Source organism: Helianthus annuus, chromosome 7 (assembly GCF_002127325.2).
Source record: "Helianthus annuus cultivar XRQ/B chromosome 7, HanXRQr2.0-SUNRISE, whole genome shotgun sequence".
Taxonomy (NCBI): Eukaryota; Viridiplantae; Streptophyta; class Magnoliopsida; order Asterales; family Asteraceae; genus Helianthus; species Helianthus annuus.
In genome coordinates, this window is record NC_035439.2 from 76,298,716 (window position 1) to 76,370,804 (window position 72,089).

Here is a 72,089-nt window from a genome sequence, read left to right on the forward strand (position 1 = left end):
AAAAGTGAAATCGCATGTAAGACTAATTATCAACTGATGCATATAAAATCGCATGTTTATATACTAAATCGCATGAATGAATGATATAAACAGATGAATATAAAATCGCATGTGTTTCATATAAAATCGCATGTACATTAAAAAAAATTAATCTTCCTCATCTGAAACCTCCTCCCACTGATCTTCTTCTTCAGAGCCATCATCACTACTACCACTGTAATCTTTAAACTCATCTTCCTCTTCATCGTCTTCGACCTCGTTGTCTTTGCCTCTGAGATCTTTTTCAATCCGGACGCCGTTCATCTTCTTTTGTTGTTTGTCTTGTTGTTTGCCTTTCAGTATCTCGCAAGTCCGAATATCATGACCTTTTTCATTGCAAACACTACATGTCCTTGACCTTTTTCCTTTGCGGCTGATCATTTGTTCCTTCTTGGATATAACCCTTTTATGCGAGCCACGACCTTTGTTTCTTATACCACCCGGCACACGGACAGTAGGAGGTGCATTAGTTACTGGTTGTTGGTAACCAATCAACTTTGAAAAATGGTCAAATTTTGGATCAAGTTGCTTGGTTATACGACTCTGATCAACTCTCTCTTTAAGCTGCCTCATTTGATCTCTCACTAAAACAAGTTGATCAAGGTTGGAAATCAAATTGCTAACCAAATACTCTCCTGTGTTGATGATTTCATGAGCAATCCGTTTAGCCTTGTGTTGCACATCCTTGTCACCCACCTTTATATTGAACTTCGCATTTAATTCATTCGGCACCACATCCTTTGTCCATCTCTTCATAACATATTTGTTTGGTATTTCTTTAACACCAAACATCTTGAAAAGAAAATAGATGTGTTTACATAGCAGCCCATACTGCTCAAAACCCAAACAGCTACACTGTGCAGTTACATCATTTTCAAGATTCTTGAACCACACCTAAGAAAACCAAAAGAAAAAATATATATTAAAAATTAAAATCGCATGTGTAAATGAACAATTTCGCATGTCTAAAAATCATTTAATTGTATAAATTTAAAATCGCATGCGTACATCAAAATCGCATATTGCAAAATCATCTTCTGAAATGAAATTCGCATATAGGTTTTCAAAATCGCATGTTTAGAAAATATATATATGCTATAATACCTCTAATAAACCATCTCCATGAGCTTTAAAGTCTTTCAACAATATCCTGATCTGTGGACCCTCGACTTTGGTGTCCATCGGCAGACATTCGGTAATTGTTCCATATATCTCTATTTGCTGATCAAAGAATATAGACCTGGTGTATATCTTAGCAGCATCTTTTTTCAAAGTAGTTTCGCTCCAATCAGCAGGCTCAGTATATCTTGAAATATGATCATTCTTTCTGTGATTGAACCTTTGGACATCCATTGCACCGTCAAAATGATTCATAAACTCTACAAGAGTGAGTTGTGAATTTGACACCTGGCAAAAAAATGATTCTCGCTCTCTGATCTCGAAGTTGTTCGCATGAGACCAGACATGGGCTCATGCCGGTAAAAAGCCGGAATCCACATGTATCTCATCGAAAACATATCATCAATCCATTTGTTTTCAGTGAGACCAAACTCAATCATCACCAACTTCCACTGTCTCTCGAATTCTTCAGGCTTAATGGAATCAGTCCATAAAATATCGCACATCCTCCTTTTAAACTCATCATTATTGCACAACTCGTGCACAACCTATACCGATAAATGCCTTTTATATCAGCCTATAACAAAATCTATATTATAAAAAACGCTAACGAAAGACAATATAGCATGCTATACCTTATCTGCCACTTTTTTCATTATGTGCCACATGCATAATCGGTGTCTGCTGGTAGAAAAAACCTCCTCAATAGCCTGTTTCATAGCAGGGTCTTGGTCCGTCACTACAACCTTTGGCTGCCGACCAAATGACTTTATGAATGAATTCAGAAGCCATTTATAGGATTCAATGCTCTCCGATGCCAACAACCCAGCTCCAAGGGTTACATTTCAACAGTGATTGTCAATCCCAGTGAACAGAACAAACACCATCTTGTACCTGAACAACACATGCGAAGTACACATTTAAAACATGCGAAATAGACAGAAATCACATGCGAAAATATACAGTATAAACATACGATATATTCAACACCTGCTGTTCAACATATAATAACATACGATATTGAAATTTAGGAAAATCATATGACATGCGAAAAATAAATAAAAAACATGTTTGCCTTGAAACACTTACCTGTTTGTCTTGAAAGTTGCATCGAACGATATCACATCCCTAAACTCCATAAAGTTAAGCTTGCATAACCCATCAGCCCAGAACAAACCAGTTAACCGTTTGTCATCATCAACAGAATATTTAAATGAATAATCAGCTAAATACTGTTTTTTGTCGGTCATCCTATTAATCACCATGTCAGCGTTATATTCTCCTATATAGCTGTTAATTCGATTCCTATAATTTTTGCAATCATCAACCGTGGCGCCAACGTTCTCGAAACCACCATAACGTTTCCTCATTATATGGAAAGCTTTGACAGGACCAAGGTTTAAAGTGCCTAGTTCCCATATCATCTCCTCCTGTACATCTGACTATTGTCTGTACGTTGGCAGCATATGAACGCCATGTGGACATACAAACTTATGATTATGGCCATCAACAAATCTCTTTACTGTATATAATCTACCATCCACCGTGGAAATCATAAGTTGAGTTTTGCATCCGGATCTAACGGTCCCCATGTTCCCTGATTTAAATTGCTTTTTTGACTTCGAATAACGATCTTCAATACACACAGGCTTATGACCCTCTTTAGAACAAACAAAATACTTAGTTTTGATTATACCACCAATGTGTACTTCACCACCCTTCCGAGTAGAAAAACCAGCTAACTTAGCATATGATTTGTAAAATGCATATGCTTGTTCAATAGAGGTAAATTGCATTCCAACCACAGGTGTAGCTGACACTTCAACCTCCGGAGTGTAAATCCTTTCATCTACATAAATCAAATAAAAAAACCACATGCGAATTATCAGACTCCTTACATGCGATATATTAATAACTGCATAATTTCATCGTACGACAACAACACGTGCGAATTGTATGAGCCATAACATGCGAAAATGATGATTTTGATGAATATGTTTTACACATGTGATTTATTATATCAAAACATGCGAAAATCCGTAACAGAATAAACATCACATGCGAATTGAAAAACTCATAACATGCGAACTTATACATGTTGCTTTCAAATCAAAATATACTCAACATTCAAACTTCAAGAACAGCTACAACAATGCAAAAACATTGCTACGATTAAACAAAACAAGTCTACGAACAATTTAAAGATCAGCATTAACATAATTACCATTCGTCTCTTCGTTTACAGCACTTGTACTTGCATTTGGATTTGGATTTGCAGGTTGAGGATTTAAAACATCCTCAATCGAAACTCTTTGATATGCAGATAATTGAGCATGATCACCGATCAGTCGAGTTTCTTCAAAATCAACATCTGTGTTTCGTCCAGTGCTGCTCCGTGGATCCATCGAAAAAAACCATTTGAATGAAACCCTAACGCAGAAGAACGAAAACTGCAATTTGAGAATTATGAAAAATTTGAAACTGATTCGAATGATAATTACCGGGATATTAGTGTAACGAACTTCTCGCTGATTGAATGAAGAGACGAATTTGCCCTCAGATGATTGAATTAATTGTCTGATTTAACCTTATCAAAGAAAAACGAAACATGACACGTGTACGGCCACTACTGTCGCGTATGTAATGTACGATTAGGGAATTTGTATCCTGCACTTTACCTATATATATATATATAATGTATAATAATGATGTGAATGTATGTGGTGAGTGCAGGTTGTGCAGAATTATGGATCATCATCATGAAGTACAAGCAATAGAAGATCGAGTTAAAAAAATATGGACTGTATGGAATGAGTGATCATGTAATTTGTATTAGCATGTTATATTTGATACATTAATGAAGGATGAATTATGTAATTCTTCTAAAGAAGTTGTTTTAAATGGTTTTCAAGTACGAAAGAGTATTTATAAAGTAAGAAATTTTATGGTAAGTAATTCCGTTGCGCCTTTTCGGTTAAAATGTGTTAGGGTGTTACAAGTTGGTATCAGAGCCCTGGTTTGAGAGAATCAAGTACGAGAAGGTAAGTTCTTGAACTCAAACCCGTGTGCTCTTGTGATAAGGAACTCGTACAACGTTTTTCATGTCTCTAACTTAAAGAAGTGTTTGTCTGATGAAACACTTGTAGTTCCTTTCCAAGAATTGAAAATCGATGACAAGTTACAATTTATCGAAGAACCTGTCGAAATCATGGACCAGGAAGTCAAGGTCCGTAAACACAGTCGAATACCTATTGTGAGAGTCCGTTGGAACTCAAAGTGTGGACCGAAGTTCATGTGGGAACGCGAGGATCAGATAATGCTCAAGTATCCTTACTTATTTAGAACCGATGAACCTATTACTGATACGACTAGCGAATTTCGGGACGAAATTCCCTTTCAACTTGGGGATGATGTGGTACCCGAGGAAAACCCACAGTCATCTTAACTTATCTTTTCACTCTTCTGTGACTGCTTATCAAATTCAGGACGAAATTTCTTTCAACTTGGGGATGATGTGACAACCCGCAATTTCAGATAATACTTTAACCTAATCACAGTTAACTTAGACATACATTCATAGCACTGCATTTAACTAGGGTTAGTTAAATGAGTCTACATTGGTAATTCGGTTAATTACCGGAACACACACACAAGTTAATTCTCGAACGTTGGTGAGTAACACGATTAATTATCATAAACGGATGAAATTTGTACGTTGCATGACGAACACGTGATTTATATGTTTTAATTTGCAAACTGCAAGATGTTATGTGCTTTTATGTGAAAATGATATAATTAAGGGTGTATTATGGTTATTAGGGAAGTTATAACAAAACACTGCAACCCTAAACATTCCTCACAATCTCAATCATACGGCAGTTGCAATTCTCTAATCATTTTGGCTACACAATCTCACACACGCCTCTGATCTTTCAATTTCATCAAGAACAAACATTAGATTAAATCTAAGGTAAGTGTTTATGCTATACGTTGGTATTTTGTTCTTTTGATTCCATGCAAAACCCTAGTCATCCAAACAATTGTTCTGTGTTAAGTTGATCATGCCTGATGAATGTGAAATCACGCCTAATTGAATGTGCAATGGTTTATGAATGAATGTGTAATTGTTTGTCTGATATTAGAATGCTATTGATATGATAGAACTGCTAATTGGTTGTGTTGATTCGTAACATTTTTTATCATTGTTGATTAGGGTTTGATCGTAGAATCGTAATAACTGTTACATTGGAGAAACTGTGATTTCTGTGTTAATGTGCGATTTCCAGTCCGACTTTGTGAAGTCACAAAGTCCGGGTTAATGAAACATGTCCGAGTTTGTTATAAAATAAAAGGGGTTTCCGACTTTGTGTATATAATAAAAGGAATTTCCAAGTTTTGGAACACATGTCCGGGCTTATATATATAAACGATAGTTCCGAATTTGTACACTTGATTTCCGAGTTTGTTTAAACAAGCAAAGGGATTCTGAGTTTACTTGTATTGTTCCGAGTTTATCATAAGCTTTTATATGATTCCAAACTTATGAAGTAAACAAAGGAGGGTCCGGGTTTAGCATGAACATGATATGGGTCCGGGTATATTATAATTAAACGAGTCCGAGTATAACATGATCAATTGGGTCCGAGTTTAGGAGGACATGTATGTCTGAGTTATAAATCAAAAAGGGGGGGGGTCAGGGTTTGATTATTAGATTCCGAGTTTAATAAAGGTGCAATGTGTCTGAGTTTCATGTGAGGGTTCCGAGTCTTATATACAAACATGAGGGTTCCGAGTTTTAAATATATACATCTGAACTGATATAACTATTCTGAATTTTATGAGAATATATATATATATATATATAAGATAGTTCTTATTTTATACTGGTTTCATGTTGGGTCCGAGTTATACATGTCCGAATTTTATATGAAAGATGCAATGATGCCCGAGTTTATACGTATGTTCTGAATTTGTTTAAGTGATTCGAGTTTATATACTGGTTCCGAATTTATAATGATATGGATTATGTGTGATTGTTCTAAGTGTATATGTGATGTCTGTATTCCTCAAAACCACAACTAATGTCGCCAACTAGAGAACCTATTGTGTGTTATTGTTATTGTATGTTAACTTGATTACACTAAACACATGGTTGTATGGACACTTAGGGTATTGCAAAACCCTACTCGTATACTTACATACACGATATTGTACATTGGGTCACGTGTAACGGACCTAACACATTATTAACGCATAGAAGCACGTTAACACATACCGAGCAAACTAAGGTGAGTTTACTACTCTTTCACAAGCATGCGTCCCGGGGGGATAAACTATTATTCCTGGAAGGAATACTTTTTAAATGTTGTAGTTTAAATTCGATGTTAGTTAATAAACTCAAACTCTATCATGTAAGTCCCAACTTTACCGAGCCAGATGCCTGGGAGGCAACGGGGTATTAGTTGATAGCGGTATTAGGTTTGACAAACCTCACACCGTGCTGGGAGCCGGGCGTGAACTAAGGACCTTAAACATTTGTATCAATGTTGATAGACATTGATGAGGGCACAACAAACACAATCAGTCATATTGGTACCAAGTTTATTATTCTTTACATGTTTTTAAAGCTAAACAATTACGTTATTTACGTTGAATAAAACTGTGAACTCGCCAACTTTATGTTGACACACTTTTCTGCAAGCTTGCAGGTCGTTAGATATATCAATGAATTGGAACTTGCGGTCTGAGGAGCTAGAAGTGTCATGGGGCATGTTGCTTGATGAACATTTAATGTTATGCTTATGCTTTTTAAACAATTAGGTTTTGAATGTTTAAAACAAATACAAATGCTTTCGCTGAACACATACTTTGTTTGAAAGGTTTAATTTGAAATACACTATTCATGTTGGACATGATATTTGTGTTTAATATTATTTACTATAGTTCGACATGATTAGTGGCTAAATCCTGGTACGCCACACGCCTCGCGGTGAAACCCGCAGATGGTAATTTGGGGGTGTGACAACCCATATAATTTTTTTAATATTTTTAGAAAGCGGTTGTCAATAGAGGAGAGAAAAAGAGTAATAATAAAAATATAAAAAATATTATTTAATTGAAAAAAAGAAAAAGGTAATGATTTTTAATGTAATTATAGAAATAAAAATTATAGATAGGATATGAATGCCTTAATCTTCTTACCTATGTTTGAGAATGAAAGAGGACAAATGAAAACTTATATTAATACCCTTTTAAACTTTAATGGCATAAAGAAAACAATTTATATTTTAATATTATATGGCTATTGATCTAGATTAAGTGATGGAATGCTTAAATTTCTCTTGGGAGATGTAGATTTAACCACACTTGGTGTAAAGTGAGGTACTGATAGGCAATGATAGGAGACCCAGGGAAAATTGGTTCGATCCTTGAGTCAAACCGGTTTTACCGATAATTTCACCGTCGTGCTTACGGGCGGGTGGGTTACCGAGTTTTCCCTGGAGTTGGTGGTGGACTTGAGTTACTCTCAGAGTACTCTGTTTAGTCCAGTGAGTATCTCGAGAATGTTCGAGATTGATTCTGTTAGTCGTTAAAAAAATATCATATGACTCCAATTTTATCCTCAAATGCGGCGCACATATACAAGGTCGCTACTCCAAATATAATTATGTTCCAATGCTAATTTTTAGCTTGTACATGTCATTTAAATACACCGCTAAATACCTAGCATTGTGTTTTGTTTTATTTAAACCAACTAGGGTATGTTTGGCATGGAGCTTTTAGAAGCTTCTAGCTTTAAGCTTTTAAGAAAAAGTTTCTACTCAATAAAAAGTATTGTTTGGTTGAAGGAGCTTTAAGCTTTTAGGTTATGAGCTTGAAGCTTTTGGTTGAAAGCTACTAGTAGTAGCGTTTAGAAGAAGCTACAAGCTTTTAGGGAAAAATTGACTAATTTAACCTCTAAAAATAAGGAACTTTTTAATACACCAACTTTCTAAATTTTTAGTTATGTCTATTTTGGTCATTTTATACATTTTATTAAAAGCTCCAACTACTCTACCAAATACCAAATATATCTAAAAAGCTACAGCTATCAGCTACAGCTACCAGCTACCAGCGTCCAGCCACCAACCACCAGCTTCAGCTTTCAGCCACCAACTACTTTTGCCAAACATATCCCTAATCTCTACTAATAAAACTAATATTTGATTCCATATCCTTCGCTGGGCTTCTGTTACTTCCAAACTTCCGAAATCAAATATGTTACTTTTGGGCTTTGGTCGGATCTTTTAATTAACAAGGATTAGCCCTTTAATTTTAGCCTCACCCATACAAAATTTCTACATCTACCACTTACTAGTATCATTTGAGGCATATTTTATACAAAAATTCTACATCTACCACTCCTTCGTATCATTTGAGGCATATTTTATACAAAATTTCTACATCTACCACTGGTATCATTTGAGGCATATTTAATAAAGAATTTATTGTAAGTAGAAAATTGTAAAAGTCACAGTAAGTAGTTGTCTACATGTAAAGACTTTTTACGATTAGATAGTTAAATAACCGTTTCAGACATCACCTTTAAAGTAATACTAGTAATAAGACCCGCGCGCTTTGCGGCGCGGGTACCTCGCAAATATTGAACGGATTAGTTCAAGCGTTTTGTGATGTGTTAACCATATGGAAACGCACGTTTTGACGTATCCGATTGAACTCAATGTATCATATAGTTGCATTGCGATTGGATCAAAACGTAACGTAAATCGAATTAATATCGTACAATCATAACGTATGATACGCGACCCGACTAACTCGAATTTATATCGTCAAGACAAAAACTCTCGAGGGGATCAAAGTGACATTTACAAAGTTAATAAAAAGTTAAGTGGTTAAAAATTGCATTTCTAAACTTAAGGGCTAAGAAAGGGTAAAGATAAAATTTGATAAAGTTTTGGGGTAAGAAGGAAACTATAACAAAGTTGGGGCTGAAAAAGAAACTACCACAAAGTTGGGGTGTCAAAAGGAAACTATTTGTAAAATAAAGTAGTAGTTTAGAGACTAAATTTTTCATTTTATGAAACTTTGAAGATACCAAAGTCAAGGGGCTAAAATTGAAACATCCGTGAAAATATGGGGGAGGAAGGCAAAGCCGGTGTTGTCAAGACAAAAACTCTCGAGGGGGTCAAAGTGTCATTTACAAAGTTCATAAAAAGTTAAGTGGTTAAAAATTGCATTTTCTAAACCTAAGGGCTAAGAAAGGGTAAAGATAAAATTTGATAAAGTTTTGAGGTAAGAAGGAAACTATAACAAAGTTGGGGCTGAAAAGGAAAATACCAAAAGTTGGGGTGGCAAAAGCAAATTATTTGTACAATGGAGTGGTAATTAGGGACTAAATATGCTATTTTATGAAACTTTAAAAATACCAAAGTTAAGGAGCTAAAATTGCAATATCCGTAAAAGTAGAGGGGGAGGAAGACAAAGCCGGTGGGGTTTCCACCGACTTTGTGTTTTAAGATGTAGCTAGTTATTCTATCCGCCACGCGTTGCGGCGGCGTCAGAACATATAGTAACTTGAATTTATACTGTTGAGTGAACACGTATTTTGTTTGACCCGTCTCGTTTCCAAACAAAATTTACGCCAAAACGTAAAACAACTGAAAACGTATATCAAAACACTAAAACTTATTATATTTGACTTGACTCGTATCCGAAAATATTAAGTTGAAACGTAAACTAACTTGAAATTATATCAGCACATACATAATATAGGTAATCGATAAAACAACTAAATGTGAAATGTGTGAAATAACTACATTTTTTTAGAGTGTAATAGAATTACATGAAATAATTACATTTTTTTAACTATGTGATATAATTACAAATGTGTGATATAATTACATAAATTAATTGGATGTCTCGCATTATTTAAATTCTAGTATCCTATGAATGTATTATTTTTGTGTAATAATATAACTAGATTTACCACCCACCGCAATGCGGCGGGGGATTCATTAGTTATATATCATATTAGATGAAAGACAAATGTTTCTCACATGACCACGGGCCTGTGTGTAAAATCGAGAAAAAAATAACTAAGTCGATCTCTGACTCGCACGTTGCGACAGACCAATAGATACGCAATAGATGAAAAAACGTTAAACCCCACACGCACGTTGCGGTGTGTTAACTCGGAAATTTAGAGTGACACGTTAAACGGAGAACTTATGAAAGATGAAAAGTATACAAGGGACCAAAGTTGATTGGAAATTTAGAGTGACACGGCCGACGCCACCACAGTTACCGGATATGGAAGATATAAGTCACCACCACACCTCAACCACCTCCGCCGCGACCCGCTTTTCTACCTCTCTTTCTCCCTCCCGCCATCTCTGCTGAGCTTTAATGGTAGATTTCGTCCAAACATTTGTGTTCGTCCGGATGGTCAATGGTGGCAGTTTTCTCCGGTTGTGATAAATGATGGTGGTGCAGAATCGTTAAGGAAAATCCATCCATTACCAAAAAAGGAAAAATGGACCAATAGTAGCATGACATGTGTCTTTTGTCGGTGGCAAAGGTCACCAACTTTCTACTTTAAAAGTATATAGAATAGAATGTAAAACTGCTTAATGGCTCATACAATTTTTATGTAAAACTGGTTTTGTATAGAATTCTCAATCACAATAAGAAACATCATTTAGAAAATAAAAACTGAAATTGAGAAGGTTATTCAATTTAAAATTAATTTCAAAATAACAAGTACAAAAAAAAAAAAACTATAATAGGTGAAAATTTAATGATATAATATGAAACTATAAAATCAAATACTATTGGTTACCAAAGAGTCTTGTATATACCAAAGACTTTTATTAAAGATTGGTATGCCTCCTATTCGGAATTCACATTACTTGGTTTAAATTGTTGGTGGACACTCTTCATCCCCTAAAATTTTTAATATATTTTAAAAGTCATTACGAGTAGAACTTATTAAAGATTGGTATGCCTCTTATTCGGAATTCACATTACTTGGTTTAAATTGTTGGTGGGATACTGTTTACCCCCTATAATTTTTTAATATATTTTGAAAGTGGTTGTGAGTAGAGCAAAGAGAAAGGGTAATGATAAAGGTATAAAAATATTATTTAATTAAAAAATAGAGAGAGATTTATAGTGTTTTTTAGTGTAATTTAGGATGAAAATATGGTGTAATGGATGTGAATCCTCTTATATCTTTGTATTTAATCTTAATCCAAGAAATATAATGGATTAGTTAAAAATAAAAAAAAAAAGATACAAGAAAACACCCATTTTGATAAATATTTTTGAAATCACACATTTTAATAAATATTTTTTCTACCAACACCTTTTTTAGAAAAAAAAAAACTCTCACAAGTTCATACCACTAAATTTAATACCTTAGAGTGTAGGGAGTGGTTAAACACTTAGATTAGGTAAACTTTCAAATCACCCAATCAAACAGTGACACGTCATTTTACATATTTTGTTTACCTATGACTCATAAACTTTGACGGTGGTTTAAACACTTGGATTAGGTAAACTATTATTAAAAAAAACATATAAATCAAAAGCTGACAATCATCTCTCACAAACAACTTACCCCGCATCGGTAAAGCTTTCCCGCTCAATGAACTTCGCCGGTCGGTAAACACCATCGACGGCGGTGTTACCGATCGGTAATCGCCTTACCGATGGTGTTTACCGCACCACACCGTATACCCTTACTTCATTTACCTTTTGTTCCACTGAAAAAAATTAACCTTTTGTTCAAAATTAATGTTTTGGAAAAAATTGTTCAAAATTAAAGTTGTAGATACTATAAATAAATTTGAACAGGTAACTCCACAAGTATATTTCAAGAAAAATATGTTAATCTATAAACAACATATGTTTATCCATAAATAACATTGTATACTTTACCAAATGTAAGTTACCTTAATCCAAATATGTTATTTAAATACCGCTAATAATACGTACCAGCACGATTGTTCTCAATGGTTGTAAATCTTTTTGGCATTTGGGTTTAACCTTTCGGATTGTTGTAGCTTATGACCGAACCATCACGAATCAATGTTATCGTTTCGTTTCTTTACGCAACGGTCCGCAACGTGCGTACATAGTTAAACGTTTTAATGTCTACTTTTTTCCGGTTTAATGGTTCCGTCGCAACGCACGGGTTCTACAAACTCGTTATAACAAAAGGGTTTCTGATTAACAGTTTTTTAAAGACATATGAAAATTAAAGGACAAACTAACCTGCAAAACGTTGAAGGGGCATCAGTAGTAAAAATCAACAATTCTTTAAAAGATAAATAAAAATTGAAAACTTTCATTTGTTTTTGTACCACTCTGAATGCTCTTAACACAACCAAAATAACCGCACACCGACACACTACCCTTTACATCTCTGTATGATATACACCTACCCTTTCGTTGTATAGCACTAAATTCTCTGATACCTAACAATCAAGTTCCATACACTATTAATAGGGATGAGAATGAAATAATTGATAAGATAAACATATCACAAAGTCAAAGAGAGAAGGGGATCCTCCACCAGAAGCAAAAGAAGGTAGCTTTGATCTAACTTCAATGATTTCTAATTTATTTGTTGTATTTTCTTGAGCACTAAACGTTGTTAGACCATCCGTAGTGGGGGTTTTTGGGCGTTTTTCCCTAAAAAAACATCGCACAACGCCGAACTCCCACCCCTGGGCGTTTTTTTCAACAAAATCTGGTTTGGCGTTGTTTTTTTCACGCCCAAAGCTCCTTGTGTGTTGACCAATCACCCTTTTTTTGATGGTGTTTGTCCAATAACATTTTTTGATAGTTTTTCTATTTAATTCTATTAAACCCCTTTTAACATAATGCCTCACATCCTCACTACACCTATTTATGAAAAACATCCTATAATGCCCTATTGCTGACTGGACTGTCTTTGGTTTTAACGTTGTTAGATATATATGTCTTTGATTTTAAGGTACTAATTTTAAAGTAAAATATTTAAATATGTTTCTTTTCCCGGTGGTTTGAGTTTCAGTCCAGAAAGTAACATTTTGTCATAGGGGTAGGCTAAATGCACCCCCATTTTTACTAATCGCACCTCCTTTCTAAAAATATAATTTTAGAAGTTGTTAAATTTCATCCCTCTAAATTTGTTTAAATCAGTTTATTTAAATAAAAGCTACTGATTATCATCAAGTAAAATTCATATAAATAAATATATATAATAACAATAATTGAGATAGTCAATGTTGAATTTAATGTTGTTCGTATATATAAAAGGTGCTGTAAAAAGTTATAAAATTAAATTTTGAATTTATAATATAAGGTTCACCACGTTCATCATTGTTGTAAGAGTAAACTGTCATTTTGGTCCTTAAGGTTTGATCATTTTTGCCACTATAGTCCAAAATTCAAACATTTTGCATCTGGGTCCCTGTGGTTTCAGTTTTATTGCCATTTTGGTCCAAAAATGAAATCAGGTCATATTTGTCTTATAAAATCCTGCAATTTTGTCATTTTCCTTAGAGGCAAATCAGGTCATATTTGTCTTATAAAATATGGCAGTTTACTCTTGTTGTAATAAGTTGTACAACCAGATTGAAAAGAAGCAATTTTCAAAGTCAAAGATGTTAGGCTGGATGTTATTCACAGTTTCACACAAAAACCGAGCAAAATGGGTAGAGTTTTTTTATATGGAACACCTGGGCTTGTCAACGAAGTGGCTTTGGCAATAGTCTGGAGTCTTTGGCACTCGAGAAATCTATCGGTACCCATTTTTCTCGTTTTTCGGTACCGATACTTTCGGTATCGAACGAGTACCGTGCTCATCCCAAGATCTCTTGTAATTTTGTTCCGTTCTTTTGTTTTTGGTCGTGTTGTTTGTATCTTGTATTTTTCAGTCTCTTGTTGTGCCCTTTATATTTATATATAAAGTGTGTTATGGTTCAACAAAAAAGTTGTACAACCAAATTGAAAATTTAACTATCACAATGCGTGATCAACATTTTACAATCAAGTTCAAAATTTAATACGAGGTTGAACTCTGTTTCTCTAGTTATTTTTTTCAAGTTGTTTTTTCTTCACATACATAATACAAATTTGGTTAGACAAAATGATAAATTCAAAATTTTAAAAATAGTTCTATACATAAATAATTTTTATGAATTCAATTCGTACAAATTTTGGTTAAGTTTTGGTATTATATAATTTTAACATTATTGTATTTTTAAATTATTAAAAAACTTAAAGTAGATGCAGTTTTTTAAAAATTCAGAAAATAAAAGATTTATTGGTATTTATTTGAAACTTCAAGGGGGAAGTATAATCAGTAAAATTGAAAGAAACGGGGGTGCATTTAGCAACACCCTTTGTCATATCCTTCACTAAACTTCAGTTTTGTAACTACTTTTGGTCCATATAACTAACGTACATCCATATTTTGTCAAACCCCATTTAGATGCAAAGTAAGGGCATTTTAGTCAAGGATACTTAACCTTTAATGTATATGTTGCCCAAGATCTTCAAGTGAACACAATGATAAACTACAAAAAGACTTTGATTTCTTACCAATCGTACGTTATTGTGATGATACAAAATTTACAATTAAAATACATAAACCTAGATATACTAAACGAACCTGACGCCTTCAATCCGCCACAACCCTTTGGAATCGACATCTCTTGTAGATCGCGATGTCTTCATTGTTTTGGCGCCCCTTCTGGAAGAATGTGTCCATGTGAACGTCACATCTGATCTTCGGGGTGTTCAAAATCAGATATCGGAAAATTTGGATATCCTTAAATTTCGGTTAGTTATTTTCACTATCTGAATCCGTATCAAAAAAATTCAAATATCTGAATTTTTGGATATGGATTTGGATAATAAATTGGATATCCGAAATTCTAAAAAAATTGTTCCAAAATAAAATTATAAATAAATAATATCATCTTCTTCGTTTTTCGGTGACTCAACCCCACCTCCTTCCTCGTCGTTCATCCTCTCGTGGGTCTAGATCCCTAAATCACCAGCCAAGGGAAGAACATTGCCGGTCAATAACCACCACCGATATGATTTAAAGCCTTGCTTTGATATTTTTCTATTGTAGTCTAGATTTCTAATTTGTTATAGTTACTGGGATTTTGATAGGAGAATTCAGATCAGAAGATTGGTATTGGTGGATTATGGAAACGCGAAGAATGTGTTGTTTGCAGTTATTTTGCTTGATTTTGATCGGTTTGTTCGTTTCGGAGATATACTCATCTTCTAGCATTGTGAGCAACATAATCGACGAGTCAATTGGTGAATCGTTTGAGGAGAATTGGATTGTGTCTAAAACTGAAGACTATTTAGGTACGTTCTTATGTTGCATGAGATTAGCTTCCTGTATGTGTTGTGAGAATGTTTAATTTTTTATTTATTTTCTAATAAAAACATTAACATGTTCATGACTCTACGATAAGCTTTCAAATGATTTGAGCTTAAATTAATGTCACCGGATTGTGGGATTAATAGGAAAAGATGAAGTTGGGGTGGGGTGGGGGTTGGTATTATAATATTTATATATACTTTTTTTTTGAACGACAAATTTGGATCATTGACGGACCACTGGAGTATCATCGTGCCACCAGCAGAACCACCCGATCATATCCATCTCCACTAAGAAATAATGTCTATACACCAATTCAGTAGGAAATCCAATAAATCTAGGAAAAACCCCCCTTTGTGGGAATTGAACCCATGACCTAATGATTATAAGCCTTATCCCACTAACTTTTTTGAAACTTGGATAAGGACATAACTATTACGGCTAAATCAAAGGATGGTCAAACCCAAAACTGATTTCAAACTTATTTGAATTATAAATGTATTAGGTTAGAACCCCGTGTATTACGCGGTTTAAATAAATGTAATTTTATATATCAAATAATAAAAAAGGTTATATCTTTAAAAACATGTGTATTACACAGATTAAATAAATGTAATTTTGTATACTAAATACTAAAAACGTCGTATCTTAAAAAAACCCGTGTATAATCGGGTTGAATAAATCTATCAAATGATAAAAAAAATCACATCCTTAAAAACCTCGTATATTACACGTGTTGAATAGATCTAAAAATGTTATATCTTTAAAAACTATGTGTATTACACAGATTAAATAAATGTAATTTTGTATATTAAATACTAAAAATGTCGTATCTTTAAAAAACCCGTGTATAGTCGGATTGAAAAATCTACCAAATAATAAAAAAATTATATCCTTAAAAACCCTGTGTATTACACGTGTTAAATAAATCTAATTTTACATAGTAGATGATAAAAAGTTATATCTTTAAAAACTTCGTGTGTTACACGAGTTATATAAATGTAACTTTGTATAGTAAATAATAAAAAAAGTTAATTTTTTAAAAACCCCGCGTTCTACACGAGTTGAATAAATATAATTTTGTATACCAAGTAGTAATAAGAAAAGTTATATTTTTAATAAAGAGTAAATTTCAAATTTCGTCCTTTATGTATGTCTAAAATATCAAATCATGTCCTTTGTCTTTAATATCTTCAAGAAACATACTTAATGTTTGAAAAACCATTCAGGTTATGTCCTTTACCCAAAACCTGGTTTGTTTTCCCAGTTAAGTCAGGTCATGTGAGAGGCACATGAGGGTATATTGGTCATTTTACCTAAATAAAATTATTTTATTTATTGTTTTTTAATAAAATTATTTTATATACATAATAAAATAATTTTAAAATTATATATGTATATATACTTGATATAATCAGAAGATTTGTCTTCTCTCTTCTCTCTTCACATTCTTTCTCCCTCTAGAACCACCACCACCACCCCACCACCGCCACCAACCCACCACCGCCACCACCCACCCCACTACCATCCACCTCTGATCAAACCAACACCATCACGACCTCCACCGTCACAGTCATGGTTCTGAACCACCTGCAACATCCGACGAACGGATCTAAAATCGAGCCCCAACCAAGAGACGAACGGATCTAAACCCATTGCCATAGCTCCGTACACCACCGCCACAGCTTCCTTGTCGACACAGATCCGCGCACCGCCCCGTCATAGCTCCGCCAGTTGTTGGATCTAAACCCACTGCCATAGCTCCGTACACCACTGCAACTTGAACGAAGATTCCACAACGTTCAACGATTGCAACACCGCCGTTCCGGCAAGTTCTCGACGACGCCGGTTCAACGATTGCAACAAACCACAATAACATGCTTCAGAATCTCAGTTTCGCATATAGAGATTCAAGTGTCCTTCATGTCTCATACAAATAACCACTTACCTTCAACACACTAGCAAAATAATGAATAAAACGTACATTTTATGTTTAGATATGCTAGAATATGCTTCAGATTCAACAAACTTCACTCCAAAACGAAAAACCCCAAATTTGGAAATTAGGGTTCTTCACACAATGTTCTGATTTATTGCAATCGGGTGCGAATCGGATCAAACGAAGGTTAGAATCTTGTTCTTTGTGAAAAATCATTCAAAATCGGTTTGATTTGGTGGAGAATCAAGACAATTAGGGTGAGGTGTGGCTATGGAGGGCTTGAGAGCTAAGAAGAAGAAGATGATGATTGAGAGTTTGTGGGGATAATTTTGACCTAATTCGCACACAGACGTGTTTGTTGGATCGGATCTGAGTTTTTTTATGTTTAATATTGTGTTTCGGACCCATTTAGGTAAAATGACCAATATACCCTCATGTGCCTCTCACATGACCTGACTTAACTGGGAAAACAAACCAGGTTTTGGGTAAAGGACATAACCTGAATGGTTTTTCAAACATTAAGTATGTTTCTTGAAGATATTAAAGACAAAGGACATACTTTGATATTTTAGACATACATAAAGGACGAAATTTGAAATTTACTCTTTAATAAATTAGGATAACATTTAATATTGATTTACTATTTATATATATTTAATATAAGATAAGTAGGAAAGAGAGGTATTTGTTTTAAAAATATATTAAATTAACAAAATATTTTATTATTAAAGTATAATAAGATTTAATATTAATTTGTTATTTATTTAGTTAATATAAGATAAATATAGATGTGAGGATACCTTCAATGAATGACACGTGTCCAAAAATTGGTTTATTTTATTATAGTAGATAGATTTTTGTATCTTTGAACCTGGTGTATTTCACCTTATTTTGTTGTAATCGGCTATTTATAACCTTGTATTTTTCTCTAATTACGCAATCAATTCATAGCAAATCTTTGTACCATCCAGATCATTCTTATGCTCTTTTTTCTTAGAATCACAGCTTTAAAGCCCTTCAATGGCAACCCAAATCACCCAAATAACAACCACATCCCACTTTCCAATCAAATTGAATGCAAACAATTTTCCATGGCGGAGAAAACAGATCCAATCTACTCTTATCGGCTTGGATCTCGACAAGTACATCATTGGAAATCACAAGCCTCCATTGCAGGAACTTGAACCAGGTCAACCCAATCATGAATACAATGTGTGGTATAGACAGGATCAGATCATCCTAAGCGCTATTCTAGGCAGCTATGCTGATTCCATTCAGCATAGCTATGCTGAATCTCGTTTTAGGGTCATCTCGCTTAAATCTAAACTTGCAAAAAAACTCAAAGGAACCCGTTCAATCATCGAGTTCCTTCAAGATATAAAAACGATTGCAGATGGACTCGCTATTATCCAACATCTTATTCATGATGAAGACTTTCTTATTCATGCTCTTGGTCAGCTTAGAGATGAATACGGCAACCTCGTTGCAGCCTTAAAGGTGCATGTAACTCCCATTCCATATCCCGAACTTTTTGACAAACTTGTTGATTTCGAAAGGGGTCTCAAGGACACATCACCTTTGTCTCCTCCTTGCATCACTACTATTAATTACACCCGGAACAAGCCAATCGGTTCACTGGGTGACCCACTCAAGGACCGGGTCGGTACAATTTTGGTACCAATTCCCGCAATTCGCGACAACAATGGGCAAAAATGGTGAAAATCGGCTTAATCCGAACTCCATGACTTGTCATTTTTGTAACATATCAGGTCATGAAGCCATGGAATGTCGCAAACTTGCCCGGTTCCTTAGATAAAACAATGTTACCATTGTTGCCCCTATTTCTAGTCCGATTGCAAATGTCACTGCTTCTCGGTCAACCACCGCACCGCCTACATGGATGTTTGACAATAGTGCATCCGACCATGCTACCTCCAATCATTCCACTCTCCACAGTTTGCCAAAATACGGCGGACCAGATGAAATCGTTCTTGGTGACGGTAAAACCTTGTCTATTTCTCATACCGGTAGCACTAAAATTCGCACACCTCCCCATTCCTTATCATTAGCAAATGTTTTATGTGTGCCAAATTTACACAAAAATCTTATCTCATTTGCTAAAATTTGCAAAACTAACCATGTTTCGGTTGAATTTTTTCTATCTCATTTTTTTGTGAAGAATCTTTGCATGGGGGCGTGGCTAATGGAGGGGGAGAATTACCTTGATGTCTACTATGGCATGGTCGGATGCACAACTTCACTTCGCCACCTCAACTCAACTTGATGAGACAGATGTTGTGAAGTTGAGTTGAGGTGGCGAATGGAAGTTGGCATATAAACTCGGTCAACCGTCAGTTCGAGTTTTCAAGTCATTAGCTAAATATTTAAGCATTAATTTCAATTTTCAGAATTCTCATTGTAATTCATGCTCTATTAATAAAATCCATATGTTAGCCTTTGGGGAAAATTCTTTTCATGCCTCTAAACCTTTAGAACTTGTGTCTTCGGATGTATGGGGCCAATCGCAAAATCGATTGATGGTTTTGTTTACCATGTCATTTTTGTTGATTTCTAAACCAAATATGTTTGGTTGTATCCTATATAAGACAAATATGATCTATCTAAACTATTTCCTCAATTTAAGTCCTTAGTAGAAAAGTTCTTTCAAACTTCTTTAATCTCCTTATTTAGTGATAACGAAGGTGAATATCAAGGACTTCTCTCGTATCTTCAATCCCAAGGTATTTCGCATTTCACTACCCCTCCTCATACACAAGAACAAAACTAAACCGATATAGCCGAGAGATGCCACCGTCTCACTGTGGAAACCAGCTTAGCTCTTTTACACTACGTTAATCTCCCAATTTCCTTTTTGTCGCACGCGTTTCAAACGACAGTCCATCTTATCAATCGGTTGCCCACATCGATTCTTAATTCAGCAAGTCGATTTGACTGCTTGTATGACCAACCTCCAACTTACTCCAAACTAAACTGTTTGGATTTCTATGTTACCCATGGCTTCTACCCTATGCCAAATCGAAACTCCACCCAAGGTCGGCTCCATTCATTTTTCTTGGATATTCTTCATCTAAATTTGCATACAAGTGCTATGAAACGACTTCCCATAAGCTTTGCCACTCTCGACATGTTGAGTTTGTAGAATCAAAATTCTCATGTCACACCAAACCATATCAACATCTCCCATTGTTGACTCTTTATTTCCCAATCTAAAATCCATGCAACCTTCATTGGCCACGACCCAAACACCACCCTTCCATACTCCCACTACCCAAGCCCAAACATTATCCTCCCTTATTCCATCGGCCCAACCACCATCATCCAAGACTCAATTTGTTCACACTTCATCTGACCCCACTTTCGTTCCCACCTCTATTTACCATACCCCTCCAATTCTCCCTACTAACACCAATTTACTACAACCAAATTCCTTGTATTCCATGTCTCGCTAATCCCACCTCTGCTAACACTAGTAACGTTTCACAAACTTCTCCTACTCTTGCCCTCCACTCCACTTTCTTTTCCCTCCCAAGCTACCTCATCTCCATTCACATCCCTCAACTCTCATTCCTAACCAAAGTCACACTCACCATCCATCTCCGCTACTCTAACTCAATCAGCCCTGACCTATAAACCCAACCTAAAATACTATAATCCTACACTCATCAATATAACCACACTTCATCTGATTCCTAACACGATTGAACTGTCTACCCATAATCAAGCACTACGAGACCTGGAATGTAACAAAGCTCCGGATAACGAGTTCAATGCCCTGCTAAATAACGGCACTTGGACTCTTGTTCCTCCAAAATTCTCATAAACCAGTGGGTTGTAAATGGTTTTTCCGGGTTAAAAGAAATCCGGACGGGTCTATCCAAAAGTTTAAGGCTCGACTAGTGGCAAAAGGGTTTCTTCAAGAATATGGCAAAGATTATTTTGATATGTTTAGCCCCGTAAAGAAATCGGTTACCATTCTCATGGTTCTCCTCGTTGCCTTGTCACAAAATTGGATGTTACGCCAACTTGATAACACTGCGGGGAGTGGAGGGGCTTGGGTGGGGGGCATTGCTCGACACGTGGCGAGGGTGGGATCCACAAGCTTATGGTGAAAATGAGGGGTGTGGTGTGGCGTGGCTTAGCTTGGCGTGGCCAGCCATATGAATTTTTTTTTTATTAAAGTAGCCAACCAGCCAACCCAAGCCAGCCAAGTCACCCTGCCCCCCACCCCACGCCAGGCTAAATTCCCAAGCCAAAGGGGCAACGCCATGCCCAAGCCCAACCCGGAGTGGAGCAGTTGGCGTTGAAGAGCTTCCCCCGCCCTACCAACGCCCCCACTCCCCACAGTTTAATAATAACGTCTTTTTACAAGGCACGTTACATGAAGAGGTTTACATGACTCAACCCCCGAGCTGTGTTAATGCTGACTTACCTAATCACATTTGCAAGTTATGTAAGCCCATCTACGGTTTAAAGCAAGCACTGTGTCCTTGGTATAATGAGCTCACCGACTTTCTTCTATCGTTTGGTTTCAAAAAGTCGTTTGTGGATCCATCACTTTTTATATATAATCAACAAGGTCTAAGGTGTTACTTTATAGTGTATGTCAATGAATTTGTCTTAACAGGTAACAATAATCAATTTCTTCAAGTGGTTGTTGACGCTTTAGCCAACCGATTTTCTATAAAAGATCTTGGCATGCTCCATCATTTTCTTGGCATTGAGGTTATTTCAACCGCTCGCGGCCTTTTTCGATCACAACACCGCCACATCCAAAACTTAATTGAGAAGTTTAATATGGAGGGTGCTAAGCAAGTTACAACCCCTCTTGGTGTTTGAGATCTATTAGCCACCAAAGGTTCCGCGGGAGTTGACCCGACTCCTTGTCGTCAACTTGTTGGGTCATTACAATATCTAGCATTCACTAGACCGGATGTTTGGTTTGTAGTTAAGAAGTTATCTTAGCTTATGCACTCTCCAACTCAGCTCTGTTGCCAAGCTTTAAAACGTTTGCTTCGTTATTTGAAAGGACCATACATCTTGGCTTGTTCTTAAACCGTGACTTGCCTTTGGATCTAAAAGCATTTTCTGATTCTAATTGGGGAGGAATCTCCTCTGTTGGAAGCTCAACAACTACAAATATTTTATACCTCCGGTCAAACATCATTTCATGGCGCTCTACTTCACAAATCCATTTCTCGTTCTTCCACCGAGGCTGAATATAAGGCCTTGGCGAATGCCGCTGCAGAACTAGCGTGGGTCCAAAATCTTTTGCAAGAACTTGGAATGCTGATCACATCAGCTCCGGCTAACTTTTGTGACAATGTCGCAGCAACCTACTTATGTGCAAATCCCGTTTACCACTCACGCATTAAACACGTGGAGCTTGATTATCATTTTGTTCGGGAGAAAGTCACAGATGGCACATTAGGGGTTCTTCATGTCATCATTCCGAGGACCAACTTGCTGATATACTCACTAAACCACTTGGTCGACGTCAGTTTCATACTCTTCGCTCCAAGATCGGAGTCTCTGATGGAGTCTCCATTTTGTGGGGGCGTATTACGGATCAATCAAAGGATGGTCAATCCCAAAACTGATTTCAAACTTATTTGAATTCTAACTGTATATTTATATTTTAAAAACTGTTGTATCTTGCCTTATTTTGTGCCTTAGTCTCCTCCTTTGAAACTGTTGTGATCTGCTATTTATAGCCTTGTATTTTTTTTTTCTTCTAATTATTCAATCAGTTCACAGCAAATCTCTGTACCATTATAATAACTACCTTGTATCCAAAAAAAAGGAGGTGAACCAGACGCTTTAGATTCAAATTCTTTTCTTTTTGTTGAAACGAACATATGGAATGGAATTTACATTCTAATTCCATTGAGAATGCATTCCATTCTGTGAAACGAACACCAGGGTTGTTTTTCTATTTTCTTTATTTTTAGTTAAGTTTGGTTCTGTATTGAACGTATTTTATATTTATATTTGTATTTGACAAAATAAAAAAATTTACCTTTTACAAGTTGTGTTTCGATCCTATTACATATGTAATACTGTTTTTGCGAAACTTGGATTCATATCCGAAATTGTAATCTTACACATTGGAACATATTTTTTTGTATTTTCTTTTACTTGCTTAATACTTATTATATATTTTTTTTCAGCGAAGTCCAAAGATATTGTAGAAACGGAGAGCAAAGGGATTCCAAAGAAACCAAGATTTTTATGCCTCCATGGACATGGCTCAAATGCTACATTACTTGAAGACCATTTTAAAAACTGGCCAGATTTTGTGCTTGAAAAAATGGATTTTGTATTCATTAATGGTCCATTCCCCGTAGATGATGGGCTATTCGAGTGGTTCACCAGCGATGAGGTAAAAGTACATATAAACCTACATTCCAAACCACTACATTATCTTGCTAAACCATGTTTATGTCATCCTAATCCATACTTTGTGCCACTAAGTAGTGCATGGAAAATAATCATAAGTAGTAGGGAAAAAGATATGCATTCCCAAACCCTCATATGTATTATATTTTTATCGATATTTAGAAGTGTATCTATGGTTGTCATATTCTCGATCTAAAATTAGTTCTTTTTTACATATTATTCAATTTTTTTACTTGTCCTTGCGAAGCAGACATTCAATTTTTTAAATACTAACTCGAACCCTAATATATTTTTAATATAAGTAAGACTCATTTAACCCGACCACATCCTAACTCGAATAAACATCACCATTTTTAGATGGATCGGTTTTGACCCGAATCCGTCTTGACCCAAATTCCTTCTTTAAAAATTTGTTACAAATTAATTATAGAATAAAAATATTATGTGACAAAATATAAGTGGTCAATGTTGTACATGAATATAGAAATAGGCATGAGGGATGTGAGAGTAGGGGTATGTGAACAGTAGCGGAACTAGAAGACGAATTCAGGGGTATCCCTAAAATTATATGTTTTACCATACTTTCATACAATGAAGTGTAAAATTTATTACTCTACAACAATATCAACGGGTGTGATTGTTATTATGCTACTTCAAAATTATAGCGTAATAATAATTCTAATTATTTGTACCATTTCCACATAATATATATATATATATATATATATATATATATAAATTTGTTACTGATCAAAAAAAAAACCATTAGCTAATAAGCTAAAAAAGCAATAAAAATGAAAACCAATTTTTGAAAGCAGTTAAGTAAAGTAATAAGCATAAAACATAAAACTATTAAAAGAAATACAAATAAAATATAAATTATCTTCAAATATTTGTCACTGTTTCGACAGGTGGACACACACTCAGCCTACAAGTTTCAAACTTTTAGAAAAATAAGATAAAATATTATTTTTATTTAAGATATTTTTCAATTGTCTTCACTATGATTTGCAACCTGAACCCTTCGTCTTCAGTTTAAACATTTTCAGATTTACATTCAGTTGAAACATTTTCAGACCTATATTTTATTCACCTTTCTCTTTTCATCTTATCTACTTTACTGCAATTTAAGAGGTCAAGCAGCACCAAGAAAACCATCGGAAGTCGGATCTCCGGTGAAGAAAAGCTAGTCGGTCAAGAAAGTTGAGGGGTATCCCGGGACACTCCTAGGATAACCCTAGGTCCGCCCCTGTATGTGAATGTTCTAATATCAATACTAAACTAATTTAGAGTAGTTAAGTGTAAACACAAAAAAGTGTATAAAACACTTGTATTTTTTGTTTTAATTCGGATATACAAGACCCTTGTGTAACCGTTTACCTCACCTTTTTAATCTTTTGTAAACTCTATATATAAGTGTATTATCTGATTCTTTTTTTTTTAAAGGGTTACCCTGGTGATTTTATAACATTAAAATAAAACCAAGTAGGAAGGCTAGCAAAAACCTCCTAGTTCTCTTAGCGGCATACCGCTAAAGAGTAAACAAGAAACAACCAAACAAAACAACCAATTCTAGTACAAAACACAAACTAGAAACACGGGACTTCAATCTTCAAGGAGATCTTCCTTGTTCAGCTTCCACTCCTCCATAAAACGCTTAACATTGGATGTTTGCTTGTACTTGAAGGATATTAATTTTGTTCTCACTGTGTTGATAATAATCTCAACAATCTGCTCCGGAGGCCTCAACCTGTTACTAAACAGTCTAGAGTTCCTTTCAGTCCAAATAGAATAAGCCGCCGCCGCAACAAGCAACTTACTAGCCACCGCATAAATAGCTTTGGAATTGGCTCTGGGGACCAGCCAACTCGAGATTTCGTCCCACGACTCCTGAACCGAATTCACGCCTACTTTGTTCCGCACACTACACCACACTGATCTCGAATAATTACATTGAAAGAACAGATGATCATGTGTCTCTAGATCCGCATAGCACAATAAGCAACACATTTGGTTCATAGAACCCGTAACTCTATGATGCCATTGTAAAATACGATCTTGCGTCCAAAGTTTCCTCTTGAAGATAAGCCAACATAAGAATGCATGTTTTGGAATATTGAAAGACGACCAAACCACCTTTGACTAATCAGCCGGATCGTTACGAATACGAATAGACTCCCACACCTCCTTAGACGAGAAAGGAACTAGTTTACCCTCCGAACTCAACCACAAGACTCTATCCTTCGCTTGAGAAAGACTCAAGGGCCGAAGCTGAAACAAGCTCGGGTACACCGTCCTCCATTCTTCTGGCCAAGCCCACGCTCCATTAAGAATCGCATCAGCAACTTTAGACTTGATAGAAAACCCATATCTGGCCATTTGACGAGGGGTAACAACATTTGCAAGCGGACAATCAGCATTCCATTTGTCAAACCAAAGAAAAGCAGTTTGGCCATTTCCGATTTTGCACCATAAAAAATCCCGAAAAATATGTCTGCATTTCATTAACCTCTTCCAACCCCAAGGGGAGTTGGCTTGAACCGGGACATCCCAAATACTACGCCCACGAAGCCTATAGATACGAACCCAGGTGGTCCACAATGATTCTCTGCCCGCTAAAAGACTATATATATGATATGCGATCAAGGACTTGTTCACATCTGAAATACGTCGTATCCCCAAACCACCCTCCAACTTCGGAAGACATACCTCTTTCCACGCTACTTTTGCTCTCCCCTTAGATAAGGTACCGTGCCCCCAAAGGAACCATTTCATTTTACTCTCCAGATCCTTTATTATACTAACCGGTAAGATGAACACTGACGCCCAGTAGACATGGATAGACGAGAGCACCGAGATCACAAGTTGAAGCCTACCGGCAAAGGAAAGGAACTTGTTCTTCCAATCAGCGATCCGTTTATTCATGCGCTCCACCAGAACCTTGCAATCTTTAACTAAAAGCCTCGTTGCCAGCAAAGGAACACCTAGATACTTAATAGGGAGCTTCCCCTCCTCAAACGGAACGAATTGAGCAATTCTGGCCTTAACCGAACTTGTTATGGAATCTAAAGGAAGCATCCAAATCGGCTGCTTTTGTAAGAATCAAAGTTAACACTTCCATCACCATAGTAAATAAATATGGAGACATTGGGTCTCTTTGATGTAATCCACGTTTACCTTTGAAATAACCATGAATATTCCCATTTATACTTAAGGTAAATGAAGATGTCGTGACGCATTCCATTATCCAAGAGATAAAAAGCGGCCGAAATCCAAACCCATGAAGAATATCCCGAAGAAATCTCCAATCGACTGTGCCGTAAGCTTTTTGTATATCCACTTTCATAGCACATCTAGGGAGGCCAGTTGTACGGTGATAATTATGCATAAGTTCCTGAGATAGAAGAATGTTATCAGAAATTCTCCTACCAGGAACAAACGCGGATTGATTATCGCTTATAATATCCTTTAACCTTTCAAGAATCCGGCTTGTTATTATCTTACTTATCGTCTTATAGACCACATTGCAACACGATATAGGCCTGTAATCCGTAACTACTTCAGGAGTAGTAACCTTAGGAATAAGGGCTATAAACGTATGGTTAACCTCCTGGAGCATTCTACCGGACTCAAAAAAACCAATCACCGCTTCCGTAACCTCACTACCAACAATAAACCAAGCCTTTTTAACGAAATCAGACGTAAAACCATCCGGCCCCGACGCCTTATTTTCATTAATAGAGAAGATGACATTTTAACTTCATCTGGAGTCACTGGCCGACACATAGAACTAGCCACGAGAGGATTAAGTTTAGTAGAGAAGACATCACGGTTGACCCTACTCACCATACCCCCATTCGTTCCAAGGAACCCTCGAAAGTGATTAACCAACGCCGTAGAGACCTCTACTCCTTCATACATATTTCCAGAAGTGTCTTTAATAACATTAATTTTAATTAACATGGTTCCTACACTTCACCATATTGTGGAAAAAAACAGTATTCGAGTCACCTGCCTCTAGCCATTTTTGTTTTGCTTTTTGTTTCAAGAATCTCTCTTCATCTAACGTTGCTTCCAGATACTTCTTTAAACAAACGCCCTCAGCTTCCTTAACTCCCATGTTAAACGGATCAGCATCCAACGAACTCTGCAGATTCTCCAGTTCAGCTTTCAGGTCTATCACTTTCTTGTGAAGATTTCCTTGTTTTCGCAATAACAGTCTAAATGGATGCTTTAGACCCCTAAGTTTCTTGACTACACGAAACATCGGAATCCCCACCACTTCCGCGGCCCACCCACTACTCACCACCTCCATAAAATCTTTTTTATGAGTCAAAAAATTAGAGAACTTAAAGGGTTTTGGTTTATTCCGAGAGGCCATAAGAATCTTTAATAAACCTGGACAATGATCTGAAATCCCATTCGGAAGAAAAACTCCATAAGCCTCCACAAAAGTATCCACAAAACTAACATTTACCATTATTCTGTCCAATTTCTTTCGGATCCCAACACCATTCTTTGGACGTTGGTTCCAAGTAAAATGCATACCATGAGCTCTAACATCAAACACTTCAAGAACGTTTACACAATCATTGAACTCTTTCATTGCAGCCGTGAGAGTAGAAGACCCGAAGCACTTATCTTCTAAATTCAGCACCACATTGAAATCCCCCATGATTATCCACGGGTTCGATCGAACCACTCCTTTATGCATTCTTAGGGACTCCCAAAGCTTCTTTCTTTCTTGGTCACTATTACTCGCATACACAAAAGAAACATTGGTCATAGTTTTATCTTTTTTAAAGAGAACTTGAACGTGAATAACTTGATCAGTAGCATGCAGCACCATTACATCAACATTATCCCCATTCCAACCTAACACAATTCTTGTACCTTTATTACACAGATTCCCGTTTGAAGTCCAATCCCAACTTCTAAAAACATTCTTGCAAACCGAATCAATATTCGCTACCTTAACATGATATTCCAAAATAGCCAAGACCTGCAGCCCATTATCTGAAACAAACTTCCGAACCTCCTTTTGTTTGAGGGGATGGTTCAAGCCCCTAATATTCCATGCAGCAATACTATCCATTTATAACCTCCTGAGCAGGTGTGCTTGCACCTGTTTTAGTAGATATACCAGGTTGAGAACCCTCTAAGAAATTACACCCACCTATCTCCCCGTTAAGCCTGACCTCATCAGCTTCCGTGCCCCATTCATTGTCCACATCTCAGGGCATCAAAAGTATTGCTAGTGCGAATACTCGGACCATTAAATGAACTCGGTTTAGTAGTATCCACCTTTTCGGCTTGTTTGTCAACCTTTTCAGCCGGTTTTTTAGGCCTATATATAAACCGTTGCCTATATTTAACATTATACTGATGTTTGGCACCCTTTCTCCTACTATTCCCACTCTTAAAACCCTGATCATCAACATTCTTTTTTTCATTAACTCTCTTGTTAGGTTTCTGATGGACATTAGCTGGACATTCTTCAGACCCATGGCCAAACACGTTGCAAGAGCTGCACCGTGGTGGCTTCCACTCATATTCCACCCTAATGATACTCTTAATGTAACCACCATCTTCAACATTTGGGATAGCCACAGTCACATTCTCTTTCAACTCCTTTTCAGCATCTAACTCGATTATAGCTCTTGCATAGCTACTCCTTCCCCACGAGTCCAAGCACATCTTAGTTGTTTCATTATCAAGCACCTTAGGGGCTCCTACTTTAGAAGCAATCAAGCTTAACCCATCCTCCGTATAAGCAGCCAAAGGAACATAATGCATCTTAACCCAAACGGGTATCTTTTTTAATTCTTCCTTTTTAAGTTCAGTGTTCGGCGACCATAGTTTTAGGAAAAGCGTTATGTTTCTAATCAGCCATGGACCATCTTGCAAGACTTGTTCCATACCATCTTTTGAGTTAAACTTGAAAAAGAAAAAACCTTTGCCATTCATCATACACTTTTGCAAACCATATTTGTCCCACTTATGGCTAACAAAATATTTAACAACCGGAAAAGCTAACCTTTTCCCCAGAAAATACCCGAATAGCACATTATTAAATCTGTCTTGAACCTGCTTAACCAACGCAATCGGAATTGTAACATCAACATCAACACCCTCCACAGCTTTAGAGTTTTCCATGAAACGGAAGTTTACCTTCTGAGTAGGTTTAACGGTAGCAAGTTTCTCTGCATATGACTGCCCTGGAACGCTATTGATTTTATCCAGGTTTGTGACTTCAGGCTCGCTATTTTTCAGGCTGACTGGAACGGTGATCTTCGATAATTCATCAGTTACATTAAACAGTTTCAGATCAGAGCTGACAACACCCCTACGTGGTGCAAAAGTATTCCCTTCAATGTTCACTACCCGGCTAGCTATTCCTTGATACGCTAATGGTGGCTTGAACCTACCGTCATGCACATTTCCCTCAGATTTTTTACGTTCATCCATGATAAACGCAACAACTCTCCCAAGAAACGAAACAACAGAATACCATGCAGAAAGAAACTCGAAGACCAACGAACAAGAAACCTGAAACCCTAATCCTTTAAACCCTAGTAACAATCTTCAACCCTTAACCAATTAAACAAAGTATCAATCTAGCTAAATTAATCTCAGTTAACCACAATCAATAACAACTAGTTTAATCAATCAGGGTTTCGAATTGAAGAACTAAGGCGGCGATTTGAGAAGAAAGCAGAAAAACCCTAGTTTTAATCGATCACAAATGCTAACGAGTTCGTTATAAAGTCTTGAAAGAACAAAACTCTAATCACAGACTGTTATGCATAAGATTACAAAGAAAAACTGATGGATTCAAGATGATGAATAGAAAATCGCCTTTTCTTCAATCTTCTCTTTCTCCTACTCTTCAGCAACAACAACTATGACTGTATTATCTGATTCTTACACTCTACTTAAAGTTGGTTTTGTATTAAATACGCCATTATATTGTTCCATGTACTAAATGGATATCGATGACAACTAATTCTAATACTTTTCATTTCCTTACTTAATTTTTCTTTAAAGTTTAAATAACAGAATGGAATATATTATTCATCTGAAATATAAAGAAATATATATAACTTGATTTTTTCATCATCTTTCTTACCCACATTCTTTTAATGTTTTATTTCATTTTATACACAATTCCCCAACCCCTTTAGGAACAATGTGCAATTCTCATTTCACCTTTCGTTTTCATAAAACTTTCTTTTCAATACACACATAATCCCATTACCTTTAAAAATAATCATACAAAATTTATGCTCTCAAAATCTTTGGTACTCGCTATTTTATCAAGTTTATCCATACAACTATCCCGGTATCTATTTTGATTTTGATGAAGAGTGGTGATTGAAGCGAAGCATGTAGATAAGACAATTGAGGTGTGTAAGTCTTATGACAAAACGTTTTTATCACAATGCAAGTAGTTAACACATGTCTTTTTATAATTAAATTGCTATGTTTATGACTGATATTTTCTTATTTTTGTGTTCATTTTTATCTAATTGAGATGCTCATGGCATAGATATGCCTCATCAATACTACGAATAAACTAACAACAATACTATACAATATATCACGAGTGGATTAGTAAAGTAAAAGAAAACGAGTACGAGATATATATTATATATAGAGAGAGAGATTAGGAGTTGATTAAAAAGACCATTTTCCTAAAAGAAAGACTAAAAAGGAATATAAGCATGAGATATGTCGGATCTCAATTTTCAGTAGAAAGGTAGGATATTAATATAAAACACCACACATAGCACAAAAGATCACATATTATAAAAATATATATAATATGCTCGATTTTTCTTTTGAATAATGAGTTTTAAAAATTAAATATTAGATTTTAATAATCTTAAATATTCATCATTGACGGCCAGCAGTCCCAACTATTATGTATAGAGAGAGGTTAGCAGTCCCAACTAGATTTTAATAATCTCCGGTCGCCTGAAAAACGTTTTTTGTCGGAAAACTCATTTTTGCTGGAAAACTAAATTATTAAGGTCGCCGGAAAACTCCACTTTCGCCGGGAAACTACTTCTTAGCCGGAAAACTCAACATTTTCGTCACAAACCTCTTTATAACCTTAGATTGGACCTTTAGGAACCTTTTTCTTGACAAAAACATTTTTTCGACGGACAGAGACTAATGACATTAGGGTTTTGTTAGTCAGGGTCATTGAAGGCTAATATGTTAATAGTATGAGATCGGTACGATACCGGTACCGTACCAGTACCGATACCGCAAATACCGTTACCGAAATTGAGAAAATATGGATACCGATTACCGTACCGTATTTATAGATTCGGTACCGGTACGGTACCAGTATCGGTACTGGTATTTCGGTACTTTACCACATTGGTACCACTTTGGTGTCATCCATTGTTTTATCTAAAAAAAATTCATGTTCAACCCATCCATCCATTATTAACTGAACTAGAGTAATATATAAATGAATGTAAATAAAAGGTAAACATATTAAGTAGTAAAAAAAATCAAAAGGTAAACATCCATGGATTCCACTTTTAACATCCAAATTCCAACATGTCTAAAAAATCATCATAATTGATTAAAACTAACCAAACAAAAGAAAATTGATATTGGTTTTTGTAAAACAATGTTTAAGAAAATATAACTACATAGTGGGATTTAAAATAATAGCAAAAATACATAAAGTCATTATTAAATTTGGTATTACTACCGGTATTTACCGAAAAATACCGGTACCGATACCGTTTTTTACCGATACCGAATTTCGAAAAATCTATTACCGATACCGGTGCCGTTTATGATCGGTACGGTACGGTATCGGTACGGTACCGGTATGGTACCGGTACGGTACCGGTATTTCGGTAAAATATCTCATCCCCACCAGAGGTTATTTTTGATGTTGGGATTGTTGCCGGTCAACGACAAATAGTTAGGATTATTGAAATCTAATATTCTTTTTAAAAAATATTAACTTATGAAAAGGTTTTTAAAGTTTAGAAAAATGGAGGAATTTCAATTTTAGGTTATTCTAGTAAGGGTGAGGTTTGGTTACAAAGTCCATTTTTCCTATAAAGTGTACAAAGTCATAAAACACCACAATCAGCCATAAAACACACTCAAAACCCATAAATAATATAGTGAATATCACTAGAACACAATATCCAAACCCTAACAGTCCTTAAAAACTTCAAACACACCATCGTACAACTATGAATATAAAACACAACATAATAATCAACATAAAACACACTAATGTTAGTCATTCGATAATCAACACCTTATCATCCAAAACACAACACAAAACCCATAAATATGGTGTTTTAGTAATCTCCACTATATTATTTGTGGGTTTTTAGTGTATTTTATAGTTGAGGTTATAGTATTTTATGACTTTTTACACTTTGTAAAAAAAATAGACTTTGTAGCCAACAACCTTTACTTAATATAACTTTTATTTAATCTAAAACACATATTACAAAAATATTATTACTCTAAACTTATCCATTAACACAACCAATCCAAGGGATTCATTTTTTTTTAACAAATATCATTATTATTCGAATACAATGTTAGAAATTTAATTTACACTTTTAAATTTACGTGAATTTGTAAATAAAGAAAATTTACACATGTGTGAGTTTGTCATTTACAAATTTTTAAATGTGTTACATTTACACATGTGTAAAAATCTAATAAGAGTGATTTTGAGAAGAAAAATAGTTGAAAGGTCGGACTGTCAGGTGGAATAAAAAAGGTGGGACTGCCAATGACCAATAACGTCTAGTAAGGATTATTAGATGCCAATATCCCAATTTTATTTAATATAATTTCAAGTTTTCAAACGTGTACTTCAATCATTCCTTACTTTCGCTTGATACTGTCGTCCAACCGTCACACATAAACCCCAAGTCTGAGTTCACTGGAAAATCAGGGTGTGAAATTATCCCTTACTTCTATTTGTGTGTAAAGTATTTTAATTAGGTTATGCTATGCAGTAGTATTTGCTTATGAAAACAAAGAATATCCTAGTTACAAACAAATACCACATATCAACCAACATCATTTATGTGTTATGTTTGTTTGTGTACCATATTATGTATAATTATATATTTAAGTGCTCAATCAACTTTAGGATTTTGCCAACTTTGAGAACTTTGATGAGGGCATAGCATACATAGAAGATCGCATGATAGAGCTTGGACCATTCGATGGCGTGCTTGGTTTTTCTCAGGTAAAATGCATCCATGATTTACTTCAAAACACATATTATAGACGTGGTATCTAAAATGTTATAAAAATATGGTTTCATCTTTAAAACCTTGATATTGTGAGTTTAGATTATTTCTCTTGGTTACACAAACACATAGTAAGCCCTTGTACGAACTAGTTTTTTCGTGCAAGGCTTAAGAAGCCACCGGGGAAGTGATGTGTGTATTTTAAGTTAAGGCATATATATTTGCATAATTACACACCGTTATGTATATAATTATGCAACATAATTATATAACCTCACATTGTTACCTTCAACACTACATCAATGTTATATAACTACATAGTATGTATGTAATTACTCATTGTTATAATTAACAATACATCAACGTTTTTGTTTAAAAAAATATAGTAATATTGTACTCGATCAAATTAAAGAAAATACAATTATTTATTTAGGGTGTATATTTAAAAATAATAACAACTATACAATATATAAAAGTCATACGTGTTTAAAGAAATGGATGGAACTAGATTTAACTAAAAAATCAATAACAAAGGCCGCAAAATGGATTTAGTCTACAAAAGTGTATGAAACGATCTAGACAATGACATAGTTTTTAAAAGTATACCCAGATAGCAGTTTCATAACTAATCTAAAGTTAATAAAAGCTGAAAGGGCAAAAGAGAGATTTTACCCTCTTGCGGTGACTAAGGTGCTGTTTGTTTTGTTAGATGACTTGTTTCGTGAGACGTAATTACAAAACATATAATCTAGAGTAAAGTTTAATTTGCCTCCCTGTAGTTTGGTGATGGGAGCAACTTGCCCCGTGAACATTTTTTTTCACTCTGCACTTTCATGCTTTCAATCTATCACACCATACAATGGCGTAGCTTTGTAGAGGCGGGAGGGGGCGGCCGACCCCCCGAACTTTTCGCTCGTTAGTGGAGAGTATGTAGTTTTCGTATAGAAATTTTTGGGTATATACGTTTTTGACCCCCCGGTTTTATAGAAATTTTTTGGTATATACGTTTTCGACCACCCGGTCGGAAATCTCAAGCTTCGCCACTGACACCATACAACCCTCTGTCAAACTATCACACCATACAACCCTCTGTCAAACGGGCATTATTTGACCATTAGACTTTGGGTGAAAAGATCAAACTAGCATGTTTGAGATAAACAGATGGCCAGTATACAAATTGCTCAATCAAACATGCAAATTGACTTGATTCATTGTTCACCAAGTCATGTATCATTAGATCTCTACAACAAACTGTGATACTCAACAATTACCCAAAAATATACACCACATTCAAACAAAATTCCACAAAAGATCAAACTTCTGTACACCAAGAGATCTCTACCTGAAGTTCTTCATACAACATCACGCGGCCGTTGACTTGTTTTTTTACGCTAACCCACACCAGAATGATCAGAACTAGATGCAAACACTACATCGAACGCTTGGTGTGCGTGCGTGTGTATAGGGATATGAAGCAATAGTGAAATAAAGAATGGGAGTTTGAATATATAATCTTAAGGGAAAAGGAAGCAACTTTATGGTTTAATTGTGTGTGATAGGATATGAAACAACAGTGAAAGAAAGAAAGAAAGAAAGGAGTAATGAATAAGTGAGTTTGTGCTGGAAGTGAAATGGGTCGACGGTGACTATGAGTCTATGACAGTGATGATCTTCATTGATGGTAACTGTAAGCTTTAACTGTGCTTGAAGATTTGAAGATCTTCATCAAGTGAAGCTTGGTTTGTTGAGTTTTAATCTAATTTAGCGCAACCTAGGATTGAGGGCATGTTTGGCTAAGCTTTTTAAAACAACTTATTAGCTTTTTGAAAAGTCATAAGCTTCAAAATGATGTTTGACAATGAGAGTGTATGTGAGGAGTTTTTTTTGAATGAGAAATAATTACCGTCAACTTGTTAAACAAAAAATGCTTCCACCGTTAGAGGCAGAGGTGCAGATTGAAAGCATGAGGGTGTAAAGTGCAAAAGAAAGTTTCAGAGGGGCAACTTGCTACCACCACCAAACCAAAGAGAGAAAAATTTGCACTTTACTTTACAATCTATGATTATACGAACAAGTACATTATTACGAACTACCTTAAAAAAATTAGAAAAATATAGCAATCTCAACTTAAAGGTAAAAAAAATTCTCTATTTTATGTAATATATTTTTTTAAATAGTATAGCATTAAAAAGTTATTTATAAAAAAAAATAGTGGAACTAAATTAAAGCTACTAAAAGTCAATAATGATGGTTATCTCTTTTTTTTCCTAATTTAAAATCCACATGTCATTAGCCCGTTTTGCACGCTAACCTTCCTATATATTTCCGGTTTTCTCAAAAAAATCACATAACACGTCATCTTTCTAAATTAAATAAAATATTACAGCAATATCATACTCAAAGCTAATGACTAAGGTAACGACTTGTCACATGCATTTCATCTTTCGGGCCGGGTGGTGTGGTTTCACGCTCCTAGGGCTTTATCACGCCATGTAAGCGGGGGCTTTATCATTAACTTGCACGGTGTGAAATAACGTCCCTCTATAAAGCTCCTTTTAACTATATTAAAAAAAAGATAAATAAAAACATAATCTAATTGTTTGATGGAGGTGGACCCCGTTGCTTTCTTGCTCTCACGCCCGCTTTTCCTTTGCAGAGGCCAAGGATAGCCGCCCCCCTTCCCCCTGGCGGAGGCAGAGTGGTGTAGGGGCACCAAAATGAGTGAGGTGGCAGGGGGCGTAAAACCACACCCTCTAACATTAAATAAGTTTAGCAAGCAGGGGCAAGAGGGAAATGGTCATTCATTGTTCACCGTTCTTTTAAATAGCCCAAGAATAACTATTTTATACATGACTATGTTTAGAAAAGTTAGACCGATAAAAAATATGCCATGTTGAATTGAGGTGCATACGGTGTGTCATAGACTCATAATACTAATAATGGCACATTATTATAGTTGCTAGAATTTCATGTTTCGTTCTTCGTAAGAATTATCTTTTTGACTGAATAACCTTATCATTATGTAAAGACATGGCTTCTTTTTCTTCTTTCATTCTAACTTACAATCAAAACACTAATTTATGTGTTTTTTTACAACATAAATAGGGAGCCGTAGTAGCAGGTGTATTACCCGGAATGCAGGCACAAGTAAGTGACATACTACAATACAAATTGTATGCATTGATTAACAATAATTCTGACCTTAACTAGGGTTCAGAATAATTCGGATATGCGCTGAAGTTAACCAATAAACATTTCTTTGATTTGAGAGATCATATTAATTAAAAGAAAGATTTTAATAACTTTTATCTGTATTGGTAAAAAGGATTTTATTAACAACAGGTTATACAAGTTTATTTCAATAATAAGTTCAATTATAGTTTGGGTCAAAGGAAATACTGCTGATCGTTTTAATTTATAAATAAAAACAATCAACAACTAATGCCTTTTTATAAAAAAAAAAAAAATCATGACACATAGCATCTTATTTGTCAGAAATAATAAGCGTAAAAGTTGGTTTAAATGTTGATTCGGTTATTTATACACAAGTAATCATAACTAACTGAACCATAAAAGCTTGCACTAAAAAAACATAATCAAATCTTCGTTTATTGGTTCAGTTTTTTCTTTCGATTATGGTTTGATTATCTGGTATTCTTTTCCTCATTCTAACCTTAATCATCATCATTGATTTATTGTATAGGGTGTATGTCTCACAAAAGTTGGAAAAATCGAGCATGTTATTATTATATCGGGGGCTAAACTAGGAGGGAGGATGTTTCCCATGCCCAAGCTCGCTGAAACTGCGTTCTCTTCTCCAATAAACATTCCTTCGCTCCATATTTTTGGTAAAACAAAATAACGTACAACTATGAAGTCTCCAGTAAACATTGAAATATACGTGGTCTAACCTTGTGTTTTTATAATGGGCAGCTCTTATTTTAAGTATGGATTATATATAATGTTTTTAACTATAAACTATTCAATTCATCATTATCGATTTCATTTCGGGACAACTAATGGGCTGTAATACATGAGTTTTATTATCACTATAAGAAAACCGGGCAATAGAGGCGACGGCTGTTGCCTCTAATGATCAAGATCTCTGTTGATGGGACGCTATTGACAACATGTTGCTGCTATTGGTCCGTGTCGCTGCTATTGGTTGTAGACCAATAGCAGCGACACTTCATCGCTAATAAGACATCGCTAACGACCTTCGTCGCTATTACCTTATGAGTATTAGCAGCGAAATGTCTTTTTTTTTCAATATTTTTGCTGCTTTTACAATATTTCCGTCGAATATACAAAACCTGTTGATTTCACGTTTTCAAAAACACACAAACAAAATACATAAACACAACAAACTACATAAACACAATAATTATATGTTCGTACATACTAACATTCATTACTTAAAAGTTAGTCGTTTAATTTGGACAAAACATCCTAAAAATTAGAATTTCGATTTAATCTTCAAAATTAGAATTTCGATTTAATCATCAAAATGCACCGGAATTTTTTTTTTTTTTTTTTTTGTAATACCAAATATCATATGCATACGCAATTTAGTACATCTTTAGGTGTCATCTTCAGTTCTTTGAAAAAAAATAATATGCTTTAGAGAAGATGTAAGTTATAATTAATGAACTAAAGCTAATAAAGAGGTGGTAGAGGCTTTGTGCCTCTTGGGGAGAGACCAGAGTTCAAATCATGACATGGGGTAGAATTGATGTAATTTAGGAGAAGTGTTTATGTAATCTTTGTCGGTTAAAAAAAAAAAACTATAATATCTTCATAAAATAACATAATAATTTACGTAATGACTTAATCCTATGCGTCGTGTTCTCTTTAGTACAAAAACATATTATAATTTTCCCGTGTATAGGTGAGACTGACATTGCAAGGCTAAATGCACTAGAACTCGTGGAAGCATATGTTGACCCTCTTGTGATATTCCACCGTGGTGGTCATGAGGTTCCAAAATTAGGTATATTTCAATTCAAGATTAATGTGTGTCATTTTTGAAATTTTACTAGTAACAAAATCATATACCATGAAACATCATGCATGATACTCAAAAATATGTCGATTAGAACCAACATACTTATTGCATCTCGTTTATATGTTTTCTCTTATTGTTAAAAGAATAAGAGTAAACTGCCATTTTAGTCCATGTGGTTTGGTCAATTTTGCTACTTTAGTTCAAAACTTAAACTTTTTGCATTTGCGTCCCTGTGGTTTCAGTTTTACTGCCATTTTGACCCAAAAATGAAATCAGGTCATATTTGTCTAATAAAATCCTGTTATTTTGTCATTTTCCGCAGGGCAAAATGATCATTTCTGTTTTATAAATAAATACCATATTTTAAAAGACAAATATGACCTGATTTGCCCATGAGGAAAATGATAAAATTGCAGGATTTTATAAGACAAGTATGACCTGATTTCATTTTTGGACCAAAATGGCAATAAAACTGAAACCACAGGGACCCAGATGCAAAAGGTTTGAGTTTTGGACTAAAGTGGCAAAAGTAACCAAACCTCAGGGACCAAAATGGCAGTTTACACTTATAATTATGTAACATAAATTACTATTAGAGTAAACTTCTGTTTTGCTCTCTACGGTTTGGTCATTTTAACGGTTTTGCTCCAATCCTTTCAAAATAGTCATTTTACTCCCTGATCTATGAAGCTTATCTCTATTTCACTCCCCACCCCTAACGTCGTCCAATTCAACTGTTGAATCCTTGTTCAGATCTGGGATGAGAAAAGACTAAAATGCCCCTCATGTGAGGGGCATGTGACCAGGATTTAACAGTTGAATTGGATGTGTTAGAGGCGGTAAGTGAAATAGAGATAAACTTCATAGATCAGGGAGTAAAATGACTATTTTTAAAGGATTGGGGCAAAACCGTTAAAACGACCAAACCATAAGGAACAAAACGGAAGTTTACTCTTGCTATTATTAAACGAAAATATTTGCTTGTTTCATGGCAGATGAAGATGGATTGAAGATCATGTTTACATTCCTTAAGGAAATTAATGCAATTGTTTGATGATGTGGTTCTCTTGTGTTGAAATCATTGTACTATGTGTTATATGTGGCTTGAAATCTTTTTATTCTAGTACGTGTTATATGTGGGTGTTGCTAAACTTATTTCACCTTACCTTATTTTACTTGTACTCTCTTTCTTGAGTTTTAAGATGATTCAATTCAAACCTTATCTTTTCTATTTTTTCTCTGTATATAGTTTAAGTTTTGTGTGTTACACGAGTGACACAAAGTAAATCATATAATATTTAACAGGGATAACATAAATTTGAAATGAAAGGGACTTTCCATTATTTGTGAACCGAAAAAAATGTATACGAAAATGAATTAATGTTGTCTTGCGTGTTAGGTTTCACATAATACATACATAGAACAACCAATGTTTATGTTTTATTATTATAACTTTGTATTAAAATATATAAAACTATCATCATTGCATCAACTTCTAATAGTTTAAGTTCCTGCGTGTTGGGTTTCACCTACATGAAATATACATGTCCATCAACTTAATCGATTTTACTTATCGACCTAGCTACACTCACAAGAGAAAGGCAATACTAGAGTTCCTACTAAATCTGCAAGCTCTTCTTTTAACTTTCTTTCCTCTATAGAAGTACAAGACTGTGTAAGAAAAGCCGAAAAAATATCGAATAAATCAAGCCATTTTCTATTTTTTTATTTACAAATACAAATGAGTTGAACTTATTTACAAAAAAAGTATTACAAAGTCACCCTTTTGCCCCCATTATGCACGACGAAGAAGATAAAGGTATCCCTAATCTCCAATACATTTATGCGTATCAAACGATTTGATTAAAAATATAAGGGATATAATCATATACCTGATAACAATAACCACAACTTCCGCCACCATCGGCGTGCTAAACAACCCCGGACCCTACTCTGATGTCTCGCCTTTCGCTTTCGAACCCACCACCAAACACATAATAAATATATGGATTCAACAAACATATTATAAAGATTATAGAATAATAAATCAGGAGTATATATATGATATAATCATAATTCATATTAGCCTTAGATTCAATTTACCAGCTCTGGTAGCCATGATGAGGGCACATCCATTGCTTGAATATGCCACTGTAAATACAGACAGAGTTTCCAGATATGTCTCACACATAATATGAGCATGCATAGACTATCGTTTTTTAAAATATTAACAATGAAAAGATATATCACGAGGACTAAGGATCCTAAGCATTAGAAATATGCCACATTTTCTTATTTTTAAAAAGTTCATACATAAGTATACCTATAATCTGGTAGAAGCTTCTTTCTTTTTATGTTACCCCCTAGAAGTTTCTTTATAATAATATAGGTTATCATAATATTTTTAAACTTTAATTATGTGTAAAACTCAGTAAAAGAAAAAGAGAACGCAATAAATATTTATAAATTAGTTCAATCAGATCCTCTCACATTATCAACTTTGCCTATTAAGTTACCTTTAACTATTAAGTTACCTTTAATCATGGATAACCTCTTTTTGAGGTATATGAAAGGCTATCATTGCCATTTCTTCTACAAAATAAGTATGACATTCAATATGTTACTTAATGTAATAGGCTTAAACACCTCTTAGTTAAAATCACATTTGATAGTATCTCCACTCTCTCTAGATCTTCACCAAGCAAAAAATATCGTCACTTAAAGTTGCATTTTCATTGTTTTTGGATGTTTTGGAATTGATTTTCTTGTAAAAATTAAAGGGACCTATATGACGAAATTTTCAAGAGTGGCGAACGTGTTCATTGTTGCAGCCATCTGACACAAGCAGTTAGCCATGCTTACGATGTTGGCGGAACCCTAACTGGTTTCTCTGAATTAACCGTGTGCCGCAACCAGAGCATTTTAGACCTATCACTTTAAATCAAACGATTAGACAAGGATGATAAAAAAACAACACAATAAACAATTACCAAAGGAAGATCTAATACCTTGAGATTTTATGGTGCGGATGAGAGATAATTGGAAGCACATGAGAATGATTTGCACAACAGATTTGTAAGCTAGAGTTTTAGAAAAAATGAAAAGAGAAATGTGATTATGGAAAACCTCACAAATCCATATATAGGTGTTTGAGAAATAAGGTTTCAGTTTTAGAGACTGCAAGATGAAATCATCACAGAGGAATTAGAAGGAAAATCATGTATTGTAATTTGAAATCACACTAAAAAAGGAAAGTCTGATCTCTAATTTTGGATTCAATTTAGAAACACATTGCAACTCATTTACCAATTTTCTGACTTTAAACCGAAAGGCCTAAGATAATGACACGTGGCTAAGTGGTTCTGCTTTAGTATATGAGATTGACTTGGTTTCATTTCAAATATCAAAAACCTAATCCATACAGCTAAATTTTCCCTAAATTGTTTTATAAATAAGTTTATACAAAATTTGAGTTGTCCTCTTTATACCGCTACTACCATTTTGCTAAGAGTGCAAGATTCATTGATTTGAGGTGGCCTATCACAAGCTATCTTTTTTGCTATAGGATCATACTATTTTCATGCCACTCAACCAAAATTCTGGTTGGTGCTATTACTGCCCTACAAAAAAAATTCTCTAGGTACATTCGTACAAATCTATTGAAACATTAATTTTTCTTATGTTAAAAAATTTAACATTCATCTATATTCCAAGGGCTGACTAATAATAAATGAATGTTAGAACTTGACTAATAATAAATGAATGTTAGAACTCGTATATATCAAAAGATGGTAAAACCACTAATTTCTTTAAAAATCATGAAAATTCAAAAGTTAGATGGACACGGGTGTGTCGACCATAGACACAACTACGCCATCCATAGTCAAGTCTTGGCGACCTACACCAATTTCGATTCTTGGCACCATAACTAGCACGGGCGTGTCTATCTATGACACAACCGTATCATCACTTCTATACCACTTGCCACATTATGATTGTCACACCCCAACCGATGGCGGAATCATCGGGGCATGGCACTGAGCGAAACAGATTGTCCAGAAGTTTCCATAACAACTATCATTACTACTTAGTTTAAATAATACGTCCCATACCGTATCCCAAATAATAAACAAGTTATTACAGATAAGCATCTAGTCAAATATACTGTTCCGACAACTCAGATTAAAATAAAAAAATAAATATTGTTCAAATGCTTCTAGAGACTCGATCTGCAAGATCTACAGACAACTATGCTCTAGACGCTTATTCCTAGCTCGCCTCCCTAGCAGATAAGCATCCTAGTTGCCTGTCATATACGTTAAAATAAAGTCAATACATATAATGTAAAGGTGAGCATACAAGTTTGATAATAGCATAATAGAGTTCGAATACTTTACGCATAACCAACACGTACACAGAGGAAAACGAAGCATGTTAATTATCGACATGGATCTATCGATACCAATGACTGCGGGTTGACTGCCCGAGGCAGTTCGCAATACATGATTACCACCGTAATCTATGAAAGTAATGGTCCTTAACAACCCCCGTGTGAACGGGTGCTGAGTCCAAACTATAGTACTATCGTCGTTAAGGCAGGTAGACAGCATTCCACGTGTAAACATAACAACAAGCATTCATTTAGTCACGTAATACATGCGGCACGGTTAGCGTTCAAATAATTGAGTAGTGTGTTTGATTGTGATTTGAAATAAGTAACGTACGTAACACCCAAAAGTGCTAAAAGCAAAAAGGGGTCGAGTATACTCACAGCGGTTGATTGATGGATTGAAGGGAGCGCTTGAGAGTAGGGTTAGCCTGAATAGTTCGATAGCATAACGATGAGTAACGCGTTAAATGGAAACAAGTGATGGTGGGTCGAACAGCCTGGTCGATCGAACTATAGGTTCGATTGAACGGGTTGTTCGTTCGGTTGGACAGTCCGTTCGGTCAGCCTATTCGATCTGACGGTAGGCTCGATCGGTTGGACAGCCCGTTCGGGCAGCCTGTTTGATCGGCCGGTAGGCTCGATCGGTTGGACTGTTCGAGTGGATTGTTTCTTCCTTTGACTAGGTTGTGTTTGTGTATGATGGCTTGTCCTTTTGAGGTTTTCTTTGTAGTATTTGAGAACGTTGAAGTGTTCTTACCTTTCAGATCGATCGATCGAACGGGTCGTTCGATCGGCCGGCTTAACCGATCGGTTAGACACTTCGGTAGTAAGTCCTCAGCAGGATGTCACCTGATCGGACATCATGTTCGATCGGGTGGCACTCCAATACGTCGAACGAGTTGAAAATCGATTAAGTGTTGAAGCATAGTATCTCATGATCCGAAGAGTAATTCAAATCAAACCGTAGTTCGATCGAACAGCACTTCGTTCCATACCAGACTTCATAAAATTGTGAAAGTGTGGGACCATGTGCTATCCGATCGGCTGGCCTGGTCGATCGGCTGACATGTCCGATCGATTGGGCTGTTCATTCGAGCAGCCTATCCGTCCGGTCAGCATCCTGACCTGGTCGGCCTGTTCGTCTAACACTTGGCTGTTCTGATTTCTTGACGTTATATTGAGGTATTTTGACAACGAGCTGAACCATGGAACCTTCGTTCTGACTTGTTTCCCCTGCTCGGACAGGAATCACCCAAGTCCGGCCGGTGAACTGTTCGGAACGGTAGTTTGATGTTTAACCCGAAGTCGGTGAACCTCGTAGATAGAATCCCGAATCTCGAACCGCTCAGCTACTAGAGTGATTAGCGAGTGGATTCAAGATCCGTTTCTACCGGTTTGAAAGCATTGAGTGTAAAAGAGTTGAAAGAAGGTTGGAAAATCCATCTTTCACTCCTTTCCTCCGAGAATATGATTAGATCTGTGATAGATCTATGTTTGTTTGTGTGGAAATCAGTTAGATCCAAGCTATTCGTGGTGGATTGAGGTCAAAACATGAAGTTCTTCAAGAACACCATGGATGACATCATCCTAGAATGCTTGAATCTTGATGATTTCACGGTTAATAGTTAAGATTTGAAAGATAGAAAGGTGTAGGAGTGTGTATTGATCAAGAAAGTACAAGATTTAGGATGAAAACTTACCGAAATCGGAAGAAATCTGAGAAAAGAAGGAGAGGACGAGCTGGTCGGTCAGAGGGTTTCCAAAAGTGGAAAGAATGACAATGACAGGGCTATTTATAGGCTTCCTAAAGAGGAAAGCGTTGGCCGATCGGCCAGACACCCCGATCGGACAGCCTGTTCGATCGGACAGTCCGTCCGATCGGCTGGGCTGTTCGATCGGCTAGGGCCTGATCGATCAACAGCCTATCTCGGACGTTCGGTGCGACGATTTTTGATGTTTCGATTTCGATTGAAGACGATACGAATACGGTAGGGTTTCCTATTCAAATTACTTTTAGTCCCCATCACTATATCTAACATACAATCATCTATATCTCGCGTAATCTCTTCTCCACCAATTATCACAACTGGATTTCGATTGAGTTCGATTGAGTTTGGAGTTTCGATTCGATTGATTCGATTGATCACCACACATAACATAAAGTAAACATGCACAAGTAACACATAAGGCACACACACACGTATAATAACAACCAAGGTTCGCGTAATTCGAGCTTCGAGTTCGATGATGATTCGATTAGCTTGATTATTGATTAGTTGACTTTATCGCATTGTTACTTCCTACTATTCAATGTCGTAGATCGGTTCGCGTCAAATAATGTTCGATTTACTTCGATTCTTTTGATTAACAACACTTACTCCACATAATACAAATAAAACATAAAATAGATTAATTGCAGTCAAAGAAGTCAAACTTCACTTGGACTTTGACTTTGACTTTGACATTCGAAAACACGGGGTGTTACAGCCTCCCCTTGTTTAGGGAATTTCGTCCCGAAATTAGGCTGAAAGCTGCACAGCACCGTGAATCATCTTTGGAGCACTTTCTCTCTAGACTTTCACTTGAACAATTGCGGGTACTTCGCCTTCATGTCGCTTTCGAGTGCCCAAGTGAACTATGCGCCTCGTTTGCCTTCCCATCGGACCTTCACAATAGGAATGCGCGAGCGTCTGAGTTGCTTGGTTTGGCGATCCATGATTTCGACAGGCTTTTCCACGATGTGTAGCGTTTCGTTTACTTGAAGGTCATCGAGAGGTACAATCAGATCATGGTCAGCTAGACACTTTCGGAGGTTCGACACATGGAAAGTTGGGTGGACGTTACTAAGTTCCTCCGGTAGGTCGAGTCTGTAGGCGACTTTTCCGATTCTTACCAGAATCTTAAAAGGTCCAACATATCGAGGCGCTAATTTCCCTTTCTTGTCGAATCTGACCACACACTTCCAAGGTGATACCTTTAGGAGTACGTAGTCGCCAACGTCAAATTCAAGGGGTTTGCGTCTCCTATCGGCGAAACTTTTCTGTCTATCCCTGGCTTTCGACAAGTTGTCTCGAATCTGGAGGATTTTGTCAGTCGTCTCTTGTAATAGCTCGGGACCAGTTAGTTGCGAATGACCGATCTCGTGCCACACAATAGGTGAACGACATCTCCTTCCATATAAGGCCTCGAATGGTGCCATTAGTATGCTGGCATGATAGCCGTTGTTGTACGAGAATTCGACTAACGGTAGGTATTTGTTCCAACTACCACCGAAGTCTATGACACATGCGCGGAGCATGGCTTCAAGAGTACGGATCGTTCTTTCAGTCTGTCCGTCGGTTTGAGGGTGGAATGCGGTACTCAGGTCAAGCGACGTACCAAGAGCTTCTTGAAACGTTTCCCACAATCGCGAAGTAAACCGAGCGTCACGGTCTGAAATGATGTCACGAGGCGTACCATGATTACAAATGATCTCGTCGGTGTAGATTCGAGTTAGTCGTTCTACCTTGTAGTCTTCCCGTATTGGCAAAAAGTGGGCTGATTTGGTCAGACGATCAACTATAACCCAAATGCTGTCGTGACCTGATGGCGTTGGCGGAAGTTTGGTTATGAAATCCATAGCTATACTCTCCCAATTCCATATAGGGATTGGAGGTTGTTCGAGTAAGCCAGAAGGTCGTTGATGTTCGGCCTTAACTCTTGCGCAGGTTAGGCAACTTCCAACATAGAGAGCAATATCCCGTTTCATGCCCGGCCACCAGTACTTGTAACGAAGATCCTGGTACATTTTTTCGGCACCGGGATGAATAGAATAGCGGGATTTGTGGGCTTCATCCATTATAATCTTTCGCAAATCGGTCCGCTTAGGGATCCAAACTCGGTCCAGATAATAGAAAATCCCATTTGCTTTGATTACCAGTTGAGCTCCATCGTGGTAGATCCTCTCTTTCTTCAAAGTGCATTCGTTAAAACAAGCATGCTGGGCTTCGCGGATGAGGGTTTCGAGATCATGCTGGGTTTGGGTGTTGCGAATACTGAGCAAATAACTCCGTCTACTGAGCGCGTCGGCAACAACATTTGCCTTGCCCGGGTGATAACGAATCTCACAGTCGTAATCGTTAAGAAGTTCTACCCATCGGCGTTGTCGCATGTTAAGTTCTTTCTGATTAAAGATGTGTTGTAAACTCCTGTGATCGGTGAAGATCGTACACTTGGTACCATACAAGTAGTGTCGCCAAATCTTCAATTCAAAAACAAATGCGCCTAGCTCGAGATCATGGGTTGTATAGTTCTTCTCGTGGATTTTGAGCTGACGAGATGCGTAAGCTATAACCTTGTCCCGTTGCATGAGAACACAGCCAAGACCAAGGTTGGAAGCATCACAATAGACAATGAAATCGTTGTTTCCGTCTGGCAACGTGAGAACAGGAGCATTGCAAAGCATGTGTTTAAGGGTTTGATAAACAGACTCTTGTTCAGTTCCCCAAACAAAAGATCTGTCTTTATGAGTAAGAGCGGTAAGCGGCACAGCGATCTTAGAGAATCCTTCGATAAATCGTCGATAATAGTCCGCTAATCCAAGAAAAGAACGGATTTCAGACGGGTTCTTTGGCGTAACCCAGCTCTTAACTGCTTCAATCTTCGCGGGATCGACATGAATACCTTGACTATTCAGGATGTGACCCAGAAACTGAACCTCCTCCAACCAGAATTCACACTTGAAGAATTTGGCATAGAGTTGGTTCCCCTGGAGTAACTCGAGAGCCAAACGTAGATGTTGCGCGTGTTCGGCTTTCGATTTGGAATAAATCAAGACATCGTCGATGAGTACGATGACGAAACGGGCAAGATAAGGCTTACACACATGATTCATCAGATCCATAAAAATTGCGGGTGCGTTGGTTAGACCAAAAGGCATAACAACGAACTCATAGTGGCCGTAACGAGTGCGAAAGGCGGTTTTGGGTATATCTTCCTCTTGTATGCGTAACTGATGATAGCCTGAGCGTAAATCGATCTTTGAGAAACACGATGCACCTTGTAGCTGATCAAACAAATCGTCGATTCGAGGTAGAGGATAACGGTTCTTCATGGTCAGCTTATTCAATTCCCGGTAGTCGATACACATCCTGAACGTCCCATCCTTCTTTTTGACGAAAAGGACTGGTGCGCCCCAAGGAGAGGTGCTCGGGCGAATAAAGCCTTTTTCAAGTAACTCCTGGAGTTGGTTCGAGAGTTCCCTCATTTCGGATGGCGCGAGTTGATAAGGGGCTTTAGCAACAGGATTAGCTCCAGGAATTAGGTCGATACGAAAGTCGATGTCACGACTTGGCGGTAGTCCGGGAAGATCATCAGGGAACACCTGAGGAAATTCACGAACCACTGGAACGTCTTTGAATTCGGCCTTCTTTTTCTTTTCCTTCTCCGCTACTACAATGTTGGCCAAGAAAGCTCTGTATTCCTTGCGGAGATACTTGCTAGCTTGGATGCAGGACATGAGCGAGAATCGAATCATCTTATCAAAACACACAACTTTAGCATGGTTTTCGCGAAGAAAGTCCATGCCTACTATGACGTCAACACTTCCGAGCTGCATTGGAATAAGATCGATTGGGAAGATGTGATTGTTGAGCTCGAGGGTACAATCATGAAGAACAGAGTTAACGGCGACGGTTCTCCCAGTAGCAACTTCAACTTCGAATGACGAGGAAAGATAAGAACGCTTACGACTTAGGAACTTCTCGAATTCAAACGACAGAAAGCAGTTATCGGCTCTAGTATCAAACAAACACGATGCATAAATACCATTCACAAGGAACTTACCATTAACCATATTGTTGTCAGCCTGGGCTTGACGGGCGTTGATGTTGAAGGTTCTGGCACAGGCTGCTTGTTGCTGCTGCTGAGGCTGCTGCTGCTGAGGTTCTTGCTTCACAACCCTGTTCGGGGACATGTTTGCAAAGTGGTTGGGATCACCACATGCAAAGCATACTCGAGCATTGACCGCGGGTGCTTGAGCTGCAGGTTGGCCTTGAGGGGCTGGAAGTAAAGCTTGATGAGCGACGGCAGGAGTTGCGGTGTTACGGGGACCATAGCGATAGTTCGCAGTGAAATGACCGTAGAGGTTGCAGTGGGCGCAGAAACGACAGGCGAGTCCCACCGGATGGTGATATGAGCATGTCGGGCAGAGCGGGTGGGGACCTGTGTAAGCACGCTTTGCTGGCGGTGCATTGGTCACTGGAGCTGGTCGGTGATGAGACTGCTGCTGAGCTTGTACGGCTTGCAGAGGGGCAGCAGTTGTTGTGACAACACAGTTCTTGTTGCTGGAGCCGTTGTTGTTGTGCTTCTTCTTTCGACGTGACGACTTGGAGGGTTGAGCAGTGGTGGTGTCGGCAGTCGATGTGGTGGTGGCTTGATGCAGAGACTTGGAGGGCTTATCCCAGAAACCAGACTTTACCCGCTTGTGATTGATCTCGGCGGCAAGCAAGTAGGTCTCCTCAATTGATGATGTCTTAGCGGCGTGAACAAAGTCGGCAACACAATCGGGTAGAGCTCGAATATACTTCTTGATGGCCATGTCTGGCGTCTTGACTTGATCGGGACAGATAATGCTAAGCTGCTTGAAGCGAGCAGTTAAAGCAGCGTTGTCTCCATCCTTCTGCTTGATGTTCCAAAACTCGTCCTCCAGCTTTTGGCGTTCATGGGGAGGGCAGAATTCGTCCATCATGATTTCCTTCAACTCTTCCCAAGTCAGCTCATAAGCTGCATCATTCCCGCATTTGTTTCGTTCGGCCGTCCACCAGTCTAGAGCTCGGGACTGGAAGACGCCGGTAGCATTGAGGGTGCGGAGATTTTCAGGACAGCCGCTTTAGCGCAGAGTGACTTCAACCGAATCAAACCATTGAAACATGGCGGTAGGGCCATCTTCTCCGGTGAATTCCTTGGGCCCGCATGCTTTAAACTGTTTGAAGCTGAAAACAGTCTTGTTAGCATCTTTAGGAGCTTCGGTTCGCGACTCCTCAGACGATTTGCTGATGTTTTCATACACCTCACTCACAGCTTTTGCCACTTGCTTGGCGATGATAGCAGCAAGACATCGGTCTCTTTTCTCTTGGCGGGTAAGTGGGGTTCGGTGTCCTGATGACGACATGGTCTGCAATAGACATCGTCGTAGGTCTCAGACACATCAAAATCGAATCTCACCTCACACGTCTACTACTTACTAAAGCTCAGGAACACGTCGAAACACGCATCACATAACACATAAGCATAAAGTCACAGATTCACGTAGTCACAAAGGCACATAAGCACGTAGGCACGTAGAGCACAGAGACACATAAGCACAGAAGCACCTACACATTTAATTGCAGATGCAGTCAGAATACAGAAACCTATTATTCAAGTTCGCGCGTCGTTCGTATATTTCTATCGCGTATAGTATATCGAGTAACATCGTATAATCGTATAGCATGTCGAGTATAGTATAGCGTATATCGTATCATAGTACTGTCTAAGTTCGGAGCGATTTGTTATCGTTTTGAGATACAGGACAAAACGGGTCGTGTGTGTCGATTGAAGTGATAGAAAAATCAAGGAATCCACAAAAATTTAAACACATAAACAGGTAAATTCACAAAAAACACATAAAATCGGTGAATTATCAAAGTTGGCAATTGCGAGCTCAGAATCGAAACACATGAAAATCGAGAAACGGATTGTCTGCGGCTACTAGACATTGACTACCCAAAGCGGTTCGACTATTCTCAATGGACTTGTCGTCACATTTCAACTTTTGGGATCGTGCCTTCGCCTCAATTCTTGGGCATCCAGCATGTATTCCCTAGGTCATACTCGTGAGTTCAGGTCGTTGGAGTCTGTCGAGGCTTTGGTGAGATGAGTAAAAGTTGGAATGAGTTGCCAAGGTTCGGGTTTCACCCCTGACTTAGCAATTTCTTCCTTGTTTTAGTAAAATTGAGGAGATTATTCGTCAAAATATGGATTTCACTCCTGATTTGGTATAATTCTCCTCGTTGGTTTTGAAAAGTTAACGAAGAAATCGTTGATGTATTGATAAAATCAGCATTAACCAAGCAATTTAGTCGAGAGTTTGCGGTTTTCACACCTATTCCTGACTAAATCGCTTGATTCCATTTGAAAATTCGAGTGCAGTGATAGCGAGAAATAGCTGGGGATAACATATAAGCTTTGGTCTTGTTGGTTCCTAACTATAGTCTAGGTCTCTAAGACAGCGACCCGGACTAGGTCGTGTCTAGCCTAATTCCCTATAGTTATGGCTCTGATACCAATCCGTCACACCCCAACCGATGGCGGAATCATCAGGGCATGGTACGGAGCAAAACAGATTGTCCAGAAGTTTCCATAACAACTATCATTACTAATTAGTTTAAATAATACATCCCATACTGTATCCCAAATAATAAACAAGTTATTACAGATAAGCATCTAGTCAAATATACTGTTCCGACAACTCAGATTAAAATAAAAAAAATAAATATTGTTCAAATGCTTTTAGAGACTCGATCTGCAAGATCTACAGACAACTATGCTCTAGACGCTTATTCGTAGCTCGCCTTCCTAGCAGATAAGCATCCTAGTTGCCTGTCACATACGTTAAAATAAAGTCAATACATATAATGTAAAGTGAGCATACAAGTTTGATAATAGCATAATAGAGTTCGAATACTTTACGCATAACCAGCACGTACACAGAGGAAAACGAAGCATGTTAATTATCGACATGGATCTATCGATACCAATGACTGCGGGTTGACTGCCCGAGGCAGTTCGCAATACATGATTACCACCGTAATCCATGCAAGTAATGGTCCTTAACAACCCCCGTGTGAACGGGTGCTGAGTCCAAACTATAGTACTATCGTCGTTAAGGCAGGTAGACAGCATTCCACGTGTAAACATAACAACAAGCATTCATTTAGGCACGTAATACATGCGGCACGGTTAGCGTTCAAATAATTCAGTAGTGTGTTTGATTGTGATTTGAAATAAGTAACGTATGTAACACCCAAAAGTGCTAAAAGCAAAAAGGGGTTGAGTATACTCACAGCGGTTGATTGATGGATTGAAGGGAGCGCTTGAGAGTAGGGTTAGCCTGAATAGTTCGATAGCATAGCGACGAGTAACGTGTTAAATGGAAACAAGTGATGGTGGGTCGAACAGCCTGGTCGATCGAACTGTAGGTTCGATCGAACGGGTTGTTCGTTCGGTTGGACAGTCCGTTCGGTCAGCCTATTCGATCTGCCGGTATGCTCGATCGGTTGGACAGCCCGTTCGGGCAGCCTGTTCGATCGGCCGGTAGGCTCGATCTGTTGGACTGTTTGAGTGGATTGTTTCTTCCTTTGAGTAAGTTGTGTTTGTGTATGATGGCTTGTCCTTTTGAGGTTTTCGTTGTAGTATTTGAGAACATTGAAGTGTTCTTACCTTTCAAATCGATCGATCGAACGGGTCGTTCGATCGGCCGGCTTAACTGATCGGTTAGACACTTCGGTAGTAAGTCCTCAGCAGGATGTCACCTGATCGGACAGCATGTTCGATCGGGTGGCACTCCAATACGTCGAACAAGTTGAAAATCGATTAAGTGTTGAAGCATAGTATCTCATGATCTGAAGAGTAATTCAAATCAAACCGTAGTTCGATCGAACAGCACTTCGTTCCATACCAGACTTCATAAAATTTTGAAAGTGTGGGACCATGTGCTAGCCGATCGGCTGGCCTGGTCGATCGGCTGACATGTCCGATCGATTGGGCTGTTCATTCGAGCAGCCTATCCGTTCGGTCAGCATCCTGACCTGGTCGGCCTGTTCGTCTAACACTTGGCTGTTCTGATTTCTTGACGTTATATTGAGGTATTTAGACAACGAGCTGAACCATGGAACCTTCGTTCTTACTTGTTTCCCCTGCTCGGACAAGAATCACCCAAGTCCGGCCGGTGAACTGTTCGGAACGGTAGTTTGATGTTTAACCCGAAGTCGGTGAACCTCGTAGATAGAATCCCGAATCTCGAACCGCTCAGCTACTAGAGTGATTAGCGAGTGGATTCAAGCTCCGTTTCTACTGGTTTGAAAGCATTGAGTGTAAAAGAGTTGAAAGAAGGTTGGAAAATCCATCTTTCACTCCTTTCCACCGAGAATATGCTTAAATCTGTGATAGATCTATGTTTGTTTGTGTGGAAATCGGTTAGATCCAAGCTATTCATGGTGGATTGAGGTCAAAACATGAAGTTCTTCAAGAACACCATGATGACATCATCCTAGAATTCTTGAATCTTGATGATTTCACGGTTAAAAGTTAAGATTCGAAAGATAGAAAGGTGTAGGAGTGTGTATTGGTCAAGAAAGTACAAGATTTAGGATGAAAACTTACCGAAATCGGAAGAAATCTGAGAAAAGAAGGGGAGCACAAGCTGGTCGGTCAGAGGGTTTCCAAAAGTGGAAAGAATGACAATGACAGGACTATTTATAGGCTTCCTAAAGAGGAAAGGGTTGGCCGATCGGCCAGGCACCCCGATCGGACAGCCTGTTCGATCGGACAGTCCGTCCGATCGGCTGGGCTGTTCGATCGGCTAGGGCCTGATCGATCAACAGCCTGTCTCGGACGTTCGGTGCGACGATTTTTTACGTTTCGATTTCGATTGAAGATGATACAAATACGGTAGGGTTTCCTATTCAAATTACTTTTAGTCCCAATCACTATATCTAACATACAATCATCTATATCTCGCGTAATCTCTTCTCCACCAATTATCACAACTGGATTTCGATTGAGTTCGATTGAGTTTGGAGTTTCGATTCGATTGATTCGATTGATCACCACACATAACATAAAGTAAACATGGACAAGTAACACATAAGGCACACACACACGTATAATATCGCGTAATTCGAGCTTCGAGTTCGATGATGATTCGATTAACTTGATTATTGATTAGTTGACTTTATCGCATTGTTACTTCCTACTATTCAATGTCGTAGATCGGTTCGCATCAAATAACGTTCGATTCTTTTGATTAACAACACTTACTCCACATAATACAAATAAAACATAAAATAGACTAATTGCAGTCAAAGAAGTCAAACTTGACTTGGACTTTGACTTTGACTTTGACATTCGAAAACACGGGGTGTTACAATGATTAACCAAAGATTCTTGTATATAGGTTGATTTCTGAATCATTTGATCATTTTCATCTCTTTCTAGTGAGAGAAGTTAGAGAGAGAACGTGGGACCCTCCGTTGAGGTATCCCCGTGTTTTAACACTCATTTGAGTGTTGGTACCAGTTTTAATATATTTCAGTGTCTCACTAGCATAACTGGTATACTTCGAGAATATGAAGAGTACTGTAATAAATTCTTCGACAAGTCAGTATTTTATAGAGAGATAGAGTGGTGTTGGTGCGGTGCTTGTGGAGGACTGCCGAGTAGAATCTGGGAAGACCTCTTCCTAGAGATAAAACCCTACAATTGAAGCCTTGTATGTTTGTTGTTTTATTTAGAATGTTGGTATTAGAATAATACTTGAACTATTGTTAGGCAGATTGGGGATTTGAGATCATGATTATGTAGGACGCACTATTGAAACATAAGTCCACGATCGTGTAAGACAACAGGATGCTCCACACATGTGTGTGTTGAATCTAGGAAATAACTGCCATGCCAACTACAAGAAAAGTGACCGTTATAGACTAAATTATCAGGGTTTGATATATGATTCTTCAATACATAATTTTTTGATTGAATTCGGTTATTGATAATATCAGGGACTGATTTGTATACGGCTTGTGTTAGAGACAATCGCTAATATTTTTCCACCTTATTTGGGACTAAATTTCAGTCACAGATATTCCTATGTAATATAAGGTTTTGAGTGGTACCTTTTTCGTGACTTTATTTCTGTCCCAAATAAGTTCCTCGGTGATGAAAAATGGTGCAAACATATCGGTGACTGATCTTCTGTCTTTAATATGGAAGGAACATATTAGAGACTGAAAATTAGTCCTTAATATTCTAAAAAAAATAATCAAATTAGGGACTGATATTTAGGCATGAACACCTTTCTTATTTATGAAAGGATTAAAGACTGATTTTTAGAATCCAATCTTCGGCTCAAGTTCTACCATTCTTATAGAAGTATCAGGGACTGAGAACTAATCTCAAACATCTTGTAAGTGACCTCATTCGAAACTAATATTTAGTCTCCTAAGAGTTTTCTATATGAAATAATTAGGGAGTAATATTTAGTCTTTAATACTCGACACATATTCTACCATTTCAATAAATTATATCAGAGCCTCAAACTCAGTCCTAATAAAAAGTATTAACATCAAAACTAATTTTCTATATATTTAAACTATATAAAATAAAAAGTATTAAACTCAAAACCAATTTTCATTTCCCTCCCAAATTAATTACATTCTCCCGCCCACACATGCAAAATCAAATTCAATTTTCCCTTAATTTTGTTTAATCTCACTCTCAAATCACATCCCCCCCCCCACAAAATTAAATTCCCCCTTAATTTCGTGTTCTAGTTTACCCTTATGAAACCAGCGCTAGCCCAACCCTAATCGAGCAAATAGTACTTGCAATCTGGCGATTCTCATCTAGTTTTTCGCCTTTGATCGTTTCACAATGATATTGGAGTTGAATTAATTTTACATGATGTTGCAGCAATTGCACCAACAAATGTATTCGTATTCGTCGATTTATATTCTTCCGAACAATCAATTTGAGGTTATATCTCAATCTCCTAGTCGAGCACTTAGATCTCAGAGATGAGAGGATCTTCCATGTATTAGTCTCGCTTCTATATGGTGTACCATCTCTTAAACGTATATGTTTGTTATTTCTATGTTACATTTTATGTTCGTTTCAATGTTGCTCAGAAGTTAGTATCTTTTTTCACTCATTTTCAATACACAATATTTGTATCTATTAATCCTGTAGATATACTTCTTCTAGATGTCAAAATCTTTACTTTTGTAGTGCAATGGAATAACTTACATAAGAGGTTAGGTAACCGAGCTTGATTTGTATATTTAAAATTTGCAAAAACAAAGTCAGAAGTGTAGTTTAACTCAGGATCATTTTGATGTTATTTCGAGACAGTTAGGGATGTCTCTTTTTAGATGTTATGTAACCGGGTGCTTATGTGTGATTGGTGTATTCTACACATTAGTGTGAGTGTCTGAAATTTCATATCCCTATACCATCATAATTTGATATATGTTCAGCTCTATGTACTAGAAGCATTTTGTATGATTTTAATATACTTCTGGTTGTAGTGTGATTTATATAGCTATTCAATTATGCAAAGAAAACTCTCTAACAAACTATCCAATCACTATCAAATGATTGTCAAGTGTCTCTAAATATTTGCAGTTGATATTAAAAGTAGAAGATAGGATGCAATGTTAACTCAAGCGGCAGACGGAAGAAATTTAAAGAGGTATTCCTATAGGTACATTATCTTTGTATTCTTATACCTATTATACAATTTTACGGTCTATGACATAGACATTGTGATATGACTTTTTGTTACAATTGTTTAGGACCATATACTTGAAAAAAAAAAGATTTTATTATATAATATAATAGACATAAAAATAGAGAATGGAGTATGATGAAACATAAGATATTTACTAGAGTCAAAATTCTTTTTTATCAAAAGCTGAAGTGTAACAACTAAATATGGAGCAGACTAAACTTCCGTTTTGCTTCCTTTGATTTGGTCGTTTTAACGGTTTTGTCCTAATCCATTAAAAATAGCCATTTTACTCTCCGATCTATCTAACTTATCTTAATTTCATTCCCCGTCTCTAACTCTATTTAAAATGTTTGTTAAAGGTAAGGGTATATATTATGGTAATTCTATATATATGTATTTAGATTGATTTCTAAAATCCATTTATTAATATATATTTATGTATAGGAGAAAAAACCTCTATTTCATTCTCTTAGACTCTCACCCCGTCTCTCTCTCTAATGCACCAATATGATAACTTGCTCCAATTATTTATTGAAATCAAGCAAATGTATGACCCGGGTGCAACTCTTTTATCAGACTAAGTGCGTTCTTAAGTTTTATTTATTCATTTTAAAGTTTGCTACACACCATTTTGTAATAGTTTGCTTTACAGAGATGGGTTTGGATGTATTTTTTTCACAACTTTCATTAAAATTATAGATAATAATAATTTATCTATACTTTCTATAAAAGGAGAAATCCAAGTGACATAAGAAAAGCTGATATGTCAGCAGGAGAGCATGTCCAATAATGCTTTTCTTATGTCATTATTACATCATAAAGCCTAATATTAAAAGTTTTAAAATTCAAAGTTGGCTCACATTCATATTCCAAACCTCTGCTGAGGAAAGCTCTGCCCATTGTTGATGCATAGGATGTCTGTTGACTACGTCTACATGAAGTTCTAAGTCAAGATTAGTCAACAGGGGGTCAAATTGTCAAGTTTATGTAATTATAGATGTAGGTCCGCTTTTATGGTCAGGTTATGTATAGGTCCGCTTATAGGGTTCAAATGGGTCCGCTTATATGTCATTATAACAGGTCCGCTTATATGAACTGTCATATAAGCGAACCGGCTAGTCTATAAATAGGATGTCTTTGGAGCGGATCTAGGTGTGTGTATGTGTGTGCTCTGGAGCGAAACTCTGTCAAAATTTACTCAGGAAGCTAATAAAAGCAGTGGAATTAATAGGACAAGCTGTTGTAACCTTGTATACTCTGTTTCCGCCTTTGTATATGAGGATGAGCTACCTTGACTGACTTTTCGGGTCAAAACAACGGTCCAACAAGTGGTATCAGAGCTCAGGACGAGGAGTTCATACTACTACAGCTTATATCTGCAGAAATCTCTCTTTTCTACTCACTTTCTCTCATACTTTTTCGGTTTACAGTGGTTCCTACGGTTGAAATTGTCTGAAAATTGAGTATAACGTGTAAAACACACTAATAACAAACCCTAGAAAGTTTCAGGCTAAAACTCGAACTAAAAATGGTTAAAACAGGGTAAAAACTTTGATTCGCTTTTACGAACAAAAGATCCGCCTTTACGAACATTAGCAAATCCGCTCGAAATTCAGACAAGGTCCGCTTGGAATTATCTTTTGGGTTCGCTTTTAAGGACAATAACTGGTCCGCTCGTATGACACCATCTGGTCCGCTCGTACAACACCATCTGGTCCGCTTTTACGGACAATAACTGGTCCGCCCGAACGACTTTAATATTGTTCGCTCGAGTAGTCCATTTAGTTGGACTTTCGCTTATTTGGATTTAGATCAAACGGACAGATCCGCTTTTGTGTCCAGATTTTCAAAAATTCGAAATTTTTTTTCTAAGTGTTGGTTGATTTTGCAGGAATAGTCAAGATGGATGATATCTTCTTGAATCCTTTCAGCGACATGTACGCTTTCACGGGAAGTTCTGGAAACAATGACACATCTTCAAGCAATGCAAACAAGAGTCCACCGAAAGAAAGAAAGAAGGAAGCTTGGGAGTCCGAAAGCGCATTTGGAACATTTAACAAACCTCCTAAGCTGATGGCTATAGAAGATTACAGCAGGTGGGCAACAAAGTTCGAAGACTGGTTAATGGCATTCGCTTTTCCCAGCTGGAAGAGTATGAAGAATGGTTACGCCGAAGGAAAGAAGAATGGTGAAGCATTGAGATCGGTTGATGAGATTGATAGTTTTGTGGCCACGCAAAAGTGTGTGGCATTATTGTTTCAGTCGGTGCGGGAAGACATCATTTCGCTGATAGATTACTCCAATGCTAAAGATCTGTGGGAGAAACTCGAAAAGAAGTGTCTTGGAAGCAAAGAGATTGTAAAGAACAAACGAAAGCTTCTTAGAAAAGAATTTGATCTTTTTGGATGTCTAAAGAATGAATCTGTGTGTAAAATGATAGAGAGGTTCGGTCATCTGAAATTAGAGTTAGCAAGACATGAAATCAAGTTTTCTGATGAAGAACTTGTTGACAAATTGTTCGATTCATTACCAGATGAGGTTGATTGGAGATATTATGCGCTTATGTTGAAGAACACTATTGCTCCTGTAAAATTGACTCCAGATTTGGTGATTGAGAGACTTGAAAGTCACGAGCTGGAACTGAAGAAAACTTACAAAGTCAATCACTCTTCTTCTCAGCAGAATTTGGATCTCTATTATCCAAAAAGCATGATGCCAAAAGTAACTTCTCCAAAGATTGCATTTTCAGCTGAGAATGTATCTCCAGTAAGCAAAGAAAGTCAAAGCAGTCCAAGCAGCGGAAGTCACAGTGGTTATCACAGTGGATCTTCATCTTCTGCAAATCGTTCTGATGCGAAGTTTTCTTGTAACATCGCGATAGATCTGAAGAACGCACAGAACTTTGATGAAGAGTCGGCCAAGCAACAAATGGTTTTTCTGGCGTCTGTGTTAGAATCCTACGAAGGGTTGGTGGCTGGTAAGATCGGGAACACAAATCTGACGAAAGAAGATTACGATCAGATAGACCCGAAGAAATGGAGCTAATCGACATTCGTTGGGCGATGGCGAGTGCTGTTCGACGTGCTCAGCGTTTCATGGAAATTACCGGGAGGAAGACGATCGGTGGTCCGTCTACAAAGTTGGGGTTTGATAAATCAAAGGTGACGTGTTTTAAGTGTAAGCAGAAGGGTCACTTCAAGCGGGAATGCAGGAACGCATATGCTGATGAGTCAGAAAATCCGTTTCGAGACGATTATTAAAAGAAGGCAATCTACCATCAAAATAAATCCGAGCCGCCCAGATTGAAGCAGACTGAAGATAACAGAGACAAATCAAGGGCTCTGGCTGTGATTTACGATGATGAGGGGTACGATTGGAGTAAGGAAGTTCTACCGGAAGAAGATGCGGTGAGTTACGCATTCATGGCAAGTAACGATGAACCGATTCCGTGGAAAGATGATCGTACGGAAGAGCAGAAGTATAGATACCGGAAGATGATTGCTGAAAACAAGATTATCAGACTTTCTGGTATATTTCTGGAGGCAAAAAGAGCAAATAGATGGGATCCAGATAGAGAGTGCTACCTTGATAAGTATGGCAACATCGCGATTGATGACAAAATGCTAGATATCGAAGCCATTATCAAGGAGTACAAAGAAGAAGATGAATACTGGCAGCACAAGTGGTGGGGAACACCAACTGAGAAGATGATTGAAGAAGAGAAAGAGAAAGAGAGAAAGCAGAAAGAGGAGAAAGAGAAGAAAGAAAAAGAAGAAATTGAGAAAGTAAAGCAGGTTGATACAGGCTTGATCGATACTACGCAAGAGTTGACGGCTGAGAACCTGGGAAAGACGGCTGACAAGGTGCTGGCTGCGAAAGCACTTGAGGTAGACCCTAATTCTGTTACTGAGTCAAAGGGACTGGTCAGTCAAATTGCGTCAACAAATGCGTCAGGTAATAAGATCGACGGGAATGCTGACTGCAAAAAATTGCACCAAACAATGCAATTTTTGTAGCACTATCACGTACCTTAACAATGAGAAAATCAAGATTCTGACAACGAAAGTTAAAAGTGTTGAGGATCAGATTCTAGGTCGTGACAGAACTGTAAAAGCTTCAACTGAACGGATCAAAGAATTAACGGCTCAAATCGAACATGATAAAACTGAACGTGAGAAAATAAAATGTGAAATGAAAAGTTAATTCTTGAAAACCGTCAAATTTCTGAAAAGTTTGAAAAATTGAAAAGCATTGTCAAAGATAGTGATGATCGAAATGGCAAAACGTTTAAAGAAAACGAACATCTGAGAGCTGTGGTGAGAATAAAAGAAGAATCAATTAACAATCAACTGGATGAAATTGCTAAATTGAAACTTAAAGTTCAAGAAGCTGAAATTGAAAATGAAAGAATTCAGTTGAAGTTAAACAGCTATAGCTCAGCAAGCTTTGTTTTGCAGCATATTGTTCCCAAACCTATAGGGAAAAACAAAGCTGGCGAGGATGTGTTTTCTGATGGAACGGGTGTAGGGTTTCACAAAGTTCCACCGCCAATCTTAGACAACTACACGAAAAAGCAGTCTAGTTTGGTGGAAATTGAGGAAGAAAGTGATGTTAAACTTCCTGAGAACATTGATGTCACGTTCACGTCGTCTTCCAATGACGAGGGTGTCCAAAATGATGTGGTGAAAAGTGTGGTAGACAAAGTGCTTAAACCGGATTGTGACACTTCTGAGGAGGATGGGTGTTTCTTGGATAAATACATTCCGAAACAAAAGTCCAAGAACAACTTAGATGAAGAATCAAACCTTGTCATGTACAAGATGATGGGTTCGGATAAGTTGTTTTCGGATTCAGAGTTTCCGATAAAGAATGTTAACATGAGCAAATTGACAAATGTTTTCAAACTTGTTGAAGTCGAGTTGTCAGCAGTGAATAATCTAAGTCGAAAGAAAGATAGGGTTTACAACAAGAAATCTGTTAATCCACCACGTTTTTATAATAACAACAGAAACAATTGGTCGGGTGGTTATCAGGGGGGTAAACCATATCAGAAAAGAAATGTTCCAAACAAGAGGTTTGCCGTGAAGAAAAAGTTTGTGAATAGTTCAAGTTCACTTGCTGATGAAGAGAAAGAAATTTTTTCAAAATCGAACAAAGAATTTTTTGAGAAGAGAGCTTCACATGCTCAGTCTGAAGGCACGAGTCAAGTAGCTGATACTCGTACTTGTTTTAGGTGTGATAAGGTTGGTCACATTGCACGAAAGTGTACTTATGTGAAGCCTAAGACTGAAGCTGTGAAAGCTCAACAAAAGAATGTTGATGTGAAGGGTAAAGCACCGATGTTTGTTGAGAAGAAAAATGTTAAAATTGACAACTTAAAAGTGAAAAATGAACCCATAAAGAAGTCAGTAACTAAAAATGACACATTTTACAAAAGGTTTGTAGTAACTCAACAGGTGTGGAAACCTAAAATTGAATCAAAAGTTGAGGAGAAAGTTTCAACTTCTGAGGTGAAAAAGGCTGAAGAATCAATTACGGTTGATTATGATCAAATTTTCCACCTCTCAAGGCTGAAAATTTCAAAATTCAAATTGCAAGAGTCAAAGTTACACCTAAGGCTGATGAGGCCTGGGTGGACACCATGTTTGACTAAACAGTTTGAATTGCCGGAGCTTCCTGGTTCGCAAAGCATGAATTGGCATCTTTCTTGAAGTTGTTTAATTGATGATTTGTTATGTGCAGGATCTTCCACAACTTATATCTAGGTGGATAATGGATAGTGGAGCATCGAGACATATGACAGGGAAGACCGCGCTGCTGTATGATGTGAATAACATTAACGGTGGTTATGTGGGTTTTGCGGGTAACCAAGGAGGAAGGATCATAGGTGAAGGAACGTTATCGAATAGCGTCATAACGTTTGAGAGAGTTAACTACATCGCTGAGCTGGAGAACAATCTGCTAAGTATCTCCCAGATCTGTGACAGGATGTATACTACTAATTTCACCGACAAAGAATGTTTGATCTTGAAACCGGGATTTGTGATACCTGAGGAATGGATCATCATGAGGGCACCAAGGGTCAATGATCTGTACGTGTTGGACATGAGCGTCGCTACTACAACCACGGGTCAGGCTCATTGTTTTGTGTCCAGAGCAACGGAAAAAGAGTCAAGATTGTGGCACCGAAAGATGGGGCATATTCATCTAAGGAAAATGAATCATTTGGTGCATAACGATTTGGTCACAGGAGTGCATGTCAAAGGTTTTCATCTGGAAGGGGAGTGCATAAGTTGTGTCAAAGGCAACCAGAAGAAAAAGTCACACCCCACAAAGCAAGTTAATTCAGTTTCAAGACCATTGGAAAGACTTCACATGGATTTGTTTGGTCCTGTGAATGTAAAGAGTATAACAGGAGATTCCTACTGTTTGGTCGTGACTGATGACTATTCCAGATTTTCTTGGGTCATGTTTTTGAAATCGAAAGACGAAACATTTGACAGCTTGATGGCGTTGTTTAAAAGAATTGAGAATCTGTACCAGAGGCCGATCTGTAGAATTCGCAGTGATAATGGTACTAAGTTCAAAAACAGTAAGATGGAAGAATTTTGTGATGAAAGAGGTATATTGCATGAGTTTAGTGCTCCGTACACTCCGCAGCAAAATGGAGTTGCAGAACGCAAAAACCGGACGCTAATTGAGACAGCCAGAACGATGCTTGCAGACTCTAAGTTACCAATTAATTTCTGGGCTGAAGTTGTTTCTGCTGCATGCTATACTCTCAACAGAGTTCTTACTGTAAAGAAGCTCAACAAGACGTGTTTTGAGCTAATCAATAACCGCAAGCCGAATTTGAAGTATCTAGAACCGTTTGGGTCTCCCTGTACGGTGATAGAGCCTAATGGAAAGTTTGGTCCGAAGAGCATTGAGGGAATCTTTGTTGGTTATTCAAGTCCTACACGACGTGTCTTCATTTCAAACGAAAAGCGGATTATTGAAGCAGCGAATGTTGAATGTCAGGGGTACACTATGCCGCCACAGAATCCTGGTGATTCATGGAGATATAATTATGACAAACTTTGGGATTCGTTTGACATGAGAGAAGAATCAGAGGAAGAAGAAGATTTCTTTGATGAGCTGGATATTTTGCGAGAGTATGAGTCGCAGCTCAGGTTCCCAGCGGAGTATTCTAGAAGACCTCGGGAAACTTCAAATGACGATGAAGCAGGTCCTAGTAATGTTGGTGAACATGATGATGAAGTTGCTCCTGGTAGTCAGTCGGAGGTGAATGATGATCAAGAAGCTGATAACATGCCAGTATTTGACCATGGTGATTCAGATCTTGAGGGGGAGCAGATCTAATTGTCAAGTCAAACAAACCAAGATGGTGAACAAGATGCAGAGCAGAATGTAACTAATCTGGATGGAAATGTAGATGTTCCAAGCGAAGTGATGCCGGGAACTCTTTCTTATCATCCAGAGGAGTTGATCATAGGAGAATTGCAATCGGGCGTTCGCACGAGACGTCAAATTGACCAGGGCTTAACATGTTTTTATTCTACAGTAGCAAATACAAAAACAGTAAAAAATGAAAAATACAAAAACATGATAAAATTGAAAAAGAGCTTGTGTATATAAGGAAAATGATAGTACACCGGCTAGACAATTACAGTATGCTAAAGATTTGGAAAGTCAAAATGAGTTAAACAGTCTCACTAACCATGTGTCGATAGGTTTTCGCACATTTAGTAAATTTATTCGGGATACTAACCTAAAATTTCAAACTGGTGAAATTCGTGGGGAACACTACTTGGATATATAGGTAACCCCTGAAATCTCGTTTGAAAGGTCTCGTATTCTGATATACTAGGTGTTTATACTCTATGATGTCTGGGGTATTATTCCGGGACTTCTGCTGAACGGTAGTTCTGACCTAGTCCTTGGCTAATACTTTATCCAAAATGCTTGAAATATAGCATAAAGCCCTCAGCTGATTAGACAATAAAATTGATAATCATCTGTTGTAGCTGAAAAGATCCTCTAAAGGGGACATACTGCAAAGTTGAAACTGATATCTCTCTACTGAATGGAAGTTCTGACCTGAGATCCCTCAATTCTCGCATTTAACCCCTAATTTATGTACAGACATCATTGTAGTATTCTTGCCTGTAAGACTGAATATTGGAATTCTGGATACGGGAGTATATTCAAGAGGTGGGACACATGAATTGAACTAAGTTCTTAAGACACTTAAACGGTATCCTGAATAGATTGAAGTTTGTGTGAGAATTTAAGATGGATCAGTATATCGACAATCGAGGTGAATTGTTTAAATCTAAAAATGTAATGTAGCTTAACGGTACTTGTAATCTGCCTGAAAAGCTGATATGATTCCCTGACACGCTCGTCAAAAATAAAACTTGTAAATAGTTTACTTTTTTGCAATTTAAGTTTTCTGTTATTAGAATTTCTTAGTTTAGATCACCTTAAAATAAAAAAAAAGATTTTATTTCTGCTTTATTTTAGACAAACCAGAGTGGAAAGTTGATTGTTGGATTCTAGAAAGATGAAGCAGATGCAGGAGATTCTGAGCTGAAGAATGAGGAGAGCTTACATTGTTGGAACTTGGATTGTTTTCAGAGTTAAAAACAAGTTCATTAACTTGATACTTGTTATCTTTCAGAATAAAGTCGAAAATGTTTTACTAAATCAGTTTGATTCGTCAAAAAGATCAACCAGGGTCATTAAATTGAACTTGGTGGATTAATCAAGTGATCAAGCTCATTAACTTGAACTTGAAGACTTGAGTGGATTTCTAGAGCAGATTGAATTTATGAGTTTTATTGATTGAAAAGATAGATTGTAACGTTATTGGTTAAGTAACAGGTTTGGAGACTTCATTATTCCCACGGAGGCAAATTGTCAAAGTTTGAACCAGATATCTCAAGATTCCAGCATACTGAGAGGGGGAGTCTGTGAAAGGGGGAGTCTGGATCAACTAAAGGGAAGATGAAAGTTAGAGACATGTGTTAATACTGGAACCTGTGAAGAATACTTACGAGGAGAAGACAGGGTTGGAGAAAAGACCAAGACTGAAGACTACGGATCTGAAGACTGATAAAGACTACGTCAACATCCAAGGGGGAGTCTGTTGATGCATAGGATGTCTGTTGACTACGTCTACATGAAGTTCTAAGTCAAGATTAGTCAACAGGGGGTCAAATTGTCAAGTTTATGTAATTATAGATGTAGGTCCGCTTTTATGGTCAGGTTATGTATAGGTCCGCTTATAGGGTTCAAATGGGTCCGCTTATATGTCATTATAACAGGTCCGCTTATATGAACTGTCATATAAGCGAACCGGCTAGTCTATAAATAGGATGTCTTTGGAGCGGATCTAGGTGTGTGTATGTGTGTGCTCTGGAGCGAAACTCTGTCAAAATTTACTCAGGAAGCTAATAAAAGCAGTGGAATTAATAGGACAAGCTGTTGTAACCTTGTATACTCTGTTTCCGCCTTTGTATATGAGGATGAGCTACCTTGACTGACTTTTCAGGTCAAAACAACGGTCCAACACCCATATAAATCCTCAACATTTAAACTTTTGTTTAAACATCTGCCCTCAACATTTTATAATTTTATAATCAAACATCAGTTCCCAATAAACATCTGTTGAGATTCAAAATTCTGGCTCCACATTCAAAATTTAAAATTCAAACCATATATTCTAATCCTATAAATAAGGGTTAATAATCTGGCTCCACATTCAAATCTCTCCCGCTCACATCTGTGAGCGTATCTCTCTCTCGGATGCATCTTTCTCGTGATTCAGCCGCAAATCTCCGATTACACTTCTTTGTTCGAATGTTTGTTGATTATGTTTACATGTTATCGTTCCAGTATCATTGTTCCAACATCGTCGTTTCAATGAAGCTTCCCATCACACATCAACCTTTCAATATCGATGTTGCAGTATCATTGTTGCAACATCGTGAAAAGTTGCATGTGCTATCTTCTTTGATGGGAGACTTGCATTGTTCGATTTTCGTTAAATCGAAAGTCAGGTTTTCTAGCGTCAGAAAGATTTTCTCCTTTTATAGAAAGTATAGATTCGTGCAATATCGTGAAAAGTCAGATGTGCTACAACAGTTGAGAAGAGACCTTTGCATTTTAGGTTTGTTTCTTATTTTGATTAACTGTTGATGATGTTGAGAGTTTTTATTTACACTGACATTTTAGAATATGTTAAGATGCGTGTTTATATTATAAAAATGAACTACTTCATAGAAAAATACAAATTTAATGAAATATTTATAAAGTATTATACGCTAGAGTTAACACTTGCTAGGATTTCGTAGACTCTGGCCTTTCTCCATGTGATTTCATGCTCTCTTTTAAATTTCAGGTCAGTTAGCATGTTGCAGATTTTCTGATCCTGTTTTAGAAGTTGTGTCAGAAACTCTTCTGCATTCTTCTGGAACTCTGATGGAGGAGAGTGGAGTACTTCATTGAGCAATGCTATGCTGTTCCAGGTTTTGTTGTAATTAGTGTCATTTATTATGTCGACTTTCCTGTTTAGTTCTTCGTCTGTTCTTTGTTCTTTGAGTGACCACATGGAGAATTGTGTTTTAAGATCGCTGGTTAATTGTAATTGTCATAATCTGCTTTTGTTCTTTGAACTTCGATATTTTGTCCCTTGGGTTTCTTGGTATTTAATTTTACAATTTTCCCATAAAAGTTGGGGTTTGAAAAGGTTTTTGCATTAAAAGATTGCTGTGTTGAAATATACATTAATATGTTTATATTAAATGTACACGTTTTCATAATACCAAATTTCAGTATATAAACTCATAGTCACTTCACCTGTTTTTCATCACGTTTTCCTACGAAGATATCATACTTTCAGGAAAGTCGAGTAATATTGTTTATTCAAATGGCGTCATTCACAAATGCAAAACCAGATGATTTAAAGCAGCGTTTTGTCAGGCAAATCGAGGAACAGGTGCATGAAGATAGGGCTACTCTTCAAGAGTTGAAGAGATGTTTTGATGGATTGCAAGTTGGCCTGTTCACTAGAGAGCAGGTTTCCAGAGATCTTATGCGGATGCCTTCAACCTCCTTTCGTGAGCTTTGTGTTGTCAGTAATATAGAGTGCGGTGATAGAGACGTGGAGTTCATGGCGATGTTGAAGGATGTCACACCCCCAAAATCCACCTGCGGAGTATCACCGCTTGGGAGCGTGACTGACCAGGATCAAGCCACCAATCATATAGAACAACGTAAATAGTAAAAGTAATTGTCATTTAACCAAACCAATCCATATGAAAGGTGTTCAAAACATAAGTGTAATAACAAAGTTTAGCGGAAGCAAATGAGTAAAGCCCAATCATAAATAAGTATGTAATGTCATAATGTTTAACTAAAGCATTCACGATCCTTGTCCACAACGACCGCGCCTCCCTGTGCAAGCTCCATGTATACCTAACGACCTACAAGGCATGTAACAGAGAGTCAACAACTAGTTGAGCGAGTTCACAGAAAGTAAGTTCGTTTCGTAACGTGTGGCTCTACTGGGCCGATAGTACGTTCTATTGGTGGGGGCTTCCCATAATTGCATATACACTAGACTATTTGTAACCATAAGTGTTCTTCTTACTAGGAACAGTAGTACGTACAAAGTTTACGTAGGTTTACGTAAGTGTCCTTCACAACCGAGGACAGGGGTACGCGTGGTTTACGTAGGTTTTACGTAAGTGCCTGACACAACCCGAGGCAGTAGTGAGTATAAGTTTACGTAGGTTTTACGTAAGTGTCCTTCGCAACCTAAGGACAGTGATGTGTACAAGTATAAGTAGGTTTTACGTATGTATCCTGCGCATCCGAGGACGATGGTAGATAGTCTAGTAACAGTGTAAGTACAAATCTATTCCTTCAATCCCATTCCCAACCCCGGGAATCCCATGCCTTGGTAAGAGTGTGAACTCACCTTGGTTTGCTCGGTATGTTATTGCTTCTAGTGTTAATTAATGGTTAGGTCCGTTACACACGACCTATGGTACATTGTACATAAACTCGATGTAAGTGTTTACGTTCAATTAGGGTTTACAAGTCCTTGATGTCCAAACAACTGTGATTCGTGTGATAATTGTGAACAGAAGGACATCACATAGATTGTTCATACATACAGTATCATCCAGTTACATACAGTAGCGAACAGTTATATACAGTAGCATATACAGTGACATGCAATGTGTTCTTCATTCAAGGTTTTGAGCTCAGCATTATACGTAAACTCAGATCCCTATATCACATACAAACTCGGAACATATATATCATATGAAAATCAGACAAGGCATCACGCATAAAACTCAGACAAACAACCCCTAGTGAAACTCGGACCATGTATATCAAAATCAAAGGTCAGGCTATGTGTATCAACTTTAAAAAGTCGGACTATGTATATCAAGCATAAAGTTGGACTAAGTTATCAACAAGCAAAAGTCAGACCACCTTAGAACAAGTAAAGGTCGGACCACATTGGAACAAGTAAAAGTCGGACCACCTTAGAACAAGTAAAGGTCGGACCACATTGCCCCTAAAACTCGGACTCCTTGTGTCCCTTATATAAAAATTCGGACCCTTATATTCTTTGTAAAAGTCGGACATATCCCCCCCCTTATAAAATTCGGACATCAAGCATGTATAATATTCGGACATCAAGCATGTATAATATTCGGACCATAATACAAGTCTTATAAAATTCGGACAAAGTAAACATCACAAGAATTCGGACCATATATTACATCACAAAGTTCGGACTACATGCATATATCATAAAATTCGGACATAACATGTTAATCAAAACTCAGATCATTCATCAATTTACAAAACTCAGATCAATCAAGCATGGCAAAAGCTCGGACTTTGTTACTTCACCAAAACCCTGACACAATCTCCGGACAACAATCAATCATACGTGAATTCCAAAACTATTTCACAGAATCAATGTAATATGTTACACTTACGATCAAGAAACCCTAATTTCATACATTTGCATTGCAGTAATCTAATCAAAAATCAACCATCTCTATCATATCAGGCATCTTAGCATCAGACAAATGATTACACAACTATTCATAACCATTTCACAATAATCAGAATTGATCAATAAACACAGAACCATCATATGAAGAACTAGGGTTTTTGCATGAATCAAACAATCAATGATTAACAACAATAACCATTAAACAATTACCTTGGATTAATTCTAGATAGAGAGAGGAATCAAGAGTGATGATTGAGAGCTTGTGCCAATGATGAAGAAGATGATTGTAGGAGAGGAGAGGAGGATGTGAAAGTACGTATGTTGATTTTTGTGTGATGATTAGTGAAGGAGATTAGGGTTAAGAGTTGTTAAGATTTCACTAACTACTCTACTCACCCTTAAGTATCATCTTTTACATAAAACACACCCATCACAATATGATTTACAGTTTCATCACCAAGTTCATGTATTTGTCAAATCATTCGTAATAACACATAACCATGCACAATCACAATACACTTTATTAAATCAAAACGTGTATAGTCACAAAGCAAACAAATTGTATAAGTAAGCAACTAAACAAACAGTGAACGTGCAATAAATGCGAAAGTGGAATCTCGGAAACTTGAGTTGTCACATTATCCCCAACTTGAAAGAAATTTCGTCCCGAAATTTAGCATGCGGTTACTGAGGAAGCTAGGTAAGTTGCATCGTTTACTGGTTTTCCTGGGGTGTCACATCATCCCCCCGTTGATTTGGAATTTCGTCCCGAAATTCTGTAGTAGCTTCAGCCTCAGCAGTGGTTGCATTGTTCTCGAATAACTGGGGATACTTAAGTTCCATTTGATCTTCTCGTTCCCAGGTATACTCTGGGCCACGACGGGAGTTCCAACGAACTCGTACAAGAGGTATTCTGGTGTTCTTGAGGACCTTAACATCCCGGTCCGTGATTTCAACTGGTTCCTCGATGAACTGCAACCGATCGTCGATAGTGAGTTCCTTCAAAGGAACTATGAGGGTCTCATCTGACAGACACTTCTTCAGGTTCGACACGTGGAAAACATTGTGAACTGCACCGAGTTCAGCTGGCAGATTCAGTTTGTAGGCCACTTTGCCTATTCTTTCAATGATCTCGAACGGTCCAACGTAACGCGGATTGAGCTTGCCCCGTTTGCCAAAACGAACTACACTCTTCCAGGGTGAGACTTTGAGTAGCACTCGATCCCCAACTTGGAACTCGAGCGATTTCCTGCGCTTATCAGCGTAACTTTTCTGGCGATCACGAGCTGCCGCCATGCGTTGTCGTATCTGTGCAATTCGTTCAGTAGCATCAACTACCATTTCTGGACCTGTGATCTAACTATCCCCCACCTCTGCCCAACAGAGAGGTGACCGGCATTTACGTCCGTACAATGCCTCGAATGGAGCGGCTTGTATGCTGGTGTGGTAACTGTTATTGTACGAAAGCTCCACTAACGGGAGATGCTTTTCCCAGTTGTTGCCGAAATCGATAACACACGCCCGAAGCATGTCTTCTAGAGTCTGAATCGTGCGCTCAGACTGCCCATCCGTCTGAGGGTGGTAAGTTGTGCTCATGTCTAATCGAGAGCCAAAAGATTTGTGCATTGCTTGCCATAGTTCTGAAGTGAATCGTGCATCCCGATCCAAAATAATAGAGGTTGGCACTCCGTGCCTCGAAACAACTTCCTTCAAGTAGATGTCTGCTAAGGTAGAGAACTTATCCGTTTCTTTGATGGCCAAGAAATGAGCAGACTTTGTGACTCGATCTACGATCACCCAAATAGTATCATTCCCATGCTGGGATCTAGGCAGGCCAGTAACAAAATCCATGGAAATTTCTTCCCATTTCCACTGTGGTATCTTGGGTTGCTGAAGTAGGCCTGAGGGTTTCTGGTACTCCGTCTTGACCCTCGCACAGGTCAAACACTTGCCGACATAAGTTGCTAT

At 37.3% G+C, this 72,089-nt stretch overlaps 1 protein-coding gene across 3 annotated transcripts; it reads left to right on the forward strand.

The window, feature by feature from the left end:
- The first annotated feature begins 12,594 nt into the window (after positions 1-12,594).
- Positions 12,595-40,287, forward strand: LOC110886667 (esterase OVCA2). Of its 3 annotated transcripts, none has more exons than XM_022134502.2 (8): positions 12,596-12,748; positions 15,328-15,531; positions 23,675-23,886; positions 34,057-34,155; positions 37,265-37,306; positions 37,863-38,007; positions 39,048-39,149; positions 40,160-40,287. In XM_022134502.2, exons 2-8 carry the CDS (start codon positions 15,363-15,365, stop codon positions 40,216-40,218), a joined length of 828 nt encoding a protein of 275 aa, XP_021990194.1. In that variant the 5' UTR covers positions 12,596-12,748; positions 15,328-15,362; the 3' UTR covers positions 40,219-40,287. The 3 variants fall into 3 exon arrangements, with proteins under 3 accessions (XP_035831453.1, XP_021990194.1, XP_021990195.1); XM_022134503.2 differs by having other exon boundaries at positions 12,636-12,748; positions 15,310-15,531; XM_035975560.1 differs by lacking the exon at positions 34,057-34,155 and having other exon boundaries at positions 12,595-12,748.
- Positions 40,288-72,089: the final 31,802 nt, after the last annotated feature.

What these genes read in the sequence shown, in the direction of transcription:
- LOC110886667 (XM_022134502.2), top strand. Translation starts at nt 15,363, where the DNA reads ATGGAAACGCGAAGAATGTGTTGTTTGCAGTTATTTTGCTTGATTTTG. An exon ending in TAAAACTGAAGACTATTTAG is followed by an intron (nt 15,532 to 23,674) that starts GTACGTTCTTAT and finishes ATTTTTTTTCAG; the next exon opens with CGAAGTCCAAAGATATTGTA. An exon ending in GCGTGCTTGGTTTTTCTCAG is followed by an intron (nt 34,156 to 37,264) that starts GTAAAATGCATC and finishes CAACATAAATAG; the next exon opens with GGAGCCGTAGTAGCAGGTGT.